The sequence below is a fragment of the Parasteatoda tepidariorum genome, chromosome 6, assembly GCF_043381705.1.
Source record: "Parasteatoda tepidariorum isolate YZ-2023 chromosome 6, CAS_Ptep_4.0, whole genome shotgun sequence".
NCBI classification, from domain to species: Eukaryota; Metazoa; Arthropoda; class Arachnida; order Araneae; family Theridiidae; genus Parasteatoda; species Parasteatoda tepidariorum.
The window spans coordinates 84537284-84609372 of NC_092209.1; the positions used below are offsets into that span (position 1 = coordinate 84537284).

Here is a 72089-nt window from a genome sequence, read left to right on the forward strand (position 1 = left end):
ACGACTACTAATGTTCAACTCTGTAGCCTTGAAATTTTGAACCCAATCCGGAAGACAAGGGAAGACTGTATCGAGTATTAGGAGAAATTTGCCTTCGTGAAGGACTTTTTTGATGGAACTAACGCGCATTTGCGTTACATGGAGTGGAAGATCACGAGAACCTCTCACGGTTAACCTGTCGGCAAAGGGACTCCAAGCCATGATCCGTCTACTACTGAGGATATTTCACGTCAGCATTGTGGTCGGTGCTAGCCGGATGCGGAATTCGTATAGACCAGCCATTGCCGTGATTCGAACCCGGTTCACCTCATTGGAAGGCGAAGCTCTACCCCTTGAGCCACTGTGGCTCTGTATACGGGATTATCCACAAACTGACATGGGCCGTCTTAATATGAAAATGAAAGTGAGTGGGGAAAAGTTAATCCTTTTAAGGTAATTTTATTTTCCGCAATGAGTTCGTAACTTATTGTCTAAACAAACAGGGTCATGAATAGCTGTTCGGATATGATAGTTTTTAGTCAGCGGACTTTATGATAATTATGAAACTAGTGCAAAATAAAAATTTAAAGAAAAGCCGCAGTTTTGTAGAAACAAAAAATTTTGAAATCTATTTTTTAAATGTTTGGAAAACTTCTCTAACTGCTTATATTCATAAAATTACTCAAAAATTGAGAATTGAGGTTTAAAAAACTTTCGCCTATGTGGGATAAACCTTGCCGATTGGCGATTTTTCCCTTGGTTTAATTTTTTAAAATTTTTAAATACTGCAGCTATTTTTTACTTTTGAAGCGCGAACACACACGTTTCTTTTAGAAAGATATTATATTAGTTTCAAATTAAAATTAAGTTAAAACTCTCACTATGTGTTTTTTAAAAAAAATCTCTTTGACGAAAAACTCCTTTGCTTTGAAGAACAAACACATTTAAGCACTTGTTACATTATTCGCTTGCCCTGAGCTCCGAACTGACTTCGGAGTACGAACCAGTGACCTTCTTCGTTGAAGTAAAGGATCCAAGTCTCTTGGCCTTTCTAGGTTATTTTATTTATTTATTTATTCATATAACTATGTTGGGTTGAGTGCTCAATACAAAGAACGGCTTATAAACGCTTGGGAAGAATGATTAATAGCTCAAATTAGAAGAGCAGAAAGATACACAAAGGCTAAGGTGGAAATGGAACCCACTACCTTCCCAACTAATGTCATTAGATGGAAGGAGGGCGAACCCAGTCATTTTTCCGATAGGTAAGTTTATTCGACGGGTGCGTTTGTACACCAGGTAAATTTTCCCGACCGTACTCGACAGTGTGTTTGCCCGTTGAGCTGGAATAACCTGGCTGGTAGGGTACTGGGTCGGCCAAAGACTCCCTAATAGTAAATGGTGACTGATGCACGTTAAATCCGTTGAGTCCCAAAGTCTCTATGTTTCCATAACAAATCAATACCTCTGGGGGTACTGATCCAGGAGTTCCCTTGTCTTCTGGATTGGTTCAAACTTACAAGGCTACGGAGTTGAACATTAGTTGTCGTAAACCCAAAATTGGATCGGCTGTTCAACGAAGGATGTAAAAATGTTAAAAAAAAAAACGATCAGCTGGGGGTCGTGGTGAGGGTCAGGGGATAGAGCGCTCGTCTTCCAATGAGGTGAATCGGGTACGAATCCCAGCAATTGCTCGTTGATTCGAATTTCTTGCCCTGCTCGCACCAACCACAGTGCTGACGTGAAATATCCTCAGTGGTAGACAGATCATGGGCTATAGTCCCCTTGCCGCCAAGCTAACCATGGAAGGTTCTCGTGATCTTCCTCTTCATGAAACGCAAATACGGGTTAGTTCCATCAAAAAAGTCCTTCACGAAGGCAAATTTCTCCCATTACTTGATTCAATTGTTCCCTTGTCTTCTAGATTGGGTTCAAAATTATTAGGCTACGGATTTGAGCATTACTAGGAGTAAACCCAAAATTGGGTCTGCTGCTTAACGTCAGCTATAAGGTACATTTATCCGACAGGGAAACTCTTTTTTTTCAGTAGAAGAATATTTATATGTAATGGATTATATATTTATTTTTACACCACCTCTTTGTACACAAGTAGTTATTAATTGTTGTAATTTTTAGAATCTGATTTTATAATCATTTTTTATTTTATTATTATAGTTTTTTCTTATTTTGTAAGTCTTATGCGTATTAGTAAATGAAATCTGGAGTAAAAGAATTTGTTGGGTAAGAGAGTGCTGTTGTTGTACATTTACGTCGCACTAGAGCTGCACAATGGGGTATTGGCGACGGTCTGGGAAACATCCCTGAGGATGATCCGATGTCATGCCATCAAAATTTTGATCCTCTGAAGAGGGGATGGCACCCCAGCTTCGGTAGCCCGACGACCTGCATGCGAAGTCCAGCACTTTACGGTTGAGCAGTTTAACGAGGACCCATACCGCACTCCCTCGGTCCCTACGCAGACTGATCCAAGTGGTCACCCACCCGCACACTGACCGTAGTCAGTGATGCTTGACTTCGGTGATCGGCTGGGAACCGTGTCTTAACGATCTGCAGGGCTATTTTTGTTGGGAAAATGCACTGTTAGATGAATGCGTTGAATGCGGGCAAACGAACCTGCCAGGTAAGTGAGATTTGGGGTAAAAGAACCTGTTGGGCAAGAGAGTGCTCGGCTAGGTGTACCAGATCGAAGATCTATATTTCTCGGCCACGGGGAGCCCCATTATTCCGGACTGTAGGGAATGTAACAGAAGTCATGAACATATTAGAAATAGGCAGCTAGAAACGTTCCGAAAAATAATAAACCTATAGTGTCATACTGAATTAGGCATTTCTGCTAGATTTCATGAGGACGCGGTTTTTTGTGTTGACAGAGTACATGTTAACTATTACCTCATATTTCAAAGATGTACTTGAAAGTTATTGTTTTCCTTCAGCTTTTTTCCTTGATTTCTGGACCAGGATTTTATTTCAATGAATTCATTCGTAAGTAAAATATTTTTCAATTTCGGGAATTGAGGTGTTGAATTGAAATGGGGTCTATGTTTCAGAGAAGGATTTCAGAATCCATAAATTGAGACTTCTTGAAAATGAAGAAATATTTTTATGAGCAGCTACGGGCTACTAAACGTCGTTTTTACCTTTTTTTTAGTATTTTGATTTTTAAAAAATATCTATCGGATGCTGGATGTTCGTCATATTCTCACATGGGTATCATATAAAAAACTTACCTTTGCAAAAAGTAATGGTTGTTTTTCATATCGAACAACAGATTTACTTAGAACGGGGGGTGCTTTATCAGTTGTAATATTTACTAAAAATCATTACAACTGATGAGCATTACAATTCATAAATATTGCAATTAAAAAATAATTCATTTGTTTTTCCAGATGTTCACTTGACGAATTAGTTTCCTTTTTTTTAAAACTGTGGCATCAATAAAATTTTTATAAAATCATAGTTCTGAATACAAATTCAATGAAATTCATTATTTTTTCACTAAAATACTACTATTTTACGAGTATACACCGTGAATGGTGGCTTAAGTTTCAGTTCATCTACAGATAAATTGGTATAAGCTGGTGTGGGAAGTAAAGGCGGCTTGTGCATAATGCTGACCACATTGCCATTATCATACCGTTGGTCACGAAATATGGGAATTTAAAATTTTAGGATCCAATTTACTCACAACGGGCTGTTGTTGGAATGTTTTATTTTGAGCTGAAATCTAAAGGTATCTAAAAGCAAGGTAATTTCTGTTTGATACAACAGCACCGCTTTAATCATAATTCTTTTTATAATTTTATGTGTAACATTTCTAAGATCTAATAATAAATGTAGCTTATCTTGAATTAAATTTTTATGTAATGCAGGTACCACGTTAAGCATTTGCCACCTCACCAAATGCAATAAAATCGTACACTTGGCGAATAAAATTGTGTTTTGGTGAAAGTATTGAGGAATAATTTTTTTCCATTGGGAAAAATATCTATATTTAACTCTATCTCCAAAATTACGTCAAAATTAATTTTTTTAAACACATCAGTGTTTTTTTTATTAGATTACAGTAATTTTTGGTAGATACGCAACATAACCAATTAGAATTGGGTCCAAATAATATAAACCTGAAACAAATTAATGTAAAATAGTTTTCTCTGGAAAAAAAATCATTAAAAATTGTTAAGATTTGCATTTGGCGAAGACTTTCGAAAATCGGCGAATACTTCTGATGTGTAGATAATTTCTTGGCCAATAATTTAAAAACTTTAGCGTATTCCTGTAAAAGGCAATACTATTAGTAATTCAAGATAATGACAGAATTTAATCCCTTCTTATTTCACGACTATATTTTAGAAGTTTACAACTTTTTTTTAATGCTTATCCCATATTTTAAAATGAATTATGGAGCTTTGTGGCTTATATTTATTTCATTAAACAAAAACAAAATATTCCTGTTTACATTACATTAATTTCTGTTACCAAATATAAGTTATAGAAAAGTTAATCATAAATTCAAGAGAATTCGAGGATTGTGAAAATTGAAACGTAGGAAATTTTTCTGTTAAAGGATTGTTATATGTCTATTATAAAAAGTTGATCAGTAAATATAGAAAAGATGCATGTTTAGAAATTTATTGAGCGTTGATAGTTTTAATCTAGCTCAGGTTTACGTGGCCAATTTTAAGGTAGCTTTTCTCAGAAACTATTAAATTAATTTTTATATATTTAAATAAAAAAATAAGGAATTTTTACACCAATATTTTTCAATTCAAGAAAAATTTAGACGAAAATAAATTTAAAATAGGATTCAAAATTTCTATGTGTTTTGAGAGTCTCAAATTGATGTTTCCAAAGAAAGTTCAAAAATGGTCTCGAAATCTTGAAAATCGCTATTGAAGGAGGTAAAACTGAAATTGTTTGATTGCAAAAGAAAATAGAGAATTAGAGAGGCGATTTTAAAAACGCTTCCAAGTTTAACAAAAAATCAAATAAAAGGATCTAAAGTTTGAAAAAAAAGCTCTAAAATGTGCATCATATGTGTCATAATATATAACCATAAAATAATTTTAAAGATGGTGTTATAGATCTTGCAGAAAGACTCTAAAAAAGCAAATTATTTCAACACAATTTTTTTCTAAGTTTTGTAAAGATTGCGAAGTTTTGCAATTACAAGATTGCAAAGAAAAAAATTCTTTTGACTATTAGTGACCTAATTGACCTTCATCTTAAATAGATCGTTAATAAACAGAAATTGAGCTGCTATGTCTGAGGGGATAGAGCGTTCGCCTTCCAATTAGGTGAACCGGGTTCGAATCCCGGCGATGGATGGTCGATACGACTTCCGCATCCGGCTTGCACCGACCACAGTGCTGACGTAAAATATCCTCAATGGTAAACGGATCATGGGTTAGAGTCCCCTTGAAGTCAGGCTAATTGTGGGTGGTCTTACTCTCCATATAACGCAAATGCGGGTTAGCTCCATCAAAAAGTCCTCCACGAAGGCAAATTTCTCCCAATACTTGATCCAGGAGATCACTTGTCTTCTGGATTGGGTTCAAAATTAAACATTAGTAGTCGTAAACCCAAACATAGGGTCGGCTACTCAACAACGGTTATAAAATTATAAAAAATAAACACAAATTAAAAAAAAAGTAAATCAAGAATTGCGAATGTGGATTGTCAAAATTAAAATATAGATAAACTGAAGTGTTTCCTCCTAAAATAAAGATACATTTTGTAATTAAAGTCAATATCAGTGAATGTAAGATAATTGGTAAATACATGTGAGGTCAGCACTAAATATTTAAACTTTTGCAGGTTCTGCTCTAATGGGTCAACTGTTCAACTTCCAGTGTACAAGATCTGAAAGGAATTTCCCAAACTTCGTTCTCTTCTCCAGAAGGCACCCTGAAAAACACCGAATTTTAAAAACAAATGAACCGAATATCCCGAATCTTTCAGATTTCAACCCTGAGCTCCCTACAAAAGTAATCATCCACGGTTTTCTCGACAGCTTTCGCATGACTGACTGGATGCAAGTGAGTATTCTGTTCTTTTTTTTTAATTGCAATACATTTGCAATATGTATCCTTTAAAGTGAAGTATTAAAGATGCAGATTTTAATATGCATATGTGTATACAGCTTGCATTATGCATATTGCAGACTGTATACACTGTTTATATTTTATTTTAAATTCTTTTGTTCCCTGTTTAATGCTAATTCGGAACTTGCAGAGAATGAAGACGAAGCTTCTAGCAGTTGAAGATTGCAATGTGATCATCGTAGATTGGAGCTGTGGTAATTTGTTTCCGTTTGCAAGAGCAATCGATAATTCAAAAATTGTGTCTAGACACCTGGTAGAACTCATTCGATTTCTTCAGGTAAGCTAAATTGATCGTTAGTACACTACATTTTATTAATGTCGTTGAACAGCCCACCCAAGTTTTTGGGCTTACGACTATTAAAGTTAAACTCAGTAACCTTGTAATTTTGAACCCAATTCAGAAGACAAGGGAACCCCTGGATCAAGTATTGGGAGAAGTTTGACTTTGTGGAGGACTTTTATTTGATGGAACTTAACGTTACATGGAGAGAAAAACCACGAAACCCTCTGGTTAGCCTGGCGACAAAAGGACTCCAACCCATCAGCCATTTACCACTGGGATTGTCTTAAGTCAGCACTGGGGCTGGTGTAAGCTGAATGAGGATTCGTGTCACTGAGATTCGAACCCGGTTCACCACATTGGAAGGCGAATGCTCTGTCCCCTGAGCCATCACGGCTCTAGTACTACAGTGTAATATTCTGTTTTTCTATCATCGACCCAAACTCTATGGAAGCATTTTTAATCAACAAGGTTTAAAAAACAGCTATATATTACAGATATTAAAATTTTAAGTTCCTATTCTATCGTTGAAGCTGTTAGTTGCTATGGTAATTCGATATTTATCCACAAGTTGGTACTATATGAAAATCCGTACACCAAAATAATTAAAAAGTTTGTTGATTTACTCTTCATAAAGCTATTTTTTTTCCAGTATTGTATGCTAAAATATTTTTGGTATTGAGATTCACTTAATTTTTGAAAGAATTAAAAGTAATTCATATAGCGTATTACCAGAAACTATTTTTTGAAACCATTTTCTTTTTGGTGAGAAGGGGGTAGGGTTTTTAAAAATTCAAGTTAAGAAATTCTTAACTCATAAACTACGACTTAAAATGACTGAATTTATATATTCTGTGTTCTTAACCACAAACAAATAAACTCGATAAGGAATGACCAAATGAGTGAACGTATAACTTAAAATAGAAAATATCTCCCAAGTGTTGACCTCTTCTTGATCCGACGCAAACCTTTACTGTTGTTCGCATTTAATCAAACAAAGCCTTCAATTCTTTTTGCACTTTCAGAAATTTGCCGCAAGAATCGTGGGTAAAAAACTAGAATTCTCATGGGCATTTAAAAATCATTTAAATTTATGGGAATTATGCTTCCTACGGTCTTATAAGGAGTAAATAAATACGAGTGTTTTGACAAAGTTTTGTTAGTGTTCTGAAACCACTTAGTAACAAAACAGGCTTCAAAAAATTTCTTTGAAGGAAAGTTTGAAATGTTAAGATGGACTGGAAATTTTTGCTAAACTTCACTCCGCTAATTGATAAATACTGCCAAGTTTTAATAACAAATTATAGAATTCTGATTTGCGCGATAGACAGAATTCACATTCTTTAGGATGAAAAAATGCCTTATTTGCATTAATTTTGTTAATCTTAATCGTTAATTAACATTAATATTTAACAATCTATGGTTTATTATCTAAATTATAACTTTCTTATCTTTTAAATGAAAATGTAAAATTAAGAAAGTTCATTAAAATATGACCTATTTTAGTAATTCGTCCTTGTAATGCCTTTTGTATTCTAAATATACTTCATTGCGTTATTTTTAAGTAATCAGTTCTTAATGGTTGCTTAGTGCGATTATAATTGTTGCGATTATAATTATTGCAGATAGAGAGAGGCGCAGATCCATCGACCTTTCATTTGATTGGCCACAGCATGGGTAGTCACATAGCCGCCAAAGTAGGCCATGCAATTTCAAATATTGGAAGAATAACTGGTAACATACCTTTCCCATATTGTTTTTAAAATTTCATAGTATTAATATAATTTATATAAATTTATAATTATTTCGCAAAAATTTTTTGCCAAGCACTATATATTCTCTTGCTGTTTCTTTCGATATTATTTGATCGTATACTAAATATCTAAAGGTGTACTGTAAAAGCCGCGGCAGCGAAATTATATAAACTGTGCGTTCGTAAAAACTAAAAGTTCAATCAGATTCAACTCCGGATAGTGAAGATTTTCCTCTACTCCATTGTTTTATTGAAAAAAAAAACTATTCGATTAGTGAAAATAAATCTTAATTTACGAAAAAGAGAAAAATTTTGTAAAGTAGAGCATGACAAACCTATAAAATATATTTGCTAATCCGGGAATTGTAACTTCCCTTTCTTTAAACTTGGAAAATGAACTAATCAGTTCATTTTTCCAAACTACTATTACCATAAGTAATTACTTTGAAGTTGTTCAGATTTTCTCAAATGTTTATTTCTCTTAAAAATGTTTGACCTATGTAAAAATAAAATATAGATGTTTTAAAAGTGCTGCAACAATGTTACCTCTCACTGCTACTAATTCTTCAAACCCGACACCAAACTTCAGGGAGCTTCAGATGTAGTGTTTCACTCAGCACCAGTTCAAAACTGTTTCTTTACATTCAATTGAGATTAAAACCACCATAATTTTGAGTATAATAAAAATAGACTTTGAATGCTCTACAATTTTTTTTTCTTTTCTTTAGAGAAAAATTCCATTTCTGTCGTTACATATGAAAATCAAGTGAATTCTTCCTTCATTTTAGTTTCTCGTCAGACTTAGTTGATATTGTTTGATTTGGATGCATTAAGTGTTCTAAATTAATTTCTAGCCCTGTAACTAAATTGTTTTATAAAGTCTAATCCTGCAAGTAAATACAGGTTCTAAATTTCAGTGATTCCCCTTTCACTTTATTTTGCGTCAGACTTAGTTAATAACATTTGAAATGATAACACTAAATGTTCACTGAAACCAGAAGTCAAGGAGCATGCTTCGAGTTTTTAAAATCATTACCCTTCGTTAATTGTAGTCGAAGATGAAACAGTAAAAGGTACGGTATGTGTAATTTATGTCGCGCTAGAGAAGTCCGGAACACACTGGTTGGTACGGCGTCCAAGAGGTCGTGAGTTCGGTCAGAGGTCAGTGAGAGGTTGATCCCCTCCGACTAAAGACTCCCTGTGTAGTAAATGGCGACTGGTGCACATTAAATCTATCTGGTCATTAAGTCCCTTATATTCCCTTAACAAATCAATACCTCTGGGTGTACAGATTTAGAGATTGATTGTTCTATGGGTAAGGCCAAAATTACGATCTGTGGATTAATAAATGAATGTATGAATTGGGTTTTCCTCTAAACGGGCTGTCACGTGTGTGAGACTGTCATATTCTTGGCTATAGATGGCGTCACTGAAGAACAAGAAATGCACCCTTTGCCTTAAATTCGCTTGGTTCTACTAAACAAGCTTGATGGTATTTGACAAGTGCCATTAGAAACAACAACGACGTCACACTAGAGCTGCACAATGAGCTATTGAAGATAGTTTGGGAAACATACCTGAGCTATACATACGCCACATCCCGTTTTACAAGGAGGACGCATTTACGCACCCTCCATCAACAGACCGTAATTTTGATCTGAACCAGAGCTCGATCAATCTCCGATCCAGTACCCTCCAGAAGTATAGATTTGTTCTGGGAAAATGGAGGACTTTGTGATCCCGACAGATTTAGCGTGCACCAGTTACCCTTTTGTACACGGGGAGAATTCGCCTGACGGGGAATCGAACTCACGACCTCTCGGACTCGGGGCCATCTAACAGCCAGGCCATCCCAGTCTTCATGAAGCAGTTCAAAGAATTCGGAGCGTGGTTCACTGGTTCCGGTTTTCAAAAAACATATATTTATGTTCGTGATCGGCAGTACAGTCGCTTTAGGAACTACTTCCATTAAACTTTATGTTCAATCAATTTTAAAAGGTCTATCATTACTGTAGCATTAGATCCTGCCTATCCAAGATTCTACCAAATGCCAGTAGAAGACAGGTTAGATCCAAGTGATGCCAAGTTTGTCGACGTAATTCATTCCGATGCTGGATACTCACTATTTGAAGGTGAAAAAAAATGTTTTGACTAAAAGTTTCACAATTTAATATGTGATAACTAAATAAAATTAATACATTTAAAATAATATGCAAATTTATGATAAATAAAAAAAATGTCTCACGGTGAATTTTAAGTCAATAGACTTAAAGTCAAAATTCTTATAATTTTAATCAATGCTTTTCAATGTAATTAATTTGCAGAGTTGGGGGTGATAACTGACTTTTTAATTTTTAACAATTTCACTAACAATTTCAATACAACCAGGCCAGTGCAATCGTTTTGGTTTAGCCAACAAGACCTGAAAATAATGCAAAGTATGAAATACATTAACTATTTAAATGATCAATTTTTGCGTTGCTTTTCGAACTTTTAGCCTTAGCATTCCCGGTAAATTTAACCTTATTTTGTTTTTAAGATATATTTTTTCGTTGTCGATAACACACTGGATTTTAAATTTATTCTAAAAATGCAAGGTGCGTGTATAATTAACTTATTTTATATATCATTTTACATATAACTTATTTTATATATGTTATAAGAACTTATTTTAATAAACTGGCTAGGGCAAAATTTTATGCACATTTACTATGAAAAATATGAATTTCGATGACTTAAGACTCATTAATATAGCACTTCGATGCTTTAGTTTAATCGTTATTTTTTCAGCAAATTCGTCTATATTTTTTATGATTTTACTAAAGGCCAATTTTTTTATATGAAAAAAAAATAAAAATTCATCTCTGTAATGTTTTAGGTTTGGCTTACAAGGGAAACTAGGGAAGTGTGACTCGCCAATTTTTAAATAAATTAGTGGGATGTATGCCTTATGAGGAATAATTTTAGGGGGCAACATTCGTTTCGGTCCATAGAAGGTTCTGTGAGAGATAAAAAATAATTCAATGTATAGAAAAATCGGTATTTTATTACTTCAATGCAGACTATTAGTTATTGTAATTGTCTCATAATCCAATTAATTTGTAATTAATTGAATAATTAATTAATTTGCTAATTGATAAATTAATCAGAAAATTAATTAATAATTAATAAATTGTTAATTAATTATTAATTAATTGTTAATTAATTAATTGATTTGCAATTACATACTCCAATTAATTTGGAAAGTTTTTTGGAAAAAAAATTAAAAAATTTGATGTAAAATTTTTTTTTAAATTGACCTAACAGGTTTTTCTGAAAAACTACAGATATATAAAATTTTCGAAATCAATTTTGACAATAAATATGCATTATACAGTACGTGAATGTACCACAAAATTAATTGGAGTATGAGACAATTACAATAACTAATAGTCTGCATTAAAGTAATAAAATACCGATTTTTGCATATATTGAATTATTTTTATCTTTCACAGAACCTTCTATGGGCCGAAACGAATGTTTCTCCCTAAAATTATTCCTCATAAGGCATACATCCCACTAGTTTATTTCAAAATTGGCGAGTCACACTTCCCTAGTTTCCCTTGTTAGTAGCATTTGAGGTGATAATGTAAAATTGTGCTAATTCACACTGAGGTGAAGGTTGTTGATTTGTCTAGTTTTGAGATTATTAGAATTGGCTCATAAGCTCAGGTCCCTTTTCTTTTAAAAAAGAAAATGTTACGGAGTTAACGAGCGATAAAAAATATTTTCTTCATTAAAATAATTTTTTTTATGAATTAAAAATTTCCAAATGGTGTGGACTTTTGCTCTTTATTAATGCTGGATAATTATTAAAAAAATGCTCAATTAAGTAAACTTAATTTTTTTTCTTTATTGCAAAAGAAAAGAAACATTTTTAATATTTCTCTTACATATTATAGAATATCTTTACAGCATATTTCGTCACATTTTGGTCATAAAACAAAATCCACTAGATTCAAATAATGAGAGTCATAATTGCCTTAAAAAACTTGTCCAATGAGTTATTTGAAACTAATTTCTTATCTTTCTTATAATTTTTCATTGTAGTTGAAATAAACACAGCCGCGGGGGCTCATTGGTTAAGGCATTTAACTGTTATTGAGGAGAACTGGGGTTCGATCACCGGTGGTGACTTGAAGCCTTGTCTGGGGAGTAAAGGCGGCCTTGTGCGCAGTGCTGACCACATTGTCACAGTCATGAAGTTGGTCTTAAAATTGAAGAGCCTTAACCTCTGAGCCCCCTGGCCCACGGGAATGCCTTACTGTAGTTATATTAAACAATTATAATTTTTTTACATTGCTTTGTAAAGGCATACAGACAGAAATAAAATCCTTATATTTTTTAAGTGATAAAATTATACCAAATGTTTAATGTATTGAAAGCTGAGTCTCAACAGAATATCACGCTATGTCTTTAGTTTTAATTCACTTGTTTTTTTTGCAATTTTGTAACTATTCGTTAAAGAGTTAATTTTTTGATGAATAATTTAAACTTTATTATTTTAGGGTTAGGTATGCGGACAAGAGTTGGTCATTTAGACTTTTATCCAAACGGCGGCAATAATCAACCTGGTTGTAAACACTCGCCATTCTCCATCTTTCCGAGTGCTGGTCTTTTTAACGGTAATTATAATCTTTTTCTGAACTGAAAATTTACCAACTTAGAGTTTACCTTCTTCAGGCCTTAAGTGTGGCAGCAATTTGAAAATTGTTATCAAGATCGAACAATCAGTTTTAACTACTTACCCCAAAGCCATTATTAACCTTACCACTATACCCTGAAAAACACATAACCTTGTTGTCTTTCGAATAATAAATATTGCATTTCAATACATTGGAAATTATTATGTTTTGTTTTGCATACAGTACTACTGCCACACTATTAGGTTATAAATAAGTCTTATTTATTCTCCTTTCATTCAGGTCTGACTCTTTATATTTAAAACGCTATCTCTTATGATTACTATAACTCTATACAATCATGTCTAAGGTACTATATGTTATGATCATTATATCTCTAAGTTACTATCAGACCTGTGATCATTATCTCTTTATATTTAAAGTACTATCCTTTGTGATCTCTATAATTCTTTTCATTCAGGTTTGAGTTACTATATGTTGTGATCATTATTTCTTTATATTTAAAGTACTATTTTTTCTGATCTCTATAATTCTTTTCATTCAGGTCTAAGGTACTATCTTACATGTTACCTGTTGAATTGATCAACACGCAATGTTGATCCCAGTAATGATCACCGACTTGGTAAACTTGGCGAGATTTCTAAAAGTCGCCAAGAGGTGAGGTATTGTAGGATTTTACCAAAGACCATGACTCTTAGCATTATGTAATANTCTATAACCCGACACTCGAAATTTTTGCTCTGTTACAATCGTACCCTGTTACAATTGACCCCACTCTCCCCTACTACTGCCACACTATTAGGTTATAAATACGTCTTATTTACTCTCCTTTCATTCAGGTCTAACTCTTTATATTTAAAACGCTATCTTTTATGATTACTATAACTCTATACAATCATGTCTAAGGTACTATATGTTGTGATCATTATATCTCTAAGTTACTATCAGACCTGTGATCATTATCTCTTTATATTTAAAGTACTATCCTTTCTGATCTCTATAATTCTTTTCATTCAGGTCTAAGGTACTATCTGACCTGTAATCATTATGACTCTTAATATTCAAAATACTATCTTTCGTGATCTCTCTTTTCATTCAGGTCTAAGGTACTATATGTTGTGGTCATTATATCTCTTTATATTTAAAGTACTACCTTTTCTGATCTCTATAATTCTTTTCATTCAGGTCTAAGGTACTATCTTACATGTTACCTGTTGAATTGATCAACACGCAATGTTGATCCCAGTAATGATCACCGACTTGGTAAACTTGGCGAGATTTCTAAAAGTCGCCAAGAGGTGAGGTATTGTAGGATTTTACCAAAGACCATGACTCTTAGCATTATGTAATAAAAATTTCTTAAAAGACTTATATTTTGAAATTATGAATAGAATTTAAAAAAAATACAGGAGAAATACTAATTAATTAACTGTTTATTTAAGCATATAGATCAGTTATTACAATAGAAAATATAAACAGTTTAATCATCGTTAGCCTTTTCTTAACATAATTATCAGAAGTTATAAAATTCTCTTCGAAATTTTTACCCGCGTATCAACCAGTGAGTAATTTGTTTGAGCGTATCATTTGTATCATTGCACATCAAACTGTTTTTTGAAAGTTTGTTTTTAAATTCTCACCAGCGTATCAACCAGAGCATCATTTGCTCCAGTGTTTCAATTTTATCCAGCTCATCAATAGCCCCATACATAAGAGCATTTTTGCATTCTCTCTTATTGGAAACGGTAGTTTCCTCAAGAGTTTTATTCTGATGAGCTTTCTCAGAAACACTTATTTCGGCCACCATTTGTTCTTTCAGTACTTCGTTCCAATCTCGCAACTCAAACTTTTCATTGGTGGCCATATCGAACTCCTCAAGAGTTGCATCTTCATCAGTCATCTCAGACTGTCTATCTCTGTCCCACTCAAGGACATTCTCATGAGTCTTCTCAGACTCTCCAATTGGCATTTCAGCCATCATTTGTTCTTTCAGAACTTCATCCCAATCTCTTATTTCGAAATAATTCTCATCCGAACCTTCACCCTTCTCCTTAAACACCTTTGCGCTAAAAGTAAATAAATAAATCAGCATATATACACTCAGTGAAACTCACCTTTGTGTACATTATTCGTAAAAGTTAATAGATAACTATAGATTTTAGTAAACATTACGACTGAAATAAGTGTTCTTATAAAAGTGCCCAAAGCTATTTAATTGGATTACTATTTACGGTTAAGTTTAAAATTGAAGTTTAAGCTAGCGCTGATTTTCTATTGGAGGTGAAATATATTTTTTATGGAAAATAAATAATTACATTAATACTAGTATAAGATGATATTACTAATATCTGATACTTACAGCCTTTTTCGCAAAAATCTCAGCACTTTTGCCATTTTTCTAATCAAGTTTAAGCTCCCGTAAAATAATCACCTACAGATAGCTCATAAACTTTAGAAATGAGGATTTCACTGTTAAACAATGCATATAATTGTTATAATCGTTTGTATATTGTTTAGCAATTGTTACATAGCAACAATGAAAAGTTTTCTTGGCATATAGTTAACAATGTGTTACTAATTAAACAATGTTCTTTCAGCAGAGATAGATCATTTTTAAAGAAACTTGTTTTTAATACAAATGGCATTGTTTAAACTTGAAATAACTTTTAAGATAAAATCCCAAAATTTAGTGCAAAAACATGATTTTGGGCAAAATTTTTGAAAATGAGTTTAGTATAAATTTATAATCCCCGTACTCTTTGGTTTCTAATTATATTTTGTTTTTCTTTGTACTACAAGTATTTGCAAAGTTATAGCAGTTTTTGTGCAAGGTGATAACAGTGGATGGACTAGTGATTTTAAGTCTTTAAATGCGTTTATCTATAGATTAGATTTTTTTCACATTTTACACCACCTTAAACAGGCAATTTCATGTTTGAAAATAATTATCTCAATAAAAATAATTTTTCATAAGTGTTTTTTCGTAAAGACAAGTGCGAAAATTCAAAAAAAATTCATTTTTTAACTACATTGATCCCTGATTCAGTAGTATATGCATTTGCTTTTAAGATAATAGTTCAAAACATAGTGCATAGATTTCTAAATAAAATAGTCAAAGGATTGTTTTGTTTTAGGAGATAGAAATTTGTCTATAGTGTTTAGCATATATACAAAAAAATGCCTTATTTTTTTTAAATCCAAAAATGGTCATATAAAAAGAAAATAGTAGTAATGATATTTTTTTTGCTAATTTTACAAGTTTTTACGCATAATAAGACAAATAAACTTACCTTAGTGGTGTGACAACCCATTGAGAGCCAAAGACTGTGCCCATTTTAGTTTTCTTGGGCTCTAGGGTGCAAGAGTTCCGGTTAGGTGGTCAGCCGAGCTCAGAGACCCCAGTGTTTAGTTCCCAAGCATGCTTGGTACTCATTTATCGACTCACTGAAGAGATGAAAGGCTGAGTCAACCTTGCCTGGCCCGAAGATCGAACGCAGAACTTGTGGCACGGGGGTGCGAAACTCTACCACTCAGCCACCGGGCGTCTTTGTTATAACTCTTTTCATGTAGGTCTAAGGTATTATCTGACCTGTAATCATTATAACTCTTAATATTTAAAATACTATCTTTCGTGATTTCTCTTTTCATTCAAGTCTAAGGTACTATACGTTGTGGTCATTATATCTCTTTATATTTAACGTACTTCGTTTTGTGATGTTTATAACTCTTTTAAATCAGGTCTAAGATGCTATCTGACTTGTGATTGTTACATTTTTTATATTTAAAATACTATCCTTTGTGATCTCTATAACTCATTTCATTCAGGTCTAAGGTACTATCTTACATGTGATCATTATCGTGCAGTGGAGTATTATATTGAGAGTATCCAGCCTGTGACCCCATCGAATTCTTCCAGAGATATTCCATGCCAGCATGTAGCCGTCGCCTGCGGTGACTGGAACTCATTCTCTGCAGGGAGATGTGCTGATTGCTCCCTCAGTGGTTGCGCTTTTATGGGCTACAACAGTGACTTCTTCTCCGACCCGCAGATCAGCAACAGAGAATATTTTGTGCAGACTTTTGAAGAAGAACCATTTTGTAGTAAGTATTATTTCTAGGAATAATACTTTTTTAAATTTTTTATAAATAACGGCAGACACTGAACTTTCGTTCTTCGCCTTAGAAGATGTGTTGCTCATTTATCGTTACCCAGTGGGCACCTGTGAACCAAAGTTACGGAGGCGAGCAACATTACCCACGCCACACTGCCACAAATTCCCGTTCATAGGGTGGGCCACATTCATACATTTACACATTGGCTTCGCAGTGACGCACGCTAACCACTCGGCCACCTGGCCGGCCTAGAAATAATGTAAACCGTGTGGGTCCGGGATAGCCTGGTTGGTAGGGCCATGGACTCACGCTAGTTGAGAACAGGAGTTCGAATCCAGCCGGCCGAACACTTCCCGTATAGAAAAGGGTGACTAGAGCACGTTAAATCTATCGGGTCACAAAGTCCTCGATGTTCTCATAACAAATCTTATCTGTGAAGTATTGAATTGGATATTGGTCGTTCCCTGTTTCAGGTCAAAAATACGATCTGTGAAAGAATGAACGCCTTTTAGCAAGTGTTTAGAATGCAGTAGGTTATGCAACAGGATGTCCTGAAATTTACATTAAAAATTAATTTTGATTGTGAACACAAATTTTTAATAAAAAATTGAATTGTTTATTGATTCATTAAATATACAGCATTCAGTATACAGCAATATACAGCCGGTTCACCTCATTGGAAGGCGAACAAACTATCCCCTGAGCCATCACGGTTCTAGCGAATAGATTGAAATAATATGGTTAATACATATTTTCCAAAATGTTCACGCACTACTGCGATTTATATAAAAAGTTATAAAGTAAAATAATCACATTAAGCCTTTAAAACTGTTCATTTGAATTTCACGTTTTTACATTTGTTTGTGCCAAAACTATGGATTAACAATTTCTAAAGAAGTCATCCTTTTAGAAATTTTTAAAACGCTCTACAGTAAAGTTACGCCTACAAATCAGGCATTTTAATAATTTTTTCTTTTTAGCCTTTCAGTTCCAAGTGATTGTTGAAACAGAATCTGGACAAAATTTGACGAACGATAATTCTCGGATGGATAGATCAGGTGTCAATAGAGGCGTTATTCGATTGGAGCTGGAAGCGCACGACGGGAGAAAGACAAGACTTGATGACAAGTATTTGCATAATACGAAATTTACTATTTTTTATTCAGTTTGATAGAATACAGCATAGAAAAAAATTGTTTTTGATTTTTCCTAACGTACTTGCAATAGTTATTTAATTTCGTTAATGCAAAATTGCACACGAAATCGATGCAATTCCACACTGCAAAGGAAAATTCGTAAACCATGATTGGTGTGTGTATAAGCACTAGGACGTTCTATTTCCTGAGCCACCTATTCTATTTCACGTTTAAATATTAAAAAAATAAAGTAATATTTATTTGTTAATACATTTAAGCTTGTTTTTATAAACTTTGTTTGTGAAGTCAGGGTTCCGCGAATGATCGTAGAGTTCCATTCCCTAAAAAGAATTGGGAACCTCTGGTTTAGGGTGTTACTGACTTTTTCTCTCCCAAATAGCAGATGCTCACTCTTCTGTTATGAAAGTCCACTTGAATATAGACGCTTTTAGAAAAATCTGCATGGCAATTTTAAACTACAGTCAAACCCCGCTATAGTGAACCTTCTAGGAACCGAAATGTCTGTTCACTATAACCGGGAGTTCACTATATCCGTTCCGCAAACAATTTTAACTAAAGATTCCGAACTCCTTCTTATAAATACATTATTTTAATAAATGACCCATAAAATGAAATACAAAAATGACTGAAAAATAATAGGTAGTAATACGAAATGTGTTAACTTGCTTTTATTTCTTATTACTCTTCGTCTTGAGTACAAAAAAAAATTGCAATCTTTAGCTGAAAAATTTGTCCATACATCTCCCTGGGTAGGTCTTTGTTTAGGGATGGAAAAGTGTGATAAAAGAAGCAAAACAAGAGAAAATGCTTATCGCTACATTCCGCTCAATAGAGGGTTTTAAAAATCAGTATAAGTATTTATTTTGAAGTAGACATTTCAAAATTATTTAAAAAAAATGAAGAAAAAAAAATCAGTCGAAGACAGAAAAAAGTTCATAATATCCAACTTCCTCACTTTTTTAGTTCAATATATCCACAAAAAATAACATTACACGTATATAGCAAGGCACGGGAACGAACATTTCGTTCACTATATCCGGGAGTTCAGTATAAACAGTGTTCACTATAGTGGGGGTTTGACTGTAATTTGTACTACTACAACACATAATAAGAAATTTAGAGTTATAAAAGTTCAAGCAATACCCTGAAAAATAAAAAAGCTGTGTATCATCTTTATCACTTGTAAAAATGAACTTTTCTTTTCAAGTAGATATTGCAGATTGATCTGAACAACTGGAATTTAAAAGTGAGCACTTTATCCTTTTACTCCTGCCTTCTCTGCGTGTAATCTCATAGTTTTACCTTATACCACGATCCATAGATCAAAATATTAATTATTTAATTCCATGTAAATACTCGTATAGTGTTTTTTCTTTTAATTTTACTTTTATTTTGCAGTTAAGTACATGCGAGTAAAATGATGAAATTGCTAAATCAACGTCTCTTGATTTATCACTCGCGTGGGTTGAATTTTAATACTGTAAAAATATTTAATATATAACACATGGATCAATAAGTTCCGAGACTAACCCAGAGATGGCGCTCGTAGTAAACCAGTAACCAGATCTTTCTTGAGTACTAACCTTTGCTTGAAACGTGTCAAAACTTTAAGTCGATCGGACCAGAAACAGCTGAGTTATCGAGGTTGGAGTAAAGTCGTTTTGTAGTTTGTTTAAAAAATGGAAAAAACAGAGTTTCGTGTTCTGATAAAACATTGTTTTTTAATGGGTAAAAACACCGTGCAAGCGAAACAATGGATTGACAAATGTTACCCGGACTCTTGTCCATCAAAAGCAACGATTCGTCGGTGGTTTGTCGAGTTTAAACGTGGTCGTACCGACACAAATGACGCGGAACGCTCGGGTAGACCTGTGGAAGCCGTTACACCGGAAAATGTGAGTGAAGTGACAAAAATTATAATGAAAGATCGTAAAGTGAAGCTCCGTGAGATTGCTGAGATGACACAGATATCATATGGAAGTGTATTTACTATCCTTCATGAAAAATTGAGCATGAAAAAGGTTTTTTCCAAGTGGGTGCCGCGATTGCTTTCGATGGAACAAAAACAGCAACGAGTCGATGATTCAGAAAGCTGTTTATCGNTTCTTTGTACTACAAGTATTTGCAAAGTTATAGCAGTTTTTGTGCAAGGTGATAACAGTGGATGGACTAGTGATTTTAAGTCTTTAAATGCGTTTATCTATAGATTAGATTTTTTTCACATTTTACACCACCTTAAACAGGCAATTTCATGTTTGAAAATAATTATCTCAATAAAAATAATTTTTCATAAGTGTTTTTAATGCATGTTTTTTCGCAAGGACAAGTGCGAAAATTTTAAAAAAATTTCCTTTTTTAACTACATTGATCCCTGTTTCAGTAGTATATGCACTTGCTTTTAAGATAACAGTTCAAAGCATAGTTGATAGCTTTCTAAATAAAATAGTTAAAGGATTGTTTCGTTTTAGGAGATAGAAATTTGTTTATAGTGTTTAGCGTATATACAAAAAAATGCCTTATTTTTTATCGAAAAATGATCATATAAAATAAAATAGTAAAAATGATATTTTTTTTTGCTAATTTTACAAGTTTTTACGCATAATATAACAAATAAACTTATCTTAGTGTCGTGACAACCCATTGAGAGCCAAAGCCGACTGTGCCCATTTTAGTTTTCTTGGGCTCTGGGGTGCAAGAGTTCCGGTTAGGTGATCAGCCGAACACGGAACCCCCAGTGTTTAGTTCCCAAGCATGCTTGGTACTCATTTATCGACTCACTGAAGGGATGAAAGGCTGAGCCAATTTTGCCCGGCCCGAAGATCGAACCCAGGACCTGTGGCACGGGAACGCGAAGCGCTACCACTCAGCCACCGGGCGTCTTTGTTAACTCTAACTCTTTTCACTTAGGTCTAAGGTACTATCTGACCTGTAATCATTATAACTCTTAATATTTAAAATACTATCTTTAGTGATCTCTCTTTTCATTCAGGTGTAAGGTACTATATATTGTGGTCATATCTCTTTATATTTAAAGTACTACCTTTTCTGATCTCTGTAACTCTTTTCATTTAGGTCTAAGATGCTATCTGACCTGCGATCGTTATATTTCCTAATATTTAAAATACTATCCTTTGTCATCTCTAACTCTTTTAATTTAGGTCTAAGGTACTATCTGACCTGTTATCATATCTTTTTAAAGTAATATCTTTTGTGATCACTAACTCTTTTCATTCAGGTCTAGGGTACTATCTGACATGCGATCATTATAACTCTATACTTAAAATACCTCTATACTTTGTGATCTCTAACTGTTTTCATTTAAGTCTAAGGAACTATCTGACCTGTTATCATATCTTTTTAAATTTAAAGTACTATCTCTATAACTCTTTTCATTCAGGTCTAAGGTACTATCTTACATGTGATCATTATCGTGCAGTGGAGTATTATATTGAGAGTATCCAGCCTGTGACCTCATCTAATTCTTCCAGAGATATTCCATGCCAGCATGTAGCCGTCGCCTGCGGTGACTGGAACTCATTTTCTGCAGGGAGATGTGCTGATTGCTCCCTCAGTGGTTGCGCTTTTATGGGCTACAACAGTGACTTCTTCTCTGACACGCAGATCAGCAACAGGGAATATTTTGTGCAGACCTTTGAAGAAGAACCATTTTGCAGTAAGTATTATTTCTAGGAATAATATTTAAAATTTTTTTTTAAATAACGGCAGGCACTGAACTTTTATTCTTCGCCTTAGAAGATGCCGGAAGTGTTGCTCATTTATCATTACCCAGTGGGCACCTGTGAACCAAAGTTACGGAGGCGAGCAACATTACCCACGCCACACTGCCACAAATACCCGTTTATAGGGTGGGCCACATTCATACATTCACACATCAGAACACAACACAGAGAGAGAGAAACATCAATGCCCAGAGCGGGATTCGAACTCACAGCCATTGGCTTTGCAGTCACGCACGCTAACCACTCGGCCACCTGGCCGACCTAGGAATAATATAAACCATGTGGGTCCGGGATAGCCTGGTTGGTAGGGCCCTGAACTCACGCTAGTTGAGAATAGGAGTTCGAATCTAGCCGGCCGAAGACTCCCCGTATAGAAAAGGGTGGCTAGAGCACGTTAAATCTGTTGGGTCACAAAGTCTTCGATAACAAATCATATCTGTGAAATATTGAATTGGATATTGATCGTTCCCTGCTACAGGTCAAAATTACGATCTGGAAAGAATGAATGAATGGGTTCGCGCTATAAACTGGTGAGATATATGGGTGCAGCAGAAGTGAACTTTTTGACTATAGATGGCGCCACTTGAAAACAAGAACACACGTATCCCTTGCCTTAATGGCCTGTAAACCATATAGATACTTTAAGAAAAACTCGTTTTTTCAAGTGCTTCGAATGCATACAACAGGATTTCCTGAAATTTATCCAGTAAGTAATTTTGATTGAAAACGCCGATTTTTAAAGAAAAATTGAGAATTGTTTATTGATTTATTTAATATACAGAATAGTTACCTTCACGAATTTCGTAATACATGAGGTTATTTTTACTGAAATTTTTATCGATCGTTTTGCATAAATGAAGTGGAATGCTCCCGATAGAGTTCTTGATTTGCTTCAAGTCGCGGTTGGTTAAAATGTTGTTGCCATTAACATTAGATTTAAGAAACTAAATTTATTGAATTGCATGGTCTGGGCGGCTGATTCTGATAAACAAAACGGGAAGTTGCATAACAAAGGTATGACTTCAGATCCCCCAACATACAGTTTCTGAAAACTCCTTGTACTTTTGTACAGGGATCTATTTTCAAAAACTCTGGACTGTTCACTGTCTTTTTTATTTTTAAAGGCAACATTTCATTGCACAAATGGTTAAAAATTAAAAAAAAAACTCATATTAAGATACCTTTTGATTATTAATTTATGAACTTCGCAATTTGGGAACAAATGCCAAATAATAAAGCAGTTTATGCGCATGAAAAACATTCTTTCTTATGCGATCACAAGAGAAAATGTACAAGATTTATAGAAGGTGCGTACATGACAAATTGTTCAAAACTTTTCATAAATCATTCATATCACCAGATATTTTTTCAATAAAATGGTACACTTATCGATCATTTTATGCTGAGTTTGAAATATACCAGTATATAATAATGAGAATAACAAAGAGATTTTATTTTATAATTGACGTTGAACAGCCGACCCAATTTTTTGGGTTTACGTCTGCTAATGTTCAACTCCGCAGCCTTGTTATTGTGAAACCAAGACGAGGGAACTCCTGGATCAAGTATTGGGAGAAATTCGCATTCGTGGAGGACTTTTTGATGGGACTTACCCACATTTGCGTCACATGGAGAGGAAACCCACGAAAATCTTCCATGATTAGCCTAACGTCAAGGGGACTCTAGTCGCTCCATCTACCACTGAGGATATTTCACGTCAGCACTGTGGTCAGTGTAAGCTGTATGCGGAATTCGTATCGACCAGTCATCGCTGGGATACGAAGTCGGTTCACCTCATTGGAAGGTAAATGTTCTATCCTCTAAGGCATCGCGGATCAGGAAAAAGGATTGAAATTATATGGCTAATATATATTTGTCATAATGATTTTCAAGCGTTACTGTGATTTATATGTAAAGCTATAAAGTAAAATATTCACCTTAAGCCTTTAAAACTGTTAATTTAAATTTCACGTTTTTACATTTATTTGTGACAAAAACTGGATTAACAATTTCTAAAGAAGTCATCTTTTTAGGAATTTTAAAAACGCTCTACAGTAAAGTTACTCCTACAAATCAGACATTTTTACAATTTTTCTTTTTAGCCTTTCAGTTCCAAGTGATTGTTGAAACAGAATCTGGAAAAAATTTGACGAATGATAATTCTCGGAGGGAAAGATCAGGTGTCAATAGAGGCGTTATTCGATTGGAGCTGGAAGCCCACGACGGAAGAAAGACGAGACTTGACGACAAGTATTTGTATAATACGAAATTTACTATTTTTTATTTAGTTTGATTGAATAAGCACAGAACAAAAATTGTCTTTGATTATACTAACGTACTTGCATTATAGATATTTAATTTCGTTAAAGCAAAATTGCACACGAAATCGATGCTATTCCACACTGCCAAAGGAAAATTCGTAAACCATGATTGGTGTGTGTATCAGCACTAGGACGTTCTATTTCCTGAGCCACCGCGGCTTTCACTCCTTTTATTAAATATTCAAAAAATGAAGTAGTATTTATTTGGTTGTTTTTATGATTTACGCTTGTTTTTATGATTTTTGTTTATGAAGTCAGGGTTCCGCCGAAAGATAGGAAAATCAAGGTTCCATTTCCGAAAAAGAATTTGGAACCACTGAACTACATAATTATTCCAATAATCTCTCTCTCCCTAGAAGCAGATGCTCTCACTCTTTTATTATGGAAGACCACTTGAATATAGACACAAAAAACAATTTGCTCGTGTATGAGCACCGATAGCCAAAATCATAGCAATTTCAAAATAATTTGTACTACTACGCGGTATTTAATAAAAAATTTAGAGTTATAAAAATTCAAGCAATACCTTGAAAAAAATAAAAAAAAGCTGTGAATCATCTTTATCACTTGTTAAAATAAACTTCTCTTTTCAAGTAGACATTGCAGATTGATCTCAGCTACTGACATTGAAAAGTGAGCACTTTCAACGCTGCCCTATCTGTGTCCATTTTACTATTTAATTTTACCTTAAGTCACTATCCGGAGATCAAAATATTAATTATATAAATTCTATGTAAATACTCATATTGTTGTTTCTTTATTTTACATTTATTTTACAGTTTAGCGCATCTGAGTAAAAGGATGCGAGTGCTAAATCAACTGTACTTGATTTAGCACTCGCATAGATTAAATCTTAATACGCTTTACACTGTAGAAATATTCAATACATAGTTGCCACCACTTTTGGTGTTGAGGTAAATTAAAACTTTTTACAGTGCAAATAGTCACATTTACTTCACTTTTAGTTTTATTTATTAATATTTTATTTGTTTACTGACATCACTTGTTTTTACGTGCATTAGAATCTACTTAATGGCTTTATTAAAAAAAATCTATTTAAAAAAAACAATCGCATATTTAGCAATATATTCACACTGATTCCTTCAAACAATGGTTATTTTTTAAATTTCATGTAATTTTTTTGCACGTACTTGAAAATAAATTTAGTTTATCTCAACACTGAAGATGGTGGTAACTATATACAAAATGTTTTTACAGTGTAACATATTGCTGTTATTTTTGCTGTTGCTTACATGATGCTGTTACATTTTGAATTGCTTATATATTGTTGTTACTTTTGGAATTACATATACATTGCCGTTACTTTTGCTATTGCTCATTTATTGCTGTTGTGCGAGGACTGTGAATATAATGCAATTGGAAAGATATTGGCAATGAGGATGCTTCCCCTTCTGGGTTTTTGCGTCATTATTGGGCAGTAAGACAGTGCATGGCTAATTGGCCCAGGCTGTGCGTAGAATACAAAATATATTTTAATGAAAATTGTCTTCAATAGATTCAGAAGCTAAATTTGTATTTATTTATTTTTTTAACAGATTGTACAAAAGTGTTGCTGACAATGGAGCGAAATAGGTGAAAAAATATGCAATGATTTTAACTTGTAATTTTATTTCACATTCATTTTTTACATTATGGTATGGTCAGCACAACTTTCCTAAAATGGAATTGAATTAAACATTCTCTGCATAGATACATTTTAATGAAGAGATTTAAATTTGTATTTTATATTTATTCCATTTATTTTTACAGGAAAGCAAAAGAAATGAAACCTGATGATAATTACGTGTATTTGGCGAAAAGTCGATTCCGTATTGATGCCGTACAAGGAGCCAACTTCTGGTTTGATACTTTAATGAACGCCAACACAACCGCGTTAAAGAGTACGGCAAATTTGAAAAGAATAAAAATAATGCCTATCGCACTAGCAACAACAATGTAAGTTACATTCTAATATATTTTTAAAGGAAAATATCGATCAAGTATCGAGTTTACATTCAAGTGATTTTAAAGGTTTCCTTTCAAATATTTAAACAGGATTTGTTGTAAATAGTATTTTGCTGTTCTCGGAAGTACAATACCCCGAAAAAGTAGGCGTACAATACTATTTTTGGAACATGCTGTGGGGACATAAAATAACGCTTTTTAGCAAAATATACTATTTCTATAACTACACAGTAAAACATTTTGGTGCATAGTTTTAAAAATTTTTCATATTGAGGAAAACTAAAATGTTTTACAGTGCATGTTGTCACGTTTTTTATTTGATTTTTCATTGTTATAGTTATATTTATTTATTAATTTTTGTTTGCTAACAATATTTTTGTTCACATTAGAATTAATTTAATGGTTTCATTGCGAAAACATTTCGTTTATAAAACAAGCACATTTTTGATAATATATACGGACTAATTCTCTCAAACCATTGTTATTTTGTTAATTTTGTATATTCTTTTAAAACACCGAAAATGGTGGCAATTATACGCCTAAATTGTTTATAGTATATGAGTTTACAACAGTAATCATGTCAGATTACGTTAGATTAAGCTTCAAATCTCTTCAGCCTCCTTATATTAAATTTTTTAAATACATTAGCTATATGATTATACTGAAAGCCAAATAGTTCTTTATGGCAAAGTAGTAGATATAGCTTGGAAATCTCATCTTTACTTTGAGTTTTAAACACAAATGCAGCAAGTTGACCCTGACTTTTTTTTATTCCATTGGATACCTACAAGTGACGTCATCATGGTAACAGATCCTGATTGGTTGTTAATATGTAGCATTTGTTTTTGCTAGCGAATGTAATTTCCATTCTATTTCAAATTCCGTCTAATATGAATTCGATGCAACCTCTTAATCGATTATCGTATTGTGCACTAAACACGCAAGTAATAAATTCTCATAAATCAATAAAAATGTAATTAATACTTAACAAAATAAATGAGCAATTTTCCTTTATTAATGAAAAGAAGCCGACAATAAAACAAGGTTAACAGCTGCAACGTTAACACACTCCCGCTATCGCTGAGGTTATAGGTCAGGTGGTTGTGTATCATCGGCCTTCTTCTCGAGTTGAGAGTAGTACATTATTAGCCTACTAATTTTTTTTAGTTTAAAAAATAACTTTTTTAATCACACTCGTGTGTCGTTTTAGATCTTTTACTTTACTTCTTGGCGTTTTTGATTTTGGGATTCATTTTTGGTTTGGTTTTGATTGGTGTTTTTGGTATGAATTTCTTAATCCATACATCACATTGTCTATCGTGTTGGGGGCAGGGAGCTGCCCTTGCATCAGAAAGGTCCTGGGTTCGAATCCCGGGCATGACATGGATGTTTCTTTCTCTCTCTGTGTGTTCTATGTCCTTTCTCCTTTGTGTGTAAATGTGACCCGCCCTATAAACTGGTTGTGTGACTGGCGTGGCAGAAAACGAATTACTGGCCATAGATGGCGCCACTGAAAAACAGGAACAATCGCATCCCCACTGCCTAAACAGGCATACGACAGAAAAAAAACAAAAAAACATTGTCTATCTCCTAAAAGTTCGTCACCAATTTTTAAAACTAACGAGGGAAAGTCCAGGTCCGATAAAAACAAAGCTTAAAATTCAATTTTTTTTATCGTAAGGGTAATAACGGTGAGTTGAAGACTTGTCCTAAGGAAAGTTAGAATCAGAATTGTTTTAACTGTTTATGAGGAAAACAGTTGAAAAACCAATAATATTAATTGTTAAATTTTTGTTTTCATTTAACAGGTACAGTGCTGAAACTCTTAGCAATGAAATAGTTATGTGTGGTTCTTACGACAAAGCAATTGAAGGCAATAAGAAAATTAATTTAACTATTAACGACTGCTAGAATGTCAGCAAGTAGACCAAAATGAAGTTTAATGCTTTGTTAGATAATGCGAGATTTGCGTTGTTGACATTTTGTTGTTTTAATACGTTTTAACACTATTGACGAATATGCTTTATCAATTATTTTAACTTGTATATGACCCACATGTGACGTATGTTAAAAATGCGTGGGATTTTTTTAAAAATGTTATTTTTATGTTTGAAATAAAGTATTGAAGTTTTGAAATTTTGTATTTATGAGAATATTCAGCTTACAAATGAATATTTATTACTTTCTTGATTTTTCTGGTGTTTTTTTCAAATTAAATATTTTTAATTCCATTATTGAAAGTCCCGTAGTGGGTCGATCGTAAGGACCCTGTTCCCAGCATTACAGTGAAGTCAAGCATCATCTGGCTGCGATTAGTAAGCCACAAGGGTGACCACTTTGATCAGCTTGAGTAGGGACCGTTAAAATACTAGACTTCGCGCGCAGGTCTTTGGGGCTACCAAAGCAGGGGAGCCATCCCCTCTGCAGAGGATCAAAATTGCGATGGCATGTCTTCGGATCATCCTTAGGGATGTTTCCCAGACAGTCGCCAATAGCCCATTATGCAGCTCTAGTGTGACGTAAATGAACTACAACAACAACAGCATTATTTTCAGGTCTGGTTGGCTCAACCGAAACGATTGCACTGGCCTGGTTGTATTGTCTTCGGAGTATAAATCCCCCTGACAGACAAAGTGAAATTGTTAAAAATTAAAAAGTCAGTTATCACCCCTAACTCTACAAATTAATTATATTGAAAAGCATTGATTAAAATTATAAGAATTTTGACTTTAAGTCTATTGACTTTAAAATGCACCGTGAGGCATTTTTTTTTATTTATCATAAATTTGCATATTATTTTAAATGTATTAATTTTATTTAGTTATCACAGAATAAATTTTGAAACTTTTAGTCAAAACATTTTTTTTACACCTTCAAATAGTGAGTATCCAGCATCGGAATGAATTACGTCGACAAATAACTACATAATAAAAAAAATTTCTCTTCTCAATTTTGCGTCAATGTTAATTTTCTTGAAATAAATTAACGTGTTTAGGAATGTTAAGTTTGTTAATTTTACTTATTAATGCCTTAATTGTAAAATGACAAAGTAGAACAACAAAAATAACCAAATAAAGTAGTAGAAAAATTAAAACAAAATTTTTTAAGAAATCAAATTGTTGGTCTCTAATTACTGTCTTATTTTAATAAATTTTTTCTAGTTTAGATAATGTGCTATAGCCTTAGTTGCATCTGTATAAAATGGCATTGCGGTTGGTATTCAAACCTGCTACCTAAACGTTACAGACTGTTTGACGGATCGGCGAGACAGCTAAGACCAGGAGGTCTCAGTGTTTTATTTGCATAGTTAATCAGAAACTATAAATGTAACAGGAGAAAAGTTCTACGCGAAGTGGAAATAATTGTTTTATGCAAGCTGTGGAACTTTTAAGTAAATCTGATGAAACTTTAAATTTTTATCTGACTCCCTTGAAGTGCATCTCAGAGTTTTCACTTTTTGAGTCATATTTAGTTTATAGCACCATTTTATCATCTTACAAAGTGTTTGTTATATTGTTTAAATTTGGTACTGTATTGTAAATTCCAGATATTGTTTCACTAAAGTTTATATTTAATCTAATCTAAAGGAATTGATAGAATCCAGAAGTGCTTTGTAAATTGCTTTGTACCTTTATGTAAATTGCTTTGTACTTTTATCATTTACACAAGTTTCAATAAACACTTTTAGGAAAACGTTCTACAAAAACGTAAAACATTTTTGGGGAAACTCTGGAACGTTTTTTTCCCCTTTTGCGAAAGTGGAATACTCAAATTACCCTTGACCTTAACAAAATATTCTTCAACGACTGTAAACATTTCCCTTTTCGTACTTAACGGACAGGAAGCAGACGATTAATAAGAGCTACGCGAAATGAGTTTGTGGAAAAAATTAATGATGTTCGTTAACTGAACGCCAAGGAATCGTTTGGCCGTCACTCATGATTTCATTGCATAAGTTTATGTAACCTTCGAGCAAAGAACTCTCAAGTGTAAAGATGTGTTTCGGTTCAAAATGCATATTTCTGGTGGTTATTTTGTCCTATGTTTCCGGTTCAGAAATAGATTTTAAAAAGTTGAGTAAGTTTTTATTTTTGAATTTTAGAAGGATTTATCTTTTGCTAATATTGTTCTAGAATTATGTAGTTTTATTGTAATTGTTATATTAGAAAATAAATTTTTTATGTAGTTTAAAAAGTAATAGCGAAGCACTTTTAGATTTTTAGACTTAAAACATAAGGCACATCACTTTTGAAAAACGACAGGGAGGGGAGTAATTATTGGTGGTGATTGAAATTTATTTCTAAGGAGAAGCACTTTTTATATTGTTATTTTTTTTAGTTTATTTGAAAAACGTAATTTTTAAATTTTTTAAAATTTTGTGTATTTAGTTTCAAATTTGATTTATTTATGTAAGAAACGACGTCGAAATTTCGATTTTTGATCAATATATTTTGCTAGTAACTTATGTTGTTATACAGCACTTTAGTTTTGAGCACCCTTACTAGTCTGAAATTGGGCGAAATTTGGATATACTATAAGGTCTCTTTGACCATAATGTGGAGTTGCAAGTTTTTTTTCCGTAATGTCCAAGAAACTATTGAAGCTTGTTTTGTCATTACGAACGAGAAACTATATTGAGAACGAGATTTGAGTGCTCCAGTTACTTAAGAAGTGGTCAAAATTTTGCTGACAACTAAATATATTTGATGATTATCAATAAATTCTTTTTGTAGCGGTCAGGAAATGATTGAAACTTGTACTGCAATCAAACCTAAAGTTATTACGATTGATATTTAAGTACTGCAAAATTTTAATGGCACAAGCATGGAAGTTAGTTAATAAAAAATATAGTAAATATCGTAGTGGAGTGACGCTATTTAATTTCGCTAAAAATATTTCCAATTAAAACGATCAAACATCGCATTTTAATTATTTTTTCCTATTCCTTAAAATAGTAAACATCTTTTTTTATAACGTTCTATAAAAGTCAATGAAAAGATTTATTTTCGCCAAACGACAAAATGAAGCCATCCATTTTTACGAGTTGAAAGCTCATCCGCATTTAAAGCAAACTATTTCTATAACGGAATAAGATATTAAATAGGATAACAATAGTTCTAAAATCGTTTTCACTTTAGATAGGATGTTATGTTCACCGAAATCGTTGGCCGGGCAGGTGCAAACGACCGTGTAAAATGAACAGGGTGTGAGGGATGTTTAAAAAAATGAATTTGGGTCGCGCGCCTAGCTGAGGGTACTCGTTTATGAAAGGAAAATGAAAGTGAGAGTTCCATAAGTGCACCCGCATCGACACAATGCGTCTCTGCGTGAAAGCGGTTATTATTGTCGTTCTTTGGAATTCGAATTTTATTGACAAATGTTCGACAAAAAAATTAAAGAAAGTATTAGGTAAGTGAAAGTAAATTTTATTGTTATTTTTTTCATAAAAATATTTTATATATTCGTCTTCCGAAAATTAACTTTATCGTCAATTATATGTATTATCGTCTGCAATATTTAGAAATTTTTATTAAATTAATGCATAAAGGTTGCGTTATTAAAGCATTTCACCCGTTCGCAAACCTAAAATTGCTGTACAACGTTTTTTTTTAGGACGACAAATAGATTGTTACATCAAAGTTAAAAAGTGTTGAAATAAGAAATCCCGTAATTTTTTATTCCATTAATAAAGATTTAATTCTTCGGGTTTAGTTTTTGGCCATTAAGCTCATCATTTTGCTCCGTTATCATTGCAATTTCAAACACTAATTCATTTTTTTATAGCTTCTGTTAAATTTTTGGTTACTTGGAACACTCGTTAAATGTTTATCGCCAAAAACTCTTTTTGGCAATCTTACAAAAAGAGAATTTTTAATACAGCTTAAGAATTTTAAATATTATTTTAGATTCGTTACTTTAATTGCTTCCGTTGACAGAATAAAATTTTACATAAAATTTAATGAAGTAAATATAATTTATTTTCTGTTGAATGCATTGTTGCCTGAATGAAAAAAATGCAGATTATTAAGTAATATATGTTAACAGTTTATAATTCTTAGCACTTCATGGAATTACAATTTTATAGCAACTAATGCTAAAAAGAGCAAAATGGTGCTATAGATTCCTTAATTTAGTCTTATTATAAGTTTGAATCGCTTCTTAGCTTCAATTGCACTACAGCTTACTACAGACCAAGGTCAGTCAGTTTCCTCGATCAAACTTTATCAGAAGCAACGTCCGTCAACCACTCACCTTTAATGTCCGACAGGTATTTTTGCTATTGCTTTTACCGGTAACTACATTATTGAATTTATCAAAATATATCTTTGAGCAGCAATTATAAATTAAAAAACATCATGATTACTCATATTTTTCAGAAGACTAATTTATCAGAAAAATGATTAAATGTGCACCACTCACTATATAATGCGTGGGGATTCTTCGGCCGGTGAGATTCAAACTCACGAACGCGATCTCAACGTCCTACCAACTAGGCCATTCCGTCACAATTTAAAGTTCTTTATTCCAACATAGATTCGTAAAATGTAAAAAAAACAAAGAAAAATGGAAGAAAAAAAAGTACAACAGAAAATAAAAAAGTACAAAAAAAGTAAAACTGGCTGATCTTAGTTGATTGAAATTAAAATATAACTGTAATTTAATAATAAACATGCGTAAATTAATAAGCATAATTAAAACAGAAATAAAGAATAGTTTGTTTGTTGCATTGAACGCTTTGTTCATCCATTTCTGTCCAATTCAGTTTGTTTCAGCTTTTCGTTGAATACGAAGATACGAATTTTCATTCAGAATTTTTAAACTTGTATGATAAACATTCGTGCTTATGACAGCTCCATCTCTTGATATTTCAGTTCTTTGTTGTCAACACAAAAAGAAATGTCATGAGTTTTTTTACAATATACACATTTGTGTTTTCTATTTTAAGAAAAATACGCATGTAATTAATTTCGACAACATTTTAATTAACGTTTAATTAGGTTAATAAATTTAGTTTTAGAATTATATACATCATATATTTAGAATTATGTATTTATAATTATGCATTTGAAATTACATATCTAGAGTTTTATATTGTGAATTATATATTGCAAATTATATATTGTGAATTATATACTTAGAATTATATATTTTGAGTTATATATTTAGAAGTATTTATTTAGAAGTATATATTTAGAATCATTTATTTAGAAGTATATATTTATAATTTTGGGATTTGGAATTATATTAGTCAAAAGATAACTTAGTAAAAATTAATTTAAAGTTTCAGCAATTTTAATAANAAATATTTTATATATTCGTCTTCCGAAAATTAACTTTATCGTCAATTATATGTATTATCGTCTGCAATATTTAGAAATTTTTATTAAATTAATGCATAAAGGTTGCGTTATTAAAGCATTTCACCCGTTCGCAAACCTAAAATTGCTGTACAACGTTTTTTTTTAGGACGACAAATAGATTGTTACATCAAAGTTAAAAAGTGTTGAAATAAGAAATCCCGTAATTTTTTATTCCATTAATAAAGATTTAATTCTTCGGGTTTAGTTTTTGGCCATTAAGCTCATCATTTTGCTCCGTTATCATTGCAATTTCAAACACTAATTCATTTTTTTATAGCTTCTGTTAAATTTTTGGTTACTTGGAACACTCGTTAAATGTTTATCGCCAAAAATTCTTTTTGGCAATCTTACAAAAAGAGAATTTTTAATACAGCTTAAGAATTTTAAATATTATTTTAGATTCATTACTTTAATTGCTTACGTTGAGAAAACCCAATTTTACATAAAATTTAATGAAGTAAATATAATTTACTTCCTGTTGAATGCATTGTTGCCTGAATGAAAAAAAATGCAGATTATTAAGTAATATATTTAAGCAGTTTATAATTCTTAGCACTTCATGGAATTACTATTTTACAGTAATTAATGTTAAAAAGAGCAAAATGGTGCTATAAACTCCTCAATTTAGTCTTATTATAAGTTTGAATAACCACTAAGCTTCTTAAATTGCACTACAGCATACTACAGACCAAGGTCACTCAGTTTCCTCGAACAAACTTTATCATAAGCAATGTCCGTCAACCACTGACCTTTAATGTCCGACAGGTATTTTTGCTATTGCTTTTACCGGTAACTACATAATTGAATTTATCAAAATATATTTTTGAGCAGCAATTATAAATTAAAAAACAACATGATTACTCATATTTTTCAGAAGACTAATTTATCAGAAAAATAATTTAAAGTGGTCCACTCATCATTTAAATACACGGGGATTCTGCTTCCGGTAGGATTCGAACTCACGAACACGATCTCAACGTCCTTCCAACTAGGCTACTCCGGTACAGTTTAAAGTTCTTTATTCCAACACAAATTCGTAAAATGTATAAAAAAAATGGACGAAAATCATAAAAAAGTGCAACAGGCTGATATTAGTAAATTAATAGCTGTAAATTAATAATAAACAAGGGTAAATTATAAAGCATAATTAAAACAAAAATAAAGAACAGTTTGTTTATTGCATTGAACTGTTCGCTTTTATTTTTCCATTTCTGTCCACCAACTCAGTTTGCTTTAGCTTTTTATTGAATACGCAGATAAGAATTTTCATTCATAGTTTTTAAACATGTATGATAAACATTTGGGCTCATGACAGCTCACTCTCTTGATATTTCAGTTCTTTGTTGTCAATACAAAAAGGAAATTCCATGAGTTTTTTTAACCAATCTATGCATTTGTGTTTTATATATTAAGAAGAATACGCATGTAACTCATTTCGACAATATTTTAAATAACATTTAATTAAGGCAATAAATTTGATTGTAGAATTATATGCATCATATATTTAGAATTATGCATTTAAAATTATAAATTTAGAATTATATATTTATAGTTATATATTTAGAATTATTTATTTAGAAATATATATTTAGAATTTTGGGAATTAGATATTTAGAATTATATTAATCAAAAGATAACGCATTAAAAGTTCATTTAAAATTTCAGTAGTTTTAATATTTGTTTCTTTTCTATAATTCAATCAAACAAGAGATCAAAAACATTCAAATGTGATAAAATTAGTTTGTAATTAATTGTAATTTAAACAATTATCACTATATTCATTTGAGTAATATTTTTATTCTCATTATTACAAACTTTATCTAAACGATTTTTATTTGTTAAAAAACTTTTCTACCTTTAACTTCTTTTACTGTAAAAAAATTTGTGTCTGAGTTGAGCAAATGGTTTCCGACTTTGACAGACGCCTGTAAAATTTTGTTCAAATCTGACGTTCATAGCTTTGATCATAACATGAATGAAAAATAAAATTTCCTATTGAAATTCCTTTACTTCGATAAAAATATCTCAAACACTGCCAAGTGCATGCACGCATAACAAACGATTCAAGCGGTAAACGAGGATTTTCCCATAAATTTCAAATGATGCTACAATGAAAAGAATTCAGGCTACAAACTAACTACAATACTGATCTGAATTGCATGGATAAGTGAAAACCTGTACTATATGAAGCTACTTTAAGTTACCTCGTAGTCTAGGATCCAATCAAAGTATGAAATTAATTTAAATAAATATTAAGATAAAAACCCTAAAATAAGTCAAAATGGAAAAGAGCTGAGAGCAAATTTGTCTTATGTAAATTAAATCAAATCAAATTAAATCAAAAGTTAGATAACAAAAGTAAGCAAAACGAAGTTTTTAAGATGCGTATGTTAGCAAAAACAGCATTTCATCAGGGGACGCACTGTCTGCTAACACACTGTAGCCTTTCTGTAGTCAGTGGTTAACCCTTTGCTTACGGTGCGCCATTTGTACCAGAACACGTGGTCCACATGCTGTACCAACCACAAGCAAAAGGTAATCCAAAAACTGCCTGTGACCAGAGATCCTATAATGGAAAAACTAAACGAGAAAATGCAATACCTCAAAGTACCTCGTAGTCTCGGGTAACTTATCCATGAAATTTTTTTTGTGTTTAACATGCATGTTTTAGAAATATTTAGTACCTGTAAACATAGATTGCTTAAGATTTTCAACAATTAATTAACCCCTGAAATAAATGCTCTTTAAATGGCCGACTAAAAAGTGATTTAAGTAACAGCGAATAACGGTATATAGCGAATAACGAATAACGGTCGTTTGTTTCGTAGTTTCTCAAAATAGCCTTATTCGCAGACAGGATAACTTATTAAATTCTTGACTGATTTGATTACAAATGTAACAACATTTTATTTCTTACCATAGTGTTTGATGTGCATGATGGATTCTAAAGTATGTTTCTATTTTTTTATTAATTTAAATGATGAAATTGGATTTCTGAAAAATGGTTGAAAGTCTTTTCAGATCTTTTAATTGAATCGGTGTCCTCAACTTTTTTTTTATTCAAAATTGAGATTTTTACCTTTTCAAGTTTAGCTGACATGGTTAGTATATAAAAACCTAGTATAGTATATCCTACTTGGTATAGTATATTTTGTGCAGTGAAATCTCAATTTTGTTCGAAAACGTGCCATATCTTGGAGATGACCTGTTCTCGGAATAAACTTGGAATTATACCGCTAAACGGCTGCCATAGTCGCTTATGAAATTGTTGGCGTAAGATAACCTAAAAATTAATTATTTAGTTCAGGCTTGTTATGTTGTTGATGTTTTTTATCACACAATGAGTGATTCAGAGGGTAGTTCTTTAGGTGGTTCGTCCAGGAAAATGAAGGAGGATGAAAGTAACTGTGAACGCTAAAGAAGGTGACTGCAAATAATATACTTGATTTCAAAAGCCGGAGCATTATAGGAAAAATATGTTATCAAAATGCTCCTATGAAAGAACAAGAAAGGAGAAATAACAGTTTTGGATGTCACATTGTAGTAATTTTACTTATAAAAGCACTACACCTGTTGAAGATGAAGTATCTCCTTTCATTGGTGATTCATGCAAATTAATATTTACTCTGTACAAAAAAAATGTATCCTTAAAGTTGCACCATAATCAGTTAAGGAATCATATTTTGTAAAAATTGCCAGAAACTACAGGCAAATTTGTAGACATCAAAAAAGTTTTTACAATATAAATCAAATGAGATTTCGTCTTTCAATGAAGAAATTTGAATGTCGCCTAGCTCAAATAGTCATAATGCAAAAGATTTCTGAATCTATAAATATCTATGAATACGTAGTCCAAGACTTAAAGTTCGTATTTTATTTCTAAATGACAAACTATTAATACTTTTGCTTGTTGAAAATAATGTATAGTATTCCCTTTTAAATTTTTTTTGAAAGACAGCCATCTCAAAGTTCAAATTACTTTTTAAATTTTAAAATTAAGTTACGTTATAGCACAATTGCAATAGAATATTTTGTAACCAGTAATATTTTAATATCAAGAAGTAAAAAAAAGCCCTTTGACTAAAAATTTAAATAATCAAGCTGATGCTTAATTAATTAGATTTTTATCTCCTGTAAAATTAGTTTTGTTGGAGATTACTGATTCTCGATTTTATTGATTCAATTAATCCATAATCAACGATAAAATGGCAACGATAAAAAGTTCTATGGGCAATGAAGGGAAATGACATTAGAAATAAATTGCAAAATTTTTATCAATTTGTCGAATTGAATATGTTATAGTTCCTTCTAATTAAAGTCCTAGATTGCCTTGCACGTTTTCAAGGCTTTGTTTCTAGTATAAAAGAAGGTGTTCATGAAAAACATTACTGAAAAGTTTTTCTGTATTTGAAAATTGTGAAAGCTTATTCAAGTCACACGAATCTAAGGGCAAAAATAGTTAGTAATACTCTAATAATAAATGATAGTTTCAAACTATATTATTACTATATAATTCTAAAATTGATTATTGCTAAATAATGTTGAAAAAAAAGTTAAAATTAATATATATCTAAAAATGATTTTCCTTCAAAATCAAAATTTAGAAATTACAAAAAATAGCAATTAAGTTATGCTCTAAAAATTTAAAGGAAAAAAAAACATTGTTTAATTTCAGGGAGTTCAGAAACAGGATTTTTAAACGTCGTGGAACAGCCAACGCAAATGTTTGAGTTTACGACTACTAAAGTTTAACTCCGTAGCCTTGTCATTTTAAATCCAATCTAGAAGACAAGGGAACTCTTGGATCAAATATTGGGAGACATTTGTCTTCGTTGGAGGACTTCTTGATGGAACTAACTCGCATTTGCGATGCATGGAGAATAAAACCACGAAAACCTCTCATGGTTAGTGTGATGGCAAGGGAACTCTAATCCAGGATCCGTCTACCAATGTTGATATTTTACGTGAGCACTGTGATTGGTGCAAACCCGATGCGGAATTCATATCGACCAGCCATTCCTGGGATTCGAACCAGGTTCATCCCATTGGAAGGCGAGAGCTCAATCCTAATTTCTTGTACAAACTTGAAGGGAGTTACTAATGTACACAGAATGTAGTTTGAAAACTGAACACCTATCCATGACCAGAAAAGTCATTGTACGCGGCTACATTATATGGACGAGCTGCTAGAGTGTATTTGATTTAACACAATTATTTATTTAATTATCTAAACACTGTTTTTTATAAAAAATTCTTTCCAAACGTTGTATTCTAATAGGATTAGTTATCGCTTTTATGTCGTAGTCTAAGGATTTGCGACTAACTTCTCGACTTCGGCATTATATTCGCCAAATCATTTAATTATAATAAATATACATTCCTGTACTTATTTGAATACAATATTCGGTATAACTTACATTAATCTAAGCCATGGGTCACCAAACTGTTTTGATCATCGACACCTATATATTTTTTCGAAATCTCCATCGACCCCCATAAAAGTCACTTTCTGCTAATTAAAATACGACCCTTTTAGATACTGTGTTTGTATATTTATTTCATGATATTAAACATTTATTAAAGTAATAGTATATTGTGTAACAATAGTTTTATGAAAAATATATTAATGTTGAAATTTAAATACCTTATTATTTGTTAAATAATAAGTAATCATATGTAAGTAGGAATAATAAGTAAAGTAACTACAGATTTATTGCTTCTTAATCTTAGCCGGCTGTGCTAATCCATATTACTAATGCTTACCTTCTTTTTTACATGTATTGATAATTAAAATTGATATCTAAACTAAACGAATGGTTTTATCGAAACAATAACTAATTATCCAAAACTTTAAACGTTTTAATAATGACACTGCAAATATTCAACACTGTTCACCGTTTGCAAAGATAGCTGAAACTGCGTATGATATTTGCGTTTGTAANACACATTTGTAGAATCGACTCGCTTTTTGATTAAAAAATTCTTCCTATTTCAGGCTCTGCTTTTATGGGTGATATCCTCTCTCAACTACCCGCCAGACTCCAGTGTGTTGGCACTGGTAAAAACTTTACCAACTTCATGTACTATTCTAGAGTGCATCCAGATAAACATCGACCACTAGTACCGGGGGACCAGGAACTTCTGTACTCATCTGATTATGATTCAACCCTTCCAACGAAAGTGATTGTGCACGGTTTTCTGGACAGCATACACGTTACAGATTGGATGCAAGTAAACAATGTTTTTAAACTAACCATTCCTTGGCTACCATCTTGGTCACTTTTCAAAATTATCTTGTAGAACATATAAATTTTAAGGGTAACCCATTCAAATGCAAAGCTCAAACGTATTCGAATTCTGTTTTCTCTGACGCTTCTCCAATCCTTATTACGTAATTAATTTTAAGCAATATATTAATATTAACCAATTATTTTCCACAATCTAGCTGTTGTCCACGTGGGACTACTTTAAATGATTTCAATTTTAACTATTTTCAAGACGGAGGAAAAAATTCTGGTAAAATTATCGTACTGTATGGTAATAAAAGTTTTGGTAAAGAAAAAGAAAACCGCAATTCTGATAAATAAAATCTAAATATATGGTATTCATACCATTCATTTGGTAATGTTTTCGTTCATGTGGTAACTGTTTACCGGAAATTCTTGTTTTAAGAATTTTAGTTCTTATTACCACACATTTTGCAAAAAATGCAAAACTAAAAATAAATTTTACCAAATAAAGGATTTTAATGCCATGCTCTAAGTATCATGATAAAACTAACAAATTTTACCTCATTTACTAAATTTTATCGCAAATTATAAAACCATATTTTACCGAAATCATTATCAAAGAGCACTAAAATTACCGAGGTTTTTGGTGTTTCTATACAATCCAAAACGTGGTAAATTTTACCATATTCCTGTAATTTTGATCATACTTTTTTCTTAGGGAAGAGATGTCCGAGATATTGACCAAGTCTTTTATGGATTGAATTTTAGCAATGATTTAAAGTCTGTCCGGCAGTCATTAACACTAGATTGCCTAAGGAAGTCATTTTGACTGCTTTTAATTTCAATTAGAAAAACAATGATGTACATAATGACACGATTTCTTAGAATTTCGTGACTTTTTGTACGAAATAAAATTTTTTCTATTGTTAATATTTACTAATAACTTGTTATATAACTGTGAATAATATAAAAATATTACAAATTAATTTTAAACAAATTTCTTTACGCATTCACAATGCAGTCATTTTGACTGCTTTTGGGCAATATAGGTATATACTAAGTTTCCGTCTTTCTAGTGTTAAATCACACAAACCAGCGAAAGTAGCAGTTTCGGACATAGTAGACAGCAGAAGTATTAATCTTCTCTTTCTCACATCTCTATATCTGTGTAGTGAGATAAGATAGCCTCTCGATGCTCCAATACGTGCTTTACTACTCCCTCGTTCACCGCTCGAGCCATAGCTTGAGTCTCGTATAATATATTTAAATATGCTATTGCTTGAAAAAGGCAAGCTCCTTCAACAATAATTCGTATGGTATTATGCGGCACACTGCTTAGGTATAACATTTTTAGGTATTTTAGAGAGTATAAAAATAAATTTAAATAAGTACTTCATAACTAGGTTTTGATTACTATAACAACCATGTATTTAAGAGAACAGATTGTGTTGTTAGCTTAAAGAGATGGTGGTTGTGGTACTCAAAGCAAATCAAATGTGGTTGTTTAAATCTAGAACTTTTCTATGAAAAGATGTTTCAAAAATAAGAACATATTCGTTATTTGCTTTAATGAAGTTATCAAAATTGACGGTGCTCATAATTCTTTATTTCTGGAAAATTGAAATTGCTTTAAAAGAGAGCTCTAAGCACTGATCGGCTCACTTATGGTTTTGAATGTAAAATTTTTTTTAGAAGGGCTTTCTGAGATTTTTAAAATGATAAATAAGAATATAGCGATGTTTTTGACTGGAGGTTCTAAATTTTATTTACTGTTAGAACAATAATCGTTAGTAGTGAATTTTGCCCGTGAAAATTTTATAGAAATTTTTGCAGACAAATTTTCAAGAGTTTTTCTTTAGGGCACATTGAATTTTAAAATGCAATAACGAAGAATTGTTCAATGGAATTAGGAAAATTTTTATTTCTTTTTAGCTAACAGTTCGTAATTGTTGACCATTAGAACTTTGATTAGCAATCACAGGGAAATGATCTTAACGATGATCTTATAACGATGAAGAAATCTGAAAGAAAAAAAAATCCTCTCCCAGAAAACAGAGAGGTGTTTGACAAAGCTTTACTGGACAACGAATTCTTCGTAACACCACTTCGTAAACACCTCTTCGTAAGTGAGAGGGACCGGGTTAGCTTGGCTGGTAAGGCACTGGGCCCATTTCCGAGAGGACATGAGTTCGATCCCCACCGACCGAAGATTCCCTGCATACAAAATGGTGACTGGTGCACGCTATATTTGTGGGGGTAACAAAGTCCTCCAAGTTCTCATAAGAAATCAATACCTCTGTGGATACTGAATTGGAGATTGATCGTGGGTCTGGTTTAGTTCAAAATTACGATATGCGGATGGAAGGATGGCGTGTGAATGTGTTCTCCCGGTAAAACGGGGTGTGATGTATGTATGTTACCTCCGGACCGTCACCAACAGCCTATTGTGCAGCGACGCATGAGTGTGTCTAGTGAGACTTAAATAAAAAGTATTAAGTACCATTGCGAGTGTGATATAACGAGAAACACCAGGAATTCATTCTAGAAGTCAAATCACGTGATTGAATAAATGTGATATTTTGTTCTCCTTTCCAGAAAATGAAGACGAAATTTCTTGTGACTGGTGACTACAACGTGATTATTGTAGACTGGAGTTGTGGTAATGAGTTTCCATATTCTCAAGCCATTCAGAACTCAAAGATAACTGCAGACCAGTTGACAAAGCTCGTCAAATTTATACAAGTGAGTACTGTCTTAAATTTCCCCCAGGATTTGCGCTGCATTTGAAATCAACAGCAATAATCGAATAGCTTAAGTTTTTATTATGAAAAAAGTTCATTTAAAGAAACGATAAATAGTAAGAATACTTGCTCCTACAAAATAAACAAAATACAGGGTTGGACAAAGCTGAATTATTTTTATATATTTCTTAAGAAAAATATAAGGAATTATTTTAAAACTTTAGAAGTGTTTAAGTAATACGATTTTTTTTTGCATATCAATAAAGTTTAAAGCTTTCAGAGGTTTGAGGGAGCGACCATAACGAAAGATAATGTTTTTGGACACCCTATGGCAAAGAATATAGCAATAAGCTTGTCACTTATGTAAATTACGTTGGTTATTATATGCAAGAACTGCACAAAATTTCGCAAACTTATCTAAAATATTTGTGGAAACATGGACTTTTTTATAAAAATAATTTTTTTTTTTGGCTTGCGTTTTCCTACTATAACTTCAAAAATATTCAAGAAAACTGAAAAGAATTTCAGAGTAATTATCAATTAATAATAAAAATATTCTTTTAACATTTGAAAAAAAAAAAGTAAGAAATTACGTAAGAAACAAAAATTTAAAGTAATTTTTTCATACTGCGTACGTACGGAAAATATTTCCAAATTTCTTTTCTTTATAATTTTGTTTCCAATCGTATTTGGTAATTTATGAATAAAGTCTGAATCGAATATCTTGAAAATTTTAAAGTTACTAACTATGTAGATTTTGCACTTTTTTTGAAATTAAAAACTCTAAATAATAAAGGGTTTTTGGCAAATTTCATTTTGTATTTTAAAACAAAATTTCATAACAAATGATAATACTCTAAATTGATGGTCCGGACAACAAAATGTGATGGTATTAGGAAATAAAAAATGTGCAATAAAGCATAATTTAATTAGGAGAAGTTCTATGTAATGACGATGTTAATTTTTTAATATTTGTTAAATCAGAATTGCTTAAATTAATTGCTTAAATTTGTGGAAAACCCCCTTATCGTTCAAATTTTTTTTCCAAATTAAAAAAAATACTTAAAAGACAATTTCTAGAAACTTTTTAAAGTTTCAAGATATTCAATTCTAGGTTACGAGACTTTTATCAATAAATTATCAAATATGATTCAAAACGAAAGTAAGAAAAGTTTTTAAAAATGTTTGCCTCACACGCGCAGTATGGAAATATTACTTTAAACTAGGAGGTTCCGCCCCCTGCTCGCTAACGCTCGCCAACCCGCGAGAATTGCTACGCAATCCTATGTGGTTCACGCCGTGAACCATGGCTCGCTGCGCTCGCTCGCCAATGAACACAATGTTCTAGCACAAAGACATAATATATTATCATCAAAGACATAGTATTTTATCATCAAAGACATAGTATTGTACTTATGTAGAAGAATTCTACCAATGTTCTTATTGGCTTTTAAAAAAGTATATTAGCTATTTAGATTGTACATGGTGAAAAAATCAAAACATTAGCTAAATAAGAAACATATTAGCAAAATAAATTATCAAATATTGCTTCACTAATATTCTGCATTTTAAAGCGTGAAAATTCAATGCATAAATAAACGCGAAATATAAAAAAATTCAATGCATTCAATACAAACACTTATCGATAAATGTGGTATAAAGGTAGCTCCCAGTAGAAAAATATCAATTCAACAGCGGCCTTTTAAAGCATTCTCACTTCATTTAATTAATTAATTCCTAATTGAGTTTAAGTTAAATATTGTCATGTTTTTAGTGCATGAATCTGAATTGAACAACCTGATAATGCTCACTCTGGTTATTGTTATCTGATTGCTCACTACGTGCTCTTGCGCGCCGAATCCAATCAATTAAAAATGAAAACTGTTGCCAGCGCGAGAAAAGAAATATCATTGGTTTTATTGATACATACATACATACGTACGTATTAGCGTTTTATATAATATAGATAGATACTCGTATCCCAATTTTTAACGATTTGTTTTTTCAAATTTTATAATATTTTAATTATTAATAAAAATTACTCTATTTTTTTAAAAATTTTATTGATAATTTCTGCAGTAAGTAAACGTAAGTAAAAAAATTACTTTTATACAGGGTTATTCATAATTCCCTCTGTTTACTACAACTCTATGTTTACTACAACTGACTTCAGTGGTACATGTTACTGCCATCTACCGGCAACTGCTTAAATTAAAACTTGAATACTTTCAGAATAATTTCATATGTTCTTTTTTGCCATATTCGTCTTCGTTTTTTTACTATAACGCTTCGAAACCCTGGAGGGAATTATGAATAACCCTGTATACAAATGTTCATGTCCCTATGAATATCTAAGCTAGGTTTACGAAATTTTGTACTGTTATTTTACGTAATAACCAACGTGCAATAATCATATAATAATCTATACTGTATTTTTTGACACAGGGTGTTCAAAAATATTCCTTTTTTTCTTAATTTATTGTGGTTCCTTCGAACCTCTGAAAGTCTTTAAGGAGAATTGGTAGGGCATCTATCAATAATGCTAAAGCTGACCTTTTTTAATGTACCTTTTCTAAGAAACTACTTATTATATCGCTTTGAAAATTTTCGGGAATATTTGAGATTATATCAGTTATATGTGTTGTAATAATGTTTTAGAGTTAAGCGGAATACTTTTTGAGTTATGAAAGATATTTGCTTAAAAATGAGGGAACTTTTTAAAAAATTAAAAGTCCTCAGTTCATAATTTAAAAAAAAAAATTCTGCTAAGTATTATCAGTAATCACAGAGTAAACGTGTATATGTAAATATTCTGTGAAAAAAAGCTGAAGTAATATCTTGTTTAGATGCTGAGAAAAGGTTCATCGAAAAAGTTCAGTTTTAGCATTATTGATATATGCCCTATCAACTCCCTCTAAACTTTATTTAGGTGTAAGAGAAATTGCATAACACTTCTAAAGTTTTTAAATAATTCTCTAAGTATTTCTTGAGAAATATGGCAAAAATGAGTTAGTGAAGACGTTTTTCCAAAACATCTATAATTTACTAATATGCATGCTAATACGGCAGGCTATAAGCTTTCCCTAATATTCCAAGTGGAAGCGAAATAAAAAGATATATTTATTGAAAGCACTTAAAAATTTTTTCATTTGATTCTACTATCAGGTCTTATAATTGTATAAGTTGTTTATTATAGATACGAAATTCAAGATTAATGTAAAATCAAATTTATTAATTATCAATTATGTTTCATTACTTTACGCTCATTATGCTTCAAACTTTCTTGCAGGCCAATAAAACTACACTTATTTATTTTGAGCTTTATTACTTATTCAAATTTTAATTAATGTACTTGTACATTTTACAGCTTGATGTAATATACATTGCAAGGAGGAATTTTTAAAATAGTGGTATGTAGTAATTAAATGCTAAACAAATTAAAAAATACTCTTTACTGAAAATTACTTAAATGATGTTAAATTATAAACTGATATCGGGAAAAAAGTTAAATTTTGAATTGATATCGGAGAAAAACATTAAATTTTGAATTGATATCGAAGATAAATTAAAGGAATTGTGGAATAAATATCACTACTTTGAAAAATTACCATTTGAAATTGGCAAAGGCACTTCATTCATATGGGTTCCATCTAGAACTATAATAATTTTAATAATTATCATAGAAATTTCATAAAGTAATTGTAATAAAAATATATTAATAATAATAGTAATAAAATATATGATAATAGTAATTAAAATTTTGCAATTTTATTTCCATTTAATTTTCGCTTAAAATTTCTGTTTCAGACGAGGTATCTAAACTTTTATAAAATCTAACTTTGCGCAACAATTGATCTCCGAAAAATATGCTTATCGATTACGGAAGCAAGCAAAAGGTATCCACCAACAATAACAGTATTGTTAAAAATAATTGTTTTTCTATTTTGGCGCGCAGGATGAAACAGATGCCAAGCCCGATGATTTTCATCTGATTGGCCACAGTATGGGCGGTCACATCGCTGCCCTAGTCGGCCATGCGGTTCCTCATCTGGGACGGATATCCGGTAAGGACCCCTCTTCGATTTATCATTCTTTTTTCACTGCACTCTAAATAGCTAGATTGTTGACTTTTTTTTTTTAAAAATCTATAATTTATTATTGTGCATTTTGTTATGCTTCTGCCTATCCATCCTTTAAAAAAGCTAATCTTTTTAATTTCTTCTAACATAATTGGTTAAATGTAGAGCTTTTTTCTTTATAATAATTTATATATTTAAATGATTAATTTTGTACACTTGGGTATTTTATTTTATTTTATGAGCGTAGTTGCACAGCAAGCATAACTTTCAGTTTACGTCGACCTTTGTTCAACTCCGTAGCCTTGTAATTTTGAACCCAATCCACTGTGGGTCAGAAGACCATGATCTTTGGCCAAAAGTCAAAAATTAAATTTTCAACTAAAATATGTGTAGACAGTTTTAATATAGTCCAAATTAAGTACTCATAATCATTCCAAGCATTAAAATTTACTTTTCGGACCGACGAGAGTACAATGTAACAAAAAATATGTTAAAATTTTTTTTTAAATGTAACTTTGAATTTTTTTTTTCAGAAATAGATATAGAAATTTCACCTTACTGTTACATTTTTATCAGAGTAATTAGTCTGAAATTATAGTAAAATTTTTCAATTTGTTGGATTAGTTAATGCTATTGACTAACTTATAGTTTATATCTTATCATTTACATTTTACAGTGTTTGAAGGACTTTTGAAATTTAGTTCCAAAAAGTTCCACGATTTAATTAGCTAAACTTTCTGTTGTTGTCTTCTTTGATGTTTTTTCTTTCGAAAAAACCTGCCCTATTTTGCCTGCATTGCAAAGGTGGATACAAAAAAACAAAAATTATGTTTTTTTCTTCATGTTTTCGCATTATTTTGTAATTAATTCGCGCTATTTTGTAATATTACTTCGGAAATATAATTTGCTTTTCATTTTTAATATAAAATTACGAAAATTATTATATTTTCATTGCTATATTTAATTATTTAAACATACTATATTATTTTTCTTATTTTTGCTCGCCATATTTCAACCGCTATTTTGTTTCCTTTTGGGGTATTTTTAGTGTATTTCAAAATTTAAACTATGAATTCAATTTACCTGCACATAAAAACCCCTAAATAAAACCCCCCAAATTTTGACACAAATTTTATCGAAATACTAATTTTGGCCACAAAACCTTGATTACTGGCTTGATACTGTAATCCAGAAACAAGGGAACTTTTAGAGCAAGTATTAAAAGAAATTTGTCATCCTGGAGACTTTTTTGATGGACCTAACCTATATTTGTGTTACATAGAGAGGAAAACATCGAAAACCTCCCACGGCAAGAGGACTCTAACCCATGATGCATCAACTACTGAGGATATTTTCCGTCAGCACTGTGGTAGGCGTGAGCCGGGTGCCAAATTCGTATCAATCAGCCATCGCTGGTATTCGAACCAAGGACACCTTATTCTGAGAAGAGCATTCTATTTTCTGAGCCATCACGACTCTACAATTGTCTATCCAATCACATGGATGCGTCTAATCACGTGGTCGTGCACGACTTATTAACGTTTTAGCTTTAATACTTGAGTTTATTATCACGATGAAATTTTTTTTGGATCAGATTTAATTGGATACCTGTAAGCGTCGTCACGCGTGTGTGTTGAACTTGATTGGCTGACCCATGTGTGACGACGCTTGGAAGCATCCCATTGTTAATTTTGAGACGTTTAATGAAACGTGATACATCTTGATATTATTCGAAATTAAAATATTCAATAATTTGAATTATTAATAAAAATTTTATCATTTGATATAAGTATTTATTAAGTCATTTAATGTAAAATAACTGTTTTAATAAATGTGAGTTTTAATTATCGTAAAAATTTAATTATTAAAATTTTTTTAATAATTTTAATAAAATTTCAAGAAATGATCTAACGCTGATAAAATTAAAAACATTGTTTTTTTTGGTTTTCATTTAATTATTTTCTGGTAATAAATATTTGAGTTATTTAATAATAGTTACTCTTGATATATTTGATTTGTTGATTTAGTTGTTAGCGAATAATTTTCAATTTCTAGGACATGTAATAATATTGTTATAATTTGTAATTTAGCAATAAAATAGTTTTTAGTTTCGATTCACCGCTACAACAGCAATATAATAATTCATAACTTATTACTCAAAAAATTTCATTATTTTCTGTGCATTAAATTCTGAATCATTACGTTACACTATTTATTGTTTATCGTATCGTATCGCTAATTACACTATTTATTGTTTATCGTATCGTATCGCTAATTACACTATTTGTTGTTTTCATTGTGAGCGCGCAGTCCTTATTTCCTTTTGTTTACTCTTATAAAAGAACTTATTTTCCTTACGTTTCAGTGTAAATGAAACAAAATTAAAATTTAAGGACAATTATTTTAAAATTTAAAAACGTCAAAACTTACTTGATCGCTGACTGAAAGTGTTAACAAATCACCCTTTTTTAGATTTCTCACTGTTACAACATGCAGTCAAACAACTTTTGATATTTTTAATCTTGCTTCCTCAAAATTGAATCGTCAGTTTATGATAGTTTTTATTTTTATTTCACTTGAATATTAATTAATTAATTCCAATGATGTATTTTTATTATTGTTTTAATGAGTTCCTTTCAGCGATTTATTTTAATTACTTTTTTTACAAGCATTCTAAAAGTATATATTAAAGGTCATGAATATAGAATACTCGGTATCAGTTCGTAATGATTATATTTGATTTATATATGCAAATCAGAAAACGCAAGTAAAGCAGACAAAGGTAAACGAGGTGGGATATTTAGGATTCAATCTAATATTTATGGCTGTAATTAATATATTTTTAAGCCTTTATGTATTTAATACAAAATATATGGACAAGTGTCTTTGAAAATAACGTATTTTCGATTTATTGAATCAATCATGTTGTATATATTACACCACACAATAAATGTAAAATGCACGCTCTCGCAAAAAATGAGATCATTGAATAACTTTTGATCTAATGATGGGATTTTCACACACTAAAAGGCAATATTAACGGTTTGATAACTTCGATTTTGATAACTGATTTGTTCAGAAGATATTTTAACTTACGAAATTAACTTACTATTAACTTACGATGTAACTTCGCTGAGTAAACATAACATCTTTTCGACGGATTCGCATTCTTGATTCTCCAAATACGGGGGACAGCCGCTGTCAGAAAAATACGGTACAAATAGGTAGAACTGTTGAAAGTTCGATTTTCTTAATGTGATTTTTACTTTTGGCAAATCGAGCCATATTTCCGAAACTAATGAAGTTAATCAAAAATTGTTTTCACAAGATTTTCATACTTTCTCCTCCAAAAATGATTCCATGAAATTATGATTATTTGCTTCAGTTAAAAGCTAAAAATATTTGTGTTTTAATGCATGGAAATTTTTACACCATCTAAATCTATGTCATTTTAAATGACAAAATCAAAAGTTTGAAAGATAAGTGGCCAATTATTTCTTGAGAAATAAAAATATAAATAAACGATTTTTTCAAGATGTCGAAATACGCAAAGAATAATGATAAACATTAAAGGAACCAAAATTTCGACAGCATTCCCGCTTAAACAGTGAGGACCATATTTTATAGAATGTGGTCAGGTACGTTTAGTTAACGAAAGTAGGTTTTTCTGTCTTATTTTGTAACTTCGTATTTTGTATCACACAAATTAATTAATTTGCAAATTAAAGATTAGGCCCCAGAACTATTAAGGTTTAGATTTAATACGAGAAAATCCGATCATTAAATCAAAAGTTATTCAAAGTGTTCGAATTTTCGACCGTGAAAGTATATATACATATTTTATTCTATTATATAAATATTTACACTTAGTTTCTACTTTATTTCAACTATTTTTTGTTAGTACTTTTTGTGGTTTTTATTACACTTACTAAATTTCATTACCATTATCTGATTATGACTTTTTTTTTAAAAACTATGTTGAATTTTGGAAATATAATTTAAATATTTTAGTAATTGAATGTAAATTTTGTAAAGCCGAACTTTGTATATTTGTATCATATATCTTGAAATACAAATTTTTTTTTCTACCTAAAAATAGCTAAGTTTGGTAAAACTAATAGATTTAGCACCGTATATCCTAATAGTACACTTAGTTTCTATTCTCAGCTTTGGATCCTGCTGGACCAAGATTCTACTCGGCTCCTTTAGAAGAGAGACTGGACCCGGGTGACGCCAAATTTGTGGATGCCATTCACACTGACTCTGGATCCGGTTTGTTTGAAGGTAAGGGTGATCACTTCATTGTAATAGAACTCTATAGCACACAATGATTTTTTTAATGTTATTAAAATGAAATTTAATGACTACATTATAACTTAAATGGGACAAGGGTTTGTGAAATTCCTTGAAATTCGATTTTTATCTTTTGCATAAATGAAAGCCTTGTAATGTCTAAATCTTGAACCAGAAGACATTCTTGAATAGTTCGGAATATATCCCCTTTAATTACTCTAAGGATATATCCTCACATAGGCTGGACACATATATTTGATTAATATGAAACTTTTAATCCACATCTTGTTAAATTATACGCTATTTTTTTTATCAGACTTAAAATTTTCCTGGATGACTTCAATCAATCTTTCTTTTAAAATTTATTTTTTCATCTAGATTTTCAAAAATATTTTTACTCTTATCACCCAAGCTTCCATTTTGGGAACAAAGTTTTTTCTTCAGAAAAATAAAGACTGGTAACTTAATTACTTAATTTTTAAAAATTATTTTTGAAACACAAGAAATTTGGGTCCAATGTTACAATAAAAGTTAGAAAAATGGATGGAAACGCTCATTCATGCCCCAGGTCCTAACCGAAGGGGGGGGGGAGTCTGGGAGGTTGTAACGAAAAATAACATTACGGGACTCTATTGAGACCCCGTAATTTTATTTTATTTAATAAACTATCTATCGTTGCTATCGCTATCCAGCCGACTCTAACCAATCTACCACTGAGGATATTTTTCGCCAGCACTGTGGTCGGTGCAAGCCGGGTGCGGTATTCGTATCAACTAGCTATCGCTCTGATTCGAGCCCAAATCACATGATTGCCTATGTTCCTCAAATGACACACCTGGCAGAGTGTACTCTCTATTTGCGTAAATGTAGTGGGACGTCATTAACTGAGCACTCAATTTCCTTCTTCAAGTAAAAAGCGACTGTAAGGCTGTTGATATTCACATTAGATTTGAACTAAAGGTGTTAAATCACATTGTTTGGGTGGAAAATTTTGATCATAAAGACACGCGAAAATTATAAGATACCACCCTAGTTTTAACCATAAACGATGCCAGCTAGCGATCCTGCTGTGTTCGCATGATATATTGTGTAGTTCAATGAGTTCTGTCTCGTCTTAAATTAACGAAATGTAGTATTGCAGTAAAGTTTTAACTGAGCCAAGATTCCTTTTTTATTTTCAATCCTTTGTTTGTTCATTTTCTTTATATTTTTAGTATACTATTACTTAATGTATTATTACTTAATGTAATATTATTACTTTAGTATATTGTTACTTTAGTATATTGTTATTTTAGCACATTATTACTTTAGTATATTATTACTTAATATATTATTACTTTATGCAAATTAGCCTTTTAGCATGTTATTACTTAATGATGGCGTATGTCCTTTCAAAAAAGTGGTTGTATGTCAGGCTTTCCAGGAATTTGGCAATTTTTGCTTTAATGATGGCTTTTTTGTATCCAGCTTTCTTTTCTTTGAATTCCTGTTTTCTTATGTTTCTGGTGGAGGGGTCGATTTGATTTTGAAACCTTTGTCTATGAGCTCTTACTTTACTGCGGCGAGTTTTTAATTCGGAAGACCACCACGTAGGTTATTTTCTAATAATGTTTGTCTTATTTCTGATAATTTTTGCCAAATTTTCCCAGAAAATCTTCGATCCATCTCGCCCTTTGAAAAGCGTATTTAAGCGTATGTGAAAAATTAAATACGCTTTATTTAAAACCATGAAAATAACTAAATAAAACAAAAATTTTATACTACTACAACTTTTTGTTTCTTTCCTAATGCAATCCAATATGTATACATTTTGTTGACATTTCTATTTTAGGTCTTGGAATGCGTGCCCAGGTGGGACACGTTGATTTTTATCCAAACGGCGGGAAAGACCAGCCTGGTTGTCACAGTTCACCTTTTGATATTTTACCCAGAATAGGGTGGCAAAGAGGTGAGTTACATATTTGTTGCATTTATATTAATATTATTGGAGGGTACAACTGATCCTAATAAGTAATAATCCATAGGTAGCAATTGATATAACTGAAAGAAATAGTTCTTAAATAATAACAACAGTTTTTATTGAAAAAAATAATAATAACGAAAACAGTTACTCCATTAAATGATTCCGAATGAATCACGTTATTCGATACGTCAAAATATGGTTCCAATTAACGATAAAAACAATATTTAATAACACAATAGACAATCAAAATTTATAAGCGATAAGCAGGACAGCAAGGAGAAAGTGAGCGATAAACTGGTTTGGCGATATCGACGAAACTCAAAGTCGCCAACGGCGCCAACAGTTATTATGAGATATTTATAAACCCTATATTACACTATTTGGAAGAAAGTAACGGGACACGACACTATAACGACATAAACCCATATTTATTAAAATTAATAGGAGGTAGGGCCTCCTTTGGCTGCGATCACAGCTGCAACCCTTCTGGGCATGCTTTCCACTAAATTAGCCATAGTGGCAAGAGGAATTTCCTTCCAAATGTTTAACAGGAAGTTCCATAGTTCATGCTTGCTTTTGGGGAGTGGGGTGCAGGCCCTCAACCGACGGTCCAATTCGTCCCAGAGATGTTCAATTGGGTTAAGATCAGGGCTCTGCGCCGGTCACTCCATGCGTTTAACGCTGTTGTTCACATACCAATCAAGAGTCCTCCTCGCAACACGGGATCTTGCGTTGTCATCTTGATACAAGCAATCATCCATACCGTACGTTGTCCACAAGGTAGGAAGGATATGATTGTCGAGAATATCACAGTATCCATCGGCATTCATCATACCATCAACCTTCACCAGTGGGCCAGCCCCATACCAGGAGAAACAGGCCCACACAATCAATCCTCCCCCACCAAACTTTACAATTGTCCCGTCACTTTCTTCCAGGTAGTGTATTTACAGTTGGTTAACTACCTCGATTGGCTCTAAGACACTTTAAAAGGAAAGAAACGTCATGGAAAATTCACGTCTAGATGAGACTTTATTAATAGTAGTATTAGGTTTATTAGTAGTATATATGTGAAGGTGTGGAAAGATGACGAGTTTTTGTTTCAAATATTTTTTTCAAATCCAGAAAGTGGCACAAAAATCTTAAAAAAAAATAACCACAGTCACTAGTTTTTTGTGCTGTGAAGCCCAAGTATTACAAACAAAGACTAACGAAATAAATTTGAGTATTCACTACTCGCAAAAAAATTTGCCCTTATATGATTTGTTGTCGGGCTTCATGAACCAATATCAATATATAATGTACTGGAGATCAAAATAAAGACAACCGTGTAGAACACGCCTAATGTTAATGAAAGTGGATAAAGATATGCAAAATTGTGATATTTTATATTAATTTTAGTTCTGCCATTATTGGGCATTTGGTGTACCTTCTTTTGAATTTGTCTGTGCCATTGGGAACCTTTGCCTCCTCTCTTGAGGTGTCTATCGTGGTGGCGAGACAAATTATTCCCTGTGCCACCNTGTTAATTACGTAAAGTTTGAAAGCTAATAACCAGAAAAAGTCTAACTTATTTTTACAAAGAGAAAGATGCAAAGTTATCATAATATCTTTGCTTGCGATCTCCGAGATCTGTGGACACAGTGACGTCATGAGGAGGGAAATCGTAGCTTCAGCTCTAGGAGCGGAGTGAACTAGCCCTTCTATTCTCTTTAGCCCTGGTGTAGAACACGCCTAATGTTAATGAAAGCGGATAAAGATATGCAAAATTGTGATATTTTATATTAATTTTAGTTCTGACATTATTGGGCATTTGGTATACCTTATTTTTGAATTTTAATAAATGCCAAAGTTGGAATTTCGTTGGGGAGTTCGACCGAGCTGTGCCAGTGGGAACCTGTACCTCCTCTCCTGAGGTGTCTATCGTGGTGACGAGACAAATTATACAGTGTGCCACCATTTGGGGAGGGGGTTGTACAACTTCTTACTGTATAGTCTTACTTGATATTATGTATATATATATTCTGAATTACTCAACACATCTTTTTTAGCTGCGAGATATTATACAACATGTGACCACCTGCGAGCTGTTGAATATTATACTGACAGTATCAGATCGCCGATTCAGCCGAGAAGATCGGGCAGTGTCTGCCAGCATATAGCCGTAGCATGCAGGGATTGGGAGACTTATTCTCAAGGGAGGTGCGCTGATTGCTCTCACGATGGTGATTGCGCTCTCATGGGATACAACAGTGATCTGTTCTGGAATCCTGAAGTCAACAAGCACGAGTATTTTGTGAAGACATCAGAAGAAGAACCATTTTGCTGTAAGTATTTTAATGTTTCATTGAAGCAATGAGGATTGTATATTGTTGTTGAATGACTTTTTAACTAATATTGGAAGTTAATGAGAAGAAATTTTTTTGTTTCCTAAACAGAACGCAGCAAACCATACATTTCTATCTTCTTTAGACTAAATTGATTTTTCAAATTACCATACATATTTCAGACCTTCCTTATATAATTATATGACTAACGAATAGCGTTTTTTCTTGTATGCCTGAAGTGTTCCAGTACCAGGTGATTGTTGAGACAGAGTGTGAGCATGGTTCGTGTCATGATCCATCTGCGGCTGCTGTCAACCCAGGAGTCATGCGATTGGAGTTGAAAACTAGAACAGGAAGAATGGCAAGGCTTGATGATAAGTAATGTTTCAATCACTATCAGTTTTGAATAAATAAAACAAATTTAATTTTCTATCTACACTATCTGGCCAAAAGAATCCGGACACCCAGTGTCATGTACCTGAGGCACATATTAATATGATGTTGGTCTCCCTTTTTCATCGATGACAGCCTGCATACTTCAGGGAAGACCTTCAACCATTTACAAATAGGTGGCCATAGGAATTGACTTCCATCACAGCTGAAGTGAGTGCTTGCAGTGTGGAGGGTCGATTTGGCTGGCTACATAAACTGCTCTCTAATTCGTCCTAAAAGTGTTCTATGGGATTTAGATCGGGGCTCTGAGAAGGCCAGTCCAGTTTCTGAACACCCATTTCGTCAAACTACGTATGTGCAATCCTCGATGTGTGTGAATGGAACAGTTATCCTGCTGGAAGAGAAATGGGCCGAAATATTGCCGTACAGTTTAGAGTGCAGCATTGTCCACATACACATCTCAGAGTTCATGTTTCCAACCACAGGAGCTAACGGACACAGGTCAAACCACTAGAAACACCCCACACCATTATGATTCCACCACCTTAACAACCGGGTGTCCTGATACTTTTGGCCAGATAGTGTATAAGAATATATGAAATTCCAATTTTCATAAAGGGTGCCCGTAAATTCCCACAAGAAATAGCTTTGATTAAAACAGATTTTTAATTAAAATTCTGAGATATTTATGGAATCTACGGATTCTTAAATGTGGAGAAGTATTCCAAGTTGAATGGTTTCCACGATTTTGATGACCAATTCGTCGATTACTTGCTTAATGATCGTTTTGTAATAACTTGAGACTGAATTCACTAAAGCTATCTGAGCAAACAAAAACTGAAATTTATTGAAACTGACTGCACTCAGTTTTTATCTTGAAAGCGTATTAGGAATCATGAGTTTGTTGAGATAATTATTAGACTTCTCAAAAAGGTTCAACAGCATTAAAGAGCATGATCTGAATGGCCATCAAAGTAGGAAGTTACACGTACAGGAAATGACCCTACAAAGCTTAAAATATTGCATTGTTCAGCAAAGCACTCAATTGCATAATAAAGCTCAAAATATTACTTAATAAGGAAAAAGATTTATTCTTTCACGTAATACTCCTTATTTAATAATCCTGAATTATAAGCTGACGCTTATGGCCTTTTTTTCTTGCTGGTGGAAACACTTTATAGCCACAGTGGTGTAAAATTCGAATATTGAGTTGAATTCAAAATTACAAGGCTGCAGAGTTGAACGTTGTTAGTCGTAATCCCCAAAACGGGTGATTAATGAAATATAAAGAGAAATTTGCATTCGCTGATATAATCTCAACCCCTTAATATCACCTCCTGCGGATGGGCTGGTGGATAACTTCAAAACCTTATATAGGAACTAAAGATGAGTTTGGGCTCACTTTTTGAGATCCAAGCCGGAAGAATTTTAAACCGAGTCCAAGATACATAGAATTACTCGGCACTCTCTAATTACCCAAATCCCAGATACTTTATTTCATAAGCTGTGTTGAACAGCAGACCCAACTCTGAGTTTACGACTATCAATGATCATCTCCGTAGTTTTGAAATCTGAACCCAACTCAAAAGACAAGGAAACTACTTCCATTCGGTGAAATTATCCTTCACGAAAAACTTTTTGATGGAACTAATCCGTATCTGCGTTACATGAAGAGGAAAACCACCGAATGCCTCCAATAGTTAGTCTGGCAGCAAAGGAGATTCTAACTCATGATCCATCTACCACTGAGGATATTTTACGTCAGCACTGTGGTCGGTGTGAGCTGGGAGCAGAATTCGTATAAACCAGCCACCACTGGGATTCGAATCCGGGTCACCTTATTGAAAAGCAAACGTTCTACCCATAATACAAAACCTTCCCACAGTTAACTGGATTTTAAAGAAATTCTAATCCTTGATTCGTCCTCAATCGAGGGTATTTTAAGTCAGCTCTGTGGTTGGAGTGAGCAGGAATAGATTTCGTACCGACCAGTCATCGCTGGGATTCAAACTTGGGCCCTCTTACTGAAAGGCGAGCTCTATCTTCTGAGCCACCTTTATTCTACCCTCTCTAATTTAGAATTTTTAATGCATAATTTTTAATGAATCATTTTAGCTGTCTCCATTCTATTATTCTTATAAAAGTATATATATATTTCAGAGATGAAAAAGAAATGAAACCTGGTGGTCAGTATGTGTATTTGGCCACAAGCAGATTTCCACTGGGAGGTGTTCAGGCAGCCAAAGTATGGTTCGGATCTGTCTTCAGGAGAACGGACTCTCTTGCTTTACCTAGAACACAATCCAATAGTTTGAATCTCAAGAAAATAGAGATAGTACCCATCGAGATACCCGATAAAGTGTAAGAACATATAAGCAAATTCTATTCTATTACTTCTTTCGATATTTATTGTAAGAGTCGCCACTTTATAAGGTGTATGCTGTCCATGCAAAACCTATGCTAGTGCTATGACCGCTAAAACATAATTTAAAGAAAATTGCTATTTTGAATTTTTTTGCATCATCTAAAAACGCCAAGAATCTCAGTTATGTATTTTTTGTCGCTTGCGTTGATTTTTCTATCGCATGTTAGTTGCGCAGTATACTTGTGTAATCTTTGTAAATAGAATAAGTGCCCCAAGGTTCCGTGATTTTCCAACTCTTCACACTTTTCATCTCTCTCTTACCATGGAAAATTTTATTTCCCTTTCCAATACATTTGAATAAAAAATTAGAATATAAGTGGGGAAAAATTAAGATTTGCCGAAACCATGGTAAAAGAGATGTGAAGAGTGGGATATCGTATAACCTTTAAACGTTTATTTTATTTACAAAGGGTATAAGTTGACGTATGGTTATACGATGAATGTTGATGGATGTTAAAGATACCACTATATGGGTGTATGCGTTTGGTCACTATATGTCAGTTAAATGTTTTCAATTTTTTTTAAAAATCATTTCTCATGATCTTTGTGTAGTTATGTGTATAGGCTTTTGATAACTATATTGGTTGACTGCTCGAAAAAATGAATTAAATGTCACTGTATTGGTATAAGTTTTCGTCACTGAAGGAATCGTGTTTTTATTTTTGAAACCGTGTTAATATTTGTAATACAAAACCAGAAGTTTTTCTTCAATAATATGCAGAATGTAATTTCAATTTGTTCGTCTTATCAGAATTCAAAAACTTGAGAAAAAGATTAAGAGTAAGTTGTAGGTAATGATGATGAATTAAATTTGCTGATTAATAAGCAAATTTTTTTTAATGAGATTGTGTTGTATATAATTATTTTGCACATTTTTGCACTCAAACAAATAAAAACTTTCTGTTTTATTTTAGAAATAACTTATCCTCTCAGCAACAGGAGCCAGAAATCACAGTTCTGTGTGGTTCATCTACCGATAAAACTATTTCTAGAAATAAACAGCTCGAACTGACTATAAATAACTGTTAAAGCACATGTGAATGTGCTATTTAAAATATATATTTCTTATTTACAATATGCATGTTCATAATGAATTGAAACTCTTTTGAATTTTTTTTCTGTAACATATTGCATCGAATTACATTTCTAGTTTTAATAAGAAGCTTTACATGTATTTTCATGTATTCATTTTCAAAATACATTATTATTTTTCTATGCACTGAAATAACGATGAAATTTCTTTTTGTAATGTTATGCGTTTTTAAAGAATATTTTTGTGTTTTTTTTTTGTATTCTATTTTTACTCAAAATAAAGCCATATTTTTTACACTATGTGATAGTTTCTTTGCTTCAGATACAATGAAATTAAGTAAATAATTTTGGGGATAGAGCGTTCGCCTTCCAATGAGGTGAACCGGGGTTCGATCCAGGCGATGGCTGGTAGATACGAATTCCGCATCCGACTTGCACCGACCACAGTGCTGACGTGATATATCCTCAGTGGTAGACGGATCACGGGATAGAGCCCCCTTGCCGTTTGGCTAACCAAGGGAGGTTTTCGTAGTTTTCCTCTCCATGTAACGCAAATGCGGGTTGATTCCATCAAAAGTCCTCCACGAAGGCAAATTTCTCCCAATACTTGATCCAGGAGTTCCCTAGTCTTCTCGATTGGGTTCAAAGTTAGAAGGCTATGGAGTTGAAGATTAGCAGTCGTAAATTCGAAAAATTGGGTCGGCTGTTCAACGACGGTTATAAAAATCAAAATAAAGCCATATTTTTTGATTTTTTGATTGTGTCTATAACTCTTATGGGAATTAGAGCAGAAATTAATGAAAAAAGGGAACTAAATATCTGTCAGTATATTTGTCGTTAGTCAATTAAAAATTCCTACTCTTAGCAAATTTAACTGGCTTTTTACAATGCACTTAGCTATTTTGAAAAGCCTTTAGCATTTAATTTTAAGGGGATTTAATAATTAAGGCATACATAAATAGTGCTAAATCTGACCTTTTTTGATGAACTTTTTCTAAGAAACTACTTGTGATATCGCTTTGAAATATTTTGGGGGATATTTGAGATAATATTAGTTGTATGCCATGATAATGTTTCAATGTTAACTGGAATACATTTTGAGTTAAAAAAGATTTTTTTTTTTTAAAAATTAAAAGTTCTCAGTTCATAATTTAAAAAAAATTTCTGCCAAAAATATCGATTATTAGTTATTACAGTGTAAGCATTTATATGCAACTATTTAAAAAAAAAAACTGAAGCAATATCTTCTTTAGATGTTAAGAAAAGGTACGTCAGGAAAGGTCAGTTTTTAGCATTATTGGTATACATGACTTACCGATTCCCTTTTAGCTTATTATAATCAGCCTCTATGCTTCTAGGTAAATTAAAATTGCTTGATTCGATTGAATTAGCTTAAGCTTAATGTAATGAAAATTTAAAGCGGTCATTTACCATAAGCCTTCTCTACTATGGGCTTATGTGAAATTTTCCTGATATAAATAAAGTTAGATGAACAATGAATGATAGATGTTTTAATTTGCCTGAAGGTATGCAGAAGTTTAAAATATGACAGACTGATTAGAAAATTCTAAAGATCTTTATTTTAGCGACTGTTTGCAAAAGGCCCTAAAATACCGATCTTTACATTAATTTTTTTCATAAATGATTTTACTGTCAAAAAGTTGCTTTTTAAAAAAAGCATTTGCTGTAAGTGGATGAATTCGGACACAGATATTTTAGATTAATTTATTCAATAGTCTTTCAAGTTGGAGAATGTTTAGAATAAATTCAATCCTTGTGTTTTAAAATGTACGCAGTTAACAAATTCTGATTTTTACTTGAATTTTTTTCTTGAAAAAATATTTGCAACAATGTTTTACGAAAGCAAAATTTTGCTTAACTACAGGAAAATAAACTGTTTAGATTTAATTGATAGTTTTTGAAAAGTCATAAATTAAAATTTTACTGAAAATTAAAAAATAAAAATTAAAAACGGTGAAAAAAAAAAACCATAAAGAAGTCAACCATGTTACTTTTCTGAAGTTCGCAATTTTTTTATATTTTTAAAAATATTTTATGACATTTCCATTGGTTACAGGGGCCAGGATAGCCTGTAGGATTTCCGGCTCGTGTTCGTGAGAACTGTAGTTCCCATCTCACCGGCCGAAGAATCCCCGTGTGTTAAATGGTGACTGGCGCACGTTAAATCTGTCGGGGCAACTAAGTCCTCCAAGTTTCCATAACAAATCAATGCCTTTAGGGGTTTCTTTGGTAGCACGATTTCCTGAGCGCGAAATCAAGCCCTTTACGGTAGAACAGTTTTGCGAGGACCCATTCCGCGCATTCTCGGTCCTTATGCAGGCTGATCAAAGTGGTCCCCCACCAACTTACTGACCACAGCCAGTGATGCTAGACTTCGGTGTTCTACTGGGAACCGTGTCCCTCTTAGGAGAGGAGGCGCAGATTCGTACCAAGACTCTGGCTGAGAGAACTTGTATTTGTGGTGGAAGCAAATCCACTTTTTTAGGGATAAAATACATACATTTCGTGAAATTCAAAAATGTGTTTTTAAGACGTTTGTGGATGTTTTTAAGACGTTAAGCTCAAGCGCTTAAATATTTCAGAAAACTGTGCATCCAGAGTGTTTGCTCGATGCAGCTGGTGCAAAGTGTGCTCATGTTTCATGCACTTCTTTTATGACCCTCATATTTCCGATATTTTTTACTTTTAAAAATGTAATCCTTTAAATAATCTTCCTCAATTTCATTATCTTTTATTGAATACTTGGTACATATAAAATGCACGCTCCATTTTCTAAATGATATGATGGCTGTGAATAGTGATTTCTTTTAAATACTTGACATCTAAATTAAGTAAAACGTTGCTAAAACTTATCGCATTTTTTGTTAAAAATGATAAATTGCCGAGTTTGATAACCATTACCCGATTTTCAATACTATTTTAATCCTCTATTAATGCAATTTAAAAGTTAATATTTCGGATGTGGGGACACATTATTTCCTTCTAACTCATTTTATTTTATTTTATAACCGTCGTTGAGCAACAGACCCAATTTTCGAGTATATAACTTCTAATGTTAAACTCAGTAGCCTTGTAATTTTGAACCCAATCCAGAAGACAAGAGAACTCCTGGATCAAGTATTGGGAGAAATTTGTCTCCGGTGGAGGACTTTTTGATGGAACTAACATGCATTTGCGATACATGGAGAGGATAACCACGAAAACCTCACTCGGCTAGCCTGGTGGCAAGGGGACTCTAACCCATGATTCCTCTAACACTGAGGATATTTTACGTCAGCACTGTGAATGGTGCTAGAAGGGTGCGGAATTCGAATCAACCAGCCACAGCGGGGATTCGAACCCTATCACGTCATTAGAAAACGAACGCTCTATACCCTGAGCCATCGCGGCTCGAAAGAAATAGAAAGGGGCACCAGGGTTTAAACCGGGAACCTCTCGATCTAACTATTTCTTTAATATTCGTCGTAGAACAGCAACCCAATTGTTGGGTTTACGGCTACTAATGTTCCAACACCGTAGCCTGGTAATTTTGAACCCATCCAGAAGATAAGGAAACTCCTGGATCAGTACCCCCAGAGGTATTGATTTGCTATGGGAACATGGAGGACTTTGAGATTCGACAAATTTAACGTGAATCAGCCATTATTTACTACATAGGGAGTCTTCGGCCGGCGAGGATTGAACCCACGACCTTTTGGATATGGGTCGAGTGCCCTACCAATCAGGCTATTCCGGCCCCTATCTAACTCTTTGTAATAATTTTATCGATCTAATTATTTGTAAAAAAATGTATCGATTTAACTCTTGTAAAAATTTTATCAATCTAACTATTTGTAAAAATTTTATCGATTTAACTCTTCGTAAAAATCTTATCGATCTAACTATTTGTAAAATTTTTTATCTATTTAACTCTTTGTAAAAATTTTATCGATCTAACTATTTGTAAAATTTTTTATCGATTTAACTCTTTGTAAAAATTTTATCGATCTAACTATTTGTAAAATTTTTATCGATTTAACACTTTGTAAAAATTTTATCGATCTAACTATCTGTAAAAATTTTATTGAATTCCATAAGTTTAGCTTAAAACTTTTTTTGTGAGGATATCTTATGTTAGTACTGTGGTCAGCATGAGCCGGATTCAAATTTCGTATCTACCAGTGCCCTCTGCAGTTTAAACCTGGAACCGAGGGGAAAGAGCTCTCATCGAAAGGTGAGAGCTCTTTCCCCTCGGCCACCTAAACTTGACCCTCAATATGTGTCAGTTTTCGTTTCTAAAAATATATAAAGGTTATTTCATCGTTTACGAATGTCATAGTAGCGGACTTTAAAAAACACATAATTCAGCTAAAAAATCTAATTTTTGATAATATCATTTACATAATTTTTATTAATTAAAAAAGTAAAAACTAACTCTTACGAAAGAAAGGGAATATGTTTTGTCATTAGCAGAGAGTTAATGAAATATAGAGTAATTTTAATCGGAAACGTTATGTTTTAGCAAAAATATGTAGAACTACTTATTTATACATTTGAAGCTGTATTTATGTCATTCCTAAATAGTTTAATTGCTCATAAGAATATCATTAGAATCGATGCAAAGGGTAATAGGATTTTAAAAATATATGTTATGAGCAGGACAAAAGGGACACCTTGTATATTCCATTTCAAATCAATGAAAGTTAGTTTTGTATGCACCATTGTGTCATCAAAGCAATAGAAGTAGTTAAACAATTGATTGAATTAATAAATTACAAATCATGTTTTGCAATTGTGTTCATTGTTTAAACGCATTTCAACAATAACTGAAATTCATTTTAACAATAACTAAGATTTTATTTCAACAATAACTAAAATTCGTTTTAAAATTCATTTGATGTTCAACTTTTGTGGCTGTTGTCTCTGAATTCCAAAAACTGAAAATTTTGCAACTGAAATGATGAAGGTGCTGTAGCTGTAACGAATATGAAGTAGTTAAAGCGGATTAAAAACTGTAAGTAAATAATAATTTAAAATTCAGATAAAAAAAGTCCAGAATTTAAAATCCAGAGATTCAAAGGAAAAAAAATTCACCCGATATAGCTTTTAATCTAATAATCCATTTTTCATGCACCAAGTTGTCCACCAATAAATATATTAAATGCCTTTAAGGTTAACATGCGACTACTTGAAAAATATAGATAATTATCGGTTATAGAGAACCATGACGAAAAAATTCCAGATTCTAGTCAGGATGTGGCCAATAACCGATAAATAAATTTGGCGAAAACACCATATTTCCTGAAAATTATTCATATCAAAATCGAGAATATTTTGATCAACATCGATAACTCTGCACACCAATATAATGATAATTATTAAATATAATACTGCTTTGAGTGTTGGTAGAGTTTATTTAACGAAAGTCTTGGCCAATATAAAAATAATATACGCTATTTAAAGGAAAAACTTTGCAGTTTATTGCTAAATATAGATAATTTTGATAATGATAATTATATATATCGTCGCTTTGAAACTAAACCGCAGTAACTCAAAAAAATCGAAAAATGAGATATTTGGGTCATTTTGTGTAAAAAAAATCACCCTTTTGGAGAAACAATGTGTTATCTTCATAGTTCCATAAAATTAATTTAGAGAGCAGATAAATCGTTATCGCATTGGCGTAATTCGCCATCTTGGTTTTAGGAAATAGTGTAGCAGTGTGCCAGTTGCAACAAAACCTTGGAGGAGATAACGTCGCTTTGAAACTAAACAGTGGTAACTCAAAAAAGCAAGTTTTTCAGGAGAGCGATTTTTTCCTACACTGTTGTATGTCAAAATTTGAAATGAGATACGTAATATTCGGGAGGATATTTTGAAGAACATCGTTGTATTTTGAAATAACTCTCCACTTTTAATAAAAGTTTTGGAGAAAAGTGTTGCAACTCAATAAAGTACCTTAACTTATTTCGAAATTACCACAAAATTAGAAATGCTTCAAGAATCAGGCCTGGTTCATTGAAAAATGTTAAGAAACAGGTTTTTTTTTCAATGTAAACTATTTTGCAATAGTCGCCATAGCTTCGAGTCAATCTGTGGTGGAAGTTCCTGAAATTTAGAAATCGCTCTCCTGAGAAACTTGCTTTTTTGAGCTGCCACGGTTTAGTTTCAAAGCGACGATATATTTGATTTCTAAATTAAATCTTGGCACTTATCAATTGTAAGCAACAATGCTCTTGTTGGCGACTATTGGAAAAGCAACCGCCAATAAGTTTCTTATCTAAGGTAAGTTAAGGTTATAAGTACTGAAAAATACTAACATATCTGCTAACATGTTATTATTATAATATATATAGCACTAATCCGTTATAGGCAACGGTTCAGTGCAATATATCATATTATTATTATATCTATATTGCATTTATATCCCCTTTAGGCAACAATGTTCCTGTTGGCGACAAATGGAAAAGCAACCGCCAATATACGGTACTTAAAACTAATAAGTACTGAAAAATACAAACATATCAACTGGCGCGTTATTATTATAACGACTTCCAAGTGAAGAATCAAGACGGTAATGCATCAAGGTTGAAACAATTGAGTTTAAATTTAAAAATTACAATATTTCAAATTAATAACCACATTCTTAATCATAATTAAGATTAATCACTTCTTGAAAAACAAAATTAAATCTAACTACATTCTATATCTTTAAGCAGCATTTATAAAGTACCTGAGCTTTGCAAAAATTTCACCAATTTCAATAATGAACTAATTCCTAAGTGCTTGAAAATTCAGAAACTAAATTTTACCAAATCTTTAAAATCTACCAATTATCTAGGTAACTACAAAAATTAGAAATCGAAAGCTTAATTTCATTATTATTAATTAAATTTATGAATTTGTGCACAAAATCTTTTTTTATGATCAGTTCCATTGCGTACTAGATTTACTTATGCATTTTATAATGTTCCCATTTCTTTGATGATTTTTCTTACAACAAACTTAAGCAAAAAGTTCTAACTTTTTCTGCAGAATTTCATATCTTTATTTTAAAGGTGCTTTTATCGCTGAAATTCATTTAATACATTTTACATTTCCTGATATTTTCATCATGGAAATTACCAGTCGAATATTTTCTAATCAGAACTTTGTAAGCATAATCAAAATTTAAATATCGACAATTATAGTTGACCCATTTTTTCTAACATGTCAACATTCAGATTCAAAATTTTCATGGCAAGAATTAGAGTAATTCATTAATTTTAAAGTAATTCAGTAATTTTATAGTAATTCCCTTTGTAACTTTTGCTCAGAATCGGCACTTTTTAAAAGGGTTGGCAATTGATCTGTTTTAAACAATAGGTTAATATTGTGTACTTTTCTTGTTTTCCAATAATTTTTTTATTCTTACTTAGAGATTTTCTCAATTGGACTGATTTGATAATTAATTGACCTAAATCAAAGTCTAGTGCTAAAGGGTATTAATTTAATCAGGCAGTACCCATTTCGGATTTCACATACTTTATGATGAATTAAATCGCATCAATATCTTGTAAAATAGTAGTTTTTTTCCACAATTTTCTTTAATTGAAATAATACAATAGGTGCCGGGAATATGTCTTTAAATGCAAGACAAGAAACAATAATTTCAATATTCTTACTTAGTTCTGGGCACTGAGAACGTAAATTCGATCCCCATTCTACTTTCAAAATTTTATCTTATTATGCAATTTTTAAGACATTATTTTGGCAATAAGTTTGTCAAAATCTTTATTAAATGAGTCTTTGTTAACAGATGAGATTCTTATTTGGAAACTTTCCATTGAACTCCCATAATCGCCAAGCTTTTCATATAATTTTGACTGTCATATCTTTCCAAACTATACGTTTCACTTACTAGTTGTTCATAAGATTTTTCAAATCTCCAAAGGTTATTTTTTTAGTTTTAAAACCCATTCGTTAAAATTATAATTTAATTTCTGAGCAAAATTTCCCTCTGAATCTAAGGAGATTTTACATGTAGCTCAAACTATTGTGGCACTTTACGGGGGAATAGTTTAACGAAGACCGATACCGCACACCCTCGGCTCCTTAGTAGACTGATCCAAGTGGTCACCCACCCGTACACTGACTGCAGAAAGTGATGCTTGACTTTGGTATCCTTCTGGGAATGATCAGTCACGATAAGTCCACTACGGGATGAAAGCATATATACATAATTTGATTAAAAAAAAAAAGGAGTCATATGCAATTGAGAATTATTACTTAAATCCAAAAAAGCAGTCTTTTCTTAACTTGCAACAGAGTATATAATATAATCAATGTATACAGCGTTAGAATTCCATTGAATACTTAGATTACTTGGAATACTAAGATTGAAATAGGAGAATTGTTAAATATTTTACCAAGATTTCTATTGAATGCCTAGCGTGTCTAGGTACGGACTGAAGTTGGAAAATTATTATTTACCTTGAAAAACATTTCTACTGCATGTTTCGCATTTTTAGGCGAAAATTGAAATAGGAGAATTATTATGTACTTTATCAAGATTGAAATAGGAGAATTGAATCGGCAATGATTAAAGTAGGAGAACCAGTTATACTTGACCAAGATTTCTACCGAATGCCTAGCGTGTTTAGGCAACAACTGAAGTCGGAGAATTATTATATACCAAAATTTCTATTGGATGCATAGCATTTTTAGGCAAAAATTAAAATAATATAATTATTATATACTTTATCAAGATTGAAATAGGAAAATAGAATTGGCAATAATTGAAGTAGGAGAATCAGCTATACTTAACAAGATTTCTACTGAATGTCTAGCGTGTTTAGGCAACAACTGAAGCTGGACTTTATAAAAATTTCCACTGGATAATTAGTATTTTTAGTCAAAAATTGAAATAAGAGAATTATTCTATACTTTACCAAGATTGAAATAGGAGAATTGAATTGGCAAATATTGGCAAGAAATAGGACAATCAGTTATATTTTACCACGATTTTTACTGAATGCCTAGCAATTTTGGGCGAAGATTGAAATCGAAGAGTTATTATATACTTTACCAAGATTGGACATTAGAGAATTAAATAAGAAAATCGAAATGGCAAAGAATGCAATGGGAGTATTATTATTTACTTTAGCACGATTTCTGCCAAATACCCAGCATTTTTAGACAATGTGTGAAGTAGGTGTGTGTGAGGTTTTAAAAATATTTTTTTTCTGTACACCATTGTTTTTACAAAGCTAAACAATGCAGTTAAACAATTGCATTCAAAAGTAACAAATATTATTAGCTATAAAAGTATTGATTGTTACAAAATTATTTCAAAAATAAGTTGAAATCATTATTGAGTTCGTTTGAATTTCGTGTGTGAAGGTTATTTTTTGGAAGTTGAGTAAAAGTTTTAAAAGACTGATGAAATAAAAGAATTTGTTGACCGAGGATGAAGATAAGAAAGATGACTTAAAATTGTAAGTCAAAGTATTTCTTTCAATATTTATTTCATAAAATGCAAAAGAAAGAACAAAACAAAGTCAGCTAACGGCTTAATGATATTCAAAAATAAATGTTCTTTCGTTACAGTGCTTGTAACTAATATTAAAATTAAGCTACTTACGCGTTTGTTTGGTGTTTTCTAAAATACAATAGAATACAATAATTATAATTAATATGCGTTAAACTATAAAAATAAAATAAACGTGAGAAGTAGCTATCATAGAGAAATATAACGATTTTTTTTACTTTTTGTTTAACTTGCCCACATTAAAATTTAAGTTGCAAGCATGTTATGGTTTTAGTTAATAAGTGTCACTATAAATTGTAGAAAACTATTTCTGCTAAAGTTGATTCAATTTTATTTCTGCGATTATAATCCTACATTTTTTCGATGAAATTCTCAATAAAGAATTGGGAAAAATTTAATGGGAGGCAAAAGCATTGATTTAAAATGTGCTTATCAAAGTCATATTTTAAGGATGACAGAAAACCCATATTTTGAGCGTCAAAATATAAAATTGCCTATCTATTTGGAACAATTATATATGCAGAGATAATTATAATTATATTTCCTGAATTAGCAAATTAGCGTATTTAGGACGCACCGCTTCAAATGTAACATTTGGAATTTAATATGTGATTTCCCAATTACAAAGTCGAAAATTGTGACGGGTAAATGGGCGGAATTTATTTTATGAGACAAGCATAATATGTGAAAGATTGATATAATTGTCGACTACTTAGGCTCCACTAAAGTTTCGCAGAGGATTATTTTCATTAGTACCAGTCTGCATTAGTGCCAGCAATTGCTGTAGCTACTGATTTTATGATCCCAATATACATTATTTTTTAATAGCTATTTCACTATTTTCTAACCTAGTTTGAATGTTTCTTTTGTATCATTGTTTTGTTTTTCAAATTTGAAATTTTTGTTTCTTTTCTCATTTCACCAGTTATTCCAGAGCCATTTTTTAAAATCTAATTCACCAGTTTTGTACTTACAACGAGGATCGTCTTTATGCAGCACATATATACTTTTTCACCACTTTATTTTGCGTTGGTACTTTCCATTTATGCTTACATTTACTATAATTTACTTAATCTGTTATCGACCTAATCAAAGCGTGATAAGATTTACATTCGGTTTCAACTTCCGAAGCTATGTAACCATTTGGACTTGATTCCAAATGGTTCAGATGAAGATTTAACAAAATCACATTCTCCAGTTAACATGTTTGAATTTTTATTTTTTATATTTTGTAACTGCCGTTGAACAACCAACCCTATTTCGCGTTTACGACTACTGATGTTCAACTCCGTAGCCTTGTAATTTTGAACCCAATCCAGAAGACAAGGGAACTCCTAGATCGAGTATTGTCAGAAATTTGACTTCTTTTTTTGATGGAGCTAACCCGCATTTGCGTTTCATGGAAAGGAAGACTATGAGAACCTCCCACGGTTAGCCTGATGGCATGTATCGTCTACCACTGAGGATATTTCACGTCAGCACTGTGGTCGGCGCTAGCCGGATGCGGAATTCGTATCGACTGGAATTCGAACCCGTTTCGCCGCATTGGAAGGCGAACACTCTATTCCCTGAACCATCGCGGCTCAAGTATTTAGAGTATCCTTGCAAAATGATTCAATACTAACACAAAATAAGCAATGATATCTCTTATCCTTAGCAAACAAAGAGCTAGGTATCCTTCAGGTATCCTTTGGCCAAACTTTTATCAATGATTTCTTAGAACAGATGCTGGCCGAAATCATTGAACAACTGTATCTTATAAAAGCCACATTTTGTGTTCTTCAAGCAATAAAAAAAAATCACATCATCACATTTTTCATTAAACTGTCTCATTTTACTTAAAATTTTTTTTCCAAAAATCTTTCTGCTTCGAATCGTCAAAATAAGAATAAAATAGAACAATACAGTCTAATAAGATTTTCTTTGGATATTTGTAGTCATCTAAGAAATATAAGATTTTTCTTTTCAAATGATTGAAAATTTTTTTATTAAAAAAATTGCATACTTGCTTTGTTTAACTTCAAGAGCTTTAGATTAAAATAAGTTGCAAGGCAGCTATTTTAAAGACTTTCGGAAATCTTGAATATTTGATATCAGTGTAATTTTAGAGTTATAACTCAAAAGTAGTGTCAAAATTTATTTTTTTCATTCGGAAAAATATTTAGAAGGTAAAAACTACAGGGAGAAAAATATTTTGGTAAATTTACCGTAGTCTATGGTAATTACTTATCAATTAAAAAAAGACATAATTCTGATTATAAGAACCAAATATGCGTTTTTAAACAATTCATTTGATAATTTTTTAGTAACGGTTAACCGGAAATTCTGGTTTCTCATTACAACACATTTTTAAAACCTACAGAATTTAAAAATAAATTTAACTAAATAAAGGATTTTTACGGCATGCTGTAAGGAATTAATATTTAGGAGGTAAAAAGAAGGATTACCTAGTTTCAAATCTTTCAGATCATTATCTATTTCTCTCACAACTATTTCTGCTTAAGATGAAATAGTTGTTTCATAAAGTTTTAGCTGCTTTATTTTAATTCTGCGCTTATAATACTACTACCTGTCTTTTTTCTCCGGACTTTCATAAAATTTTCTACACAGTATAAAGACCTGGTAAAATTTAACGCTAGGCAAAAGTATTGCTCTAAAAATTTTTATCAAATTAAAATGAAATAATAAAAGTTAGTATTATTTATTTAAAATTATTTTTGCAATAGATTATTTTTGAGAAAAATATATTACAGTTGCAAGCAAACATTTCTCAAATCATACGATTAGTTATCCAGCCGAATTGAAATACAAAAAAGGAATGTGCCTGAAACCTAGATCACTTTTACTAACTTTATACAAATAGTCATGTTTTAAGGACCCATATTAAGTAAACCCATATTTTGAGTGTCAAAAAATAAAATAGCACGTCTACTTAGAACAATTATATATTTAGAAAATTATAATTATACTTTCTGAATCAGAAAATTAGCATATTTAAGATGCACCGTTTTAAATATAGCATTTTCAATTTATTATGTGATCACCCGATTGCAAGTCGAAAATAGTGATGAGACAATGGCTGGAATTAATTTCTTGAGACACACATCTGTAGAAAATTGATAAAATTACCGAAAATTCAGGCTTAACTAATGTTTCTCAAGGGATTACCAGTAGTTACTGATTATATGATCCTTAACAAGCATTATATTTCAAGTGCCGTTTTACTATTTTCTAACCTTGGTTGAAAAATTTTTTGTTTCAATTTATTGTTTTTAAAACTCAAATTTTTATTTTATTTTCACATTTTACCAATTATTTAAAAGCCACTTTTTTTTAAAAAAAAAATCTGTTTTACCGCATTATTTTGTGTTGGTACTTTTAATTAATGCTTCTATTAATGCTTACATATAGTTTAATTTACTTAAAATGTAATCGACTTAATAAAAACGTGCTCATTTAGCATTAACTTCCAAATCTATGTCATCAATTGGATTTGTTTCAGATGGCGATTTATTAAAAAACCCATTCACCAGTTCACACGTTTTAGATTATCCTTACAAAATGAATCAATGATATGTCTTAGAACATAGAAGACATTTCTAAG

The 72089-nt window shown here is 32.0% G+C and overlaps 2 protein-coding genes across 4 annotated transcripts; both read left to right on the plus strand.

Annotated features, from left to right (window-relative positions):
* Window positions 1-2933: 2933 nt before the first annotated feature.
* LOC107455439 (pancreatic triacylglycerol lipase) lies at window positions 2934-28248 on the plus strand (the record flags this gene model as incomplete). Its single annotated transcript, XM_043047661.1, is given in 10 exon segments — window positions 2934-2982; window positions 5815-6035; window positions 6232-6378; window positions 8007-8115; window positions 10150-10266; window positions 12682-12798; window positions 16642-16917; window positions 17910-18057; window positions 25918-26103; window positions 27921-28248. Coding segments are annotated over 10 exon segments (1473 nt in total), but the record flags the coding sequence as incomplete, so codon positions are not given.
* Window positions 28249-30008: 1760 nt separating this feature from the next.
* LOC107447451 (pancreatic triacylglycerol lipase) lies at window positions 30009-59256 on the plus strand. Of its 3 annotated transcripts, none has more exons than XM_043047660.2 (10): window positions 30009-30189; window positions 39469-39704; window positions 42299-42445; window positions 46400-46508; window positions 50691-50807; window positions 52648-52764; window positions 54831-55106; window positions 55346-55484; window positions 57660-57860; window positions 58839-59256. In XM_043047660.2, exons 1-10 carry the CDS (start codon window positions 30108-30110, stop codon window positions 58951-58953), a joined length of 1539 nt encoding a protein of 512 aa, XP_042903594.1. In that variant the 5' UTR covers window positions 30009-30107; the 3' UTR covers window positions 58954-59256. The 3 variants fall into 3 exon arrangements, with proteins under 3 accessions (XP_042903594.1, XP_071038907.1, XP_042903593.1); XM_071182806.1 differs by having other exon boundaries at window positions 30074-30184; XM_043047659.2 differs by lacking the exon at window positions 30009-30189 and adding an exon at window positions 31261-31521.
* The last annotated feature ends 12833 nt before the right edge of the window (window positions 59257-72089 follow it).

Coding starts and splice junctions, on each gene's coding strand:
- LOC107447451 (XM_043047659.2), top strand. CDS start 31,428: ATGCGTCTCTGCGTGAAAGCGGTTATTATTGTCGTTCTTTGGAATTCG. Junction 55,485..57,659: donor ATGGCAAGGCTTGATGATAA/GTAATGTTTCAA, acceptor TATATATTTCAG/AGATGAAAAAGAAATGAAAC. Junction 57,861..58,838: donor ATCGAGATACCCGATAAAGT/GTAAGAACATAT, acceptor GTTTTATTTTAG/AAATAACTTATCCTCTCAGC.